The sequence below is a fragment of the Seriola dumerili genome, unplaced genomic scaffold (assembly GCF_002260705.1).
Source record: "Seriola dumerili isolate Sdu_G_001 unplaced genomic scaffold, Sdu_1.0 BDQW01000088.1, whole genome shotgun sequence".
Classification (NCBI taxonomy): domain Eukaryota; kingdom Metazoa; phylum Chordata; class Actinopteri; order Carangiformes; family Carangidae; genus Seriola; species Seriola dumerili.
This window is the reverse complement of record NW_019174343.1, coordinates 11841500-11913356: the sequence shown is the minus strand read 5'-3', so window position 1 is coordinate 11913356 and position 71857 is coordinate 11841500. Positions and strand designations below refer to the sequence as shown.

The window sequence follows — 71857 nt, the reverse complement described above, 5'->3', positions numbered from 1 at the left end:
ATCAGTGAAGTCAGTCCTCTGTGATTGCATTCAGCCTTGACAGGCCATTACACTAAATGCACAGTAGTATTGAGAGAGCTCTAAATAATGCATCAGGTTATTAGACCAGATCTGTACTCATTCCAGTCTTGGGCACGCAAAGCCAGAGAACTGGTTTTGAGCTTTAGGCTTCTACCGAATGTCTCGCTCTTGAAGGATGTGCATATTGTGTGTACGGCGTTCGGAAGCATCAATCAAATCTGTCATTGCTGTAATAATGCAAAAAATTACTCTTCTCATTGTGTGTTACACTGCCATAAAGCCTAAGGATAAAACAGTAACACTGTGATTTCTGATTAGCTTACAGGGTTGAGTCCAGCTCCATGACAGGCTGACCAAGTATGGATTCCTTACCTGACAGCTGGCAAATAGAAAGCTACAATTTACGATTACAACCTTTTATAAGAAGCATCTACAGCTAGTGTGCTTGTAGACTGTAGCTAGACTATCGTACCAATTACTGAATCACTGCCATTGCAGCAGCAGGAGGTACATTATGCATTGCCAATGACTGTATTCACTTCTGTGAATCATCAGATTTACTTTTTCCACATTATCTGCTCTAAACCAAACTTTTCAAAGAAAAGTTAACACTTTAATAATTTAAGCATTTATTAATTTTCTTCTGTCCATTACATTCCTGTTAAGCCTGTTTGTAAACCAAAGCAACAAACCTACCATACCATAACCACCAGTTATGGTATGTGAGGTATGGTAGGTATGGTAGGTGGGCTAAAAAGTGAAAGACGAGAGACAGCTGGTATTTCACAACCTATTGATAGAATGAAAAAATATGACTGCTGATAATGAGGTTTATCTTTTTAAAAAGGTCTTGTCTAATTGCTTTAAATTCTCATTTATGTATTACCACATGAAACTAGGGAAACAAGCCATAAGTCACTTTTTGTATCATATGACCTTAAAGCCACATTAGTCTGTGATTGTTTATGAGTAAGTTAACTAAGAATTTTCTGAAACAAGGTTAATCAAAGTGACTAAAATGGATCTTTTAGTTTACATCTCCAAACTGAAATTTAGATAGTCGGTTTAACAATATTTAATAAATTGGTTTTGACCTTTATAGATATATATTCATTTAGACTGTTACAGTGCCCTTGCTCCCAAGGTGATACCTTCCGGCAGTCCAGGAACTATTATGGTGTTGTTTATGGTAGTAAACATCACTGACTGGTCAAACACAGGCTTCCAGACTGTGTAATGTATACAGCATTTATTCTGCAAACGAGTACTGATTTTTACTGGTAACAATATTAGGACTTGGGACGGGAATTTCTAGGAATGTTATTAATGTTTAAATAATATTACTCAATAAAAGAGAGTGATAAAGAGAATGGGAGTGGGTTCTTAAGAAAACAAAACTTAACTCCATTTGCTAATTATTTCAATGTGATTATGCACTAAAAACTGAAAATTACCTGCAAAATACAAAGTAGAACGTTGCTACTTTGGAGATGGATGTCTTGACATTCTTTCAACTCCCCTTCAAACACACATGGTTCCTTTCTAACATCTAATCAAACATGACATGGCTACACAACAGTCATTTAAAAAGACAGAAACTGTGCCAGCAGAAATTCATACAGGAATGTCAAAAATGGACTTCTTCTAACTTCTGTCCTGAGGTTAGATTCACAGATTACTTTAATTTCCAGGCTGCTTCTATCCCTGGTAGTTGTATTCATTTTTTTCATTAAGAATCTATTTGAGAATCTATGCTTTACTAACATTCAAAAATTAAGCAATGGTGTAGGGATTAAGTCCAAAGCCATAGGCAATTTCATACTGTGATGTGCATAACAACATCATATGAACTGACGTTAGGCATCGCTGTTGATTGTAACATATAGTATATCTGTGACAAAAAAAAATATTATTAAAAAGTATTAAAGGACAAGGAAGACAAAACAGGGACAATCATAGTCAGTGACTGACACTGAGAGTTGCACATATCCATGAAAAGCGGAGAACTACTGAGGGTAATTAAGGTAGCTCATCTCAGCCACATGACTAGTATGAGTAGGAATAAGCTTACACCAGCTGAAGGAGACAAATCTCTTGAACAGGAACAATTTCTACCAGATTGTTATGGCTGGTACATTGGTTTATGTAAAATATTTTGAAACTCTTACTTGCTTAAGCAGTTTATTGAATTTGGTTTCTGTCTTAAAACAGTTGTAACATTGTACATGAGTGATTTCATTGTTTTGTGCTTTGCTGTACCACAACATACTTGGTGGAAAGCAGAAAAAGTACAGGTTTAACATTGTAATGAATGTTTCTCAAATTCAAAGCTGTTAGGGCACCTCAACTCTGGAACAACTCGACCGACAAACTCAAACTCGCAACACCAAAATTTTCTTTTATTATAAGACTTATCCAATATGGATAAATTTGTGTATTTATGTGTATATGCGGGTTGCTTGATGCATGAAATTCATATTTAAAGTGTATTTTTTATCTTCTTCTATCTTTTTTCTGTCATTTTTCATTTTGTCCTTTTAAAGCACTTTGATAAGTGCTATACAAATAAACCTTATCATTAGAAATAAAATAAACTAGATTATTGTTATTATTACTGGCGATATATCTCACCATGTTGCTATTGAGAATGTTTTCACTCTGCTTACGTGTCCATTACGTCTCACTACACAGACAGTTCAGATGAATTTTCATCTATTGCTCTGTGAATGGCCATTTGCTGTTTGCAGTCAGAGAGAGGAAATGCCAGCCCACAGGAGAGCGCAATGAGAGTAGTGTAGGAGGAGAGAGGGATGCATGAGAGAATCCAGCCAGAGAGAAGTGGTGTGGAGGAAACGCTGGAGAGATTGAGTAAAAACAGATAGAGATATATACATAGATACAGCGTGTAGGGGAGGGGTGACCTCTTTGTCACAGTGACTTTCTGTGTCACAAAGACCAACTGTACCCTGCCGGCTGTCACGGATATGACAGAGAAATAGTATGAGGAGAGGGTACGCAGCAGTGGCCTAGAGAGTGGCCTTCCACACAAACAGTCTGTTTTTGTTATTTTAAAAGCTGGCTAAAAATACACACTCATAAGCCACTTCAATTACTGGCTAAATATAAATACACGTCTCATCTCTGACAGCCCCTCATCTTGAAAAGTGTCAGGGGAAAAAGCAATTAGCTATTCATGTTGGAATCACATTTATAGTATGATTTATTTCTGCTGGTGCTGCTTCACTCCCATTTGTAAAATCAAGGATCCGATTTTGGCATTATGTGTTTGTGTGTGTGACCACTTATTATTGTCACCGTAAAAAATCTGTTGGCTCCTAAATTATGTATGAAAGACAGATATTTGTACATTTAATCTAAAGTAAGTCGTTTTAGGTTGGAAAGTTTTAGGCTCAGGGCTTTGGATGTGTTGGAGGTGGTAAGCATGGGCTCGCCACATGAGACAACCACCACACCCTCCTGGTCACCCACTGAGAAATAACACCGTACACCAGGATAGTTATTCATTATTTTGGGGTTTGTTTGGGAGGCTAAACAAAATCCAAAAATTTAATAACTAGGGCTGCAACTAACAATTGTTTTCCTTATTGATTAATCTAATGATGACTTTCTCTGTTCCGCATTAAAATGTTGGTAATAGGGAAAACGCCCCTCACAATTTCCAAAAGGACAAGATGACGTCTTTAAATGTCTTGTCCAACCAAGTTCAAAACAGAAACATACTCAATTAAAGTAACATAAAACAGAGACACGAAGCCAATCCTCATAAGAAAGAAACTAGAACTAGGGAATATTTGGCATTTTTAATTTTCTGTTGATTGACTCATTGATTAACCAGCTAATCCTTTCAGCTCTAGTAAAAAAGTGTCAATTCTTTACAGATTAAATTTAAGAAGTGATCACATAGTGTAAAATATGCACTTTCTACAGTGATCGCTTTTTTCTCTCCACAATTGAATCAATCAGTCAAATAAGAAATAACCGATGAACTCACTATCTGTTAAATCAAGTGATGAAGAGATGAAAAAGCAAGACCGAGGTTTTGGAATTTGAGAAGCACGGCAGCAGTGGCCGATGAGCAAGAGATGAGGTCTGCTGTAATTATGCACAGTACCACAAACTGACTCTAGCTTGTCATTTTAACTGGGTGGTGAAAGCTGCAAAATAAAGACATTATCTCAATTTTGGTGGTGTAGTTGCAGGAGAGGCTAGGGAGTTTCCCTTTCTTTTAACCCAACAAACTAGCTGAGGGAGAACAAGTGCTACTTAGCATGCAGTGGTGCAGTGACTCATCTTTTCCTCTTTGATTTATTCACATCATGGCTGAAATGACACGCATGTGTCTCATAATCCAGGGAATGACGTTAGAGCTGGTCTCAGGTTGGATTTAAAGACATGACACTTTTGACAGAAGTGTCAATGCTAAACAGTTGATAGATCTGCAGTTGTGAAGATAAATTTGTGTGGTGCTGTTGGTGGTGTGGACTGAATTAAGAATAACATGTCTGAAAAACCACTGATCTTGTCATATAACAGAATGTCTTTAATAACATGAGTTTAACCTACACCACATAAAAAGGTCCAGTGATTAAATATTTATTAATGAACACCTGGCAGGGTTTTTAACTCATTACAGTTGAAAGAATATCCCACCAAAGTTTGCATAATATATTCAGACTATGACACAACCTGTGCCACATTATCAGTGTAAATTGTTTGCACCATCTGCATCCCAGTGTCCCAAATGGATACCTCTAACTTGCACCTTCTAATTAGTTGATATTAGACGTCAATCAATTTGAAATTAAGTCTCGACTACAGATGGTGTGAACCTGAAGAACAGGGAGCAGACACTTGTAAAGTGCTAATATGAGAGATAGTAACACTTCATGCCTGGGATGCTGCATGATGAACGTAGTCCTTAGAATATAGTAATTCATGTGTTCCTGCTGCAGTTACTGCATCTATAGGGAGTTTGAGCTTCTGTGAGATGTTCATACAGGAATACGTGCCAAGGTGGGCCATGGCAGGAGTCCAATACCACTCATAGGGTAGCTTATTTCTCTCTGTTCTACTTGCCATTTCCTTTCCAGCTGCACCATTGTCAAGTATGTTATTATCAAACAGGAAAGTGGCCATTGGTTTTCTTTGTCAGGTGGACTGTTACTTATAGAGGAGACATAAACGAGACCTCAGCCGTGAAAAAAAATTGGAGAGCAGCCCAGATGCTAGATTAAGTTTCATCAAAGTCAATATCAAGTGATTATAAAAACCCACCCTCCACGAAGGCCCACCATCTAACAAACCTAATTAAGTGGTGCCATTAGTGCTTGGGCGTTGAAATGAAATGTGACTGAGGACAAGTCAAGATATAACAAAGTGGGTAAATAGGAGGATCCAGTCAGCGCTTCAAGGAGGGATCATTTTAACTGCACACAGACGTGCAGAAGAGAGACGGGAAAGCGGGAAATAAAAAACCTCTGGCATCACGTCCCAAGAATGTCAGCAATGGGCTTACAGACCACATCCCAACACATAAGAGTCAGAGTCGGAATCACATCCAGACCTATAACAGCACGGGAAGAAAGAGAGGGATTGCTGTGGAACGCCTGAGTGAGAGAAGGAGGCCCTCTCTGACAGTCCAATGAGCATCCTCCATTGACATCACATGACGCAATCCCACAAATGGTTCTGAAATTGTTCCATGCTGCCAAAAGTTTCTCTTAAAGGGAAAAAGGGAGAGTGAGAGAAAGATATAAAAGAGGAAAGAGTGAGAGCGAGAGGGAGAGAGCGAGATAGAGAGAGAGAGAGAGAGAGAGAGAGAAAAAAGACGGAGAAGTTGTGCGGAGAGTTGGAGGGAGAGGGGAGAAAACATAAGGCGATGTGTTTTACTGCATACCTCGGGTTGGGTCACTACGAGTACAGAAGAGACATAAAACAAATCAGATCTGGAATGACCCGGGCTGCAGAGAGAACTGGGCTACAATGGAAATACATGGGCTTGTGATTCACACATAGCAGCACATTTAAGCCCACAAAAATGGCTGGAGAAGAGTGCGAAGAGGGAAATTTAAAGGAGGGAAGAAGGTGGGGGTGAAAAAAAAAAAAACAAGTACCATTAAAAGGAAACATGATCTGGGATTTGTGACAAGAGAAGTTTAATTCAAATCTGCTTGGTGTTAAGAAATTTCCTTAGAAAAAAAAAAAAAACAATACATGAGGAGAACAGATAGAGGAAAGAGAACAATGGACAAAACAGACAGTGTGGACCTAACAACAACAAAGTAGACAAACTGAGTCTGTAATGCAGCTAAACAACTGGCTGAGCAGACTAGTCCAGTCCTGTCCCTTCGCTTCCCTCTCTCTCATTCACCCTCTTGCAACCTCCACGGGTCTATCTCATGCTCTTTTCCTACGATCACAGGGAGCATGTTACAGCAGCAGTAATAGCACATGACAAGGTGACCTGTGCCCCACACAGGATGGACTAAACTGGGGGGGGGGGGGGGGGTCGCCATGTCCCGTGTCCAACCCTATGGTCTCTGCCCCACTCCCCCCCCTGCCCAGGCCCCACTGCTGGCCTGCAAGGGGAGAGAGAGGCAGTGACGGCAGCCTGCCCCCTTATGCTGGGCCCCTTGCTGGACTCTGGAGAGGGGAAAGAGACGAGGCAGGGAGAGGCCCACTCAAACACACACACACCAAAAGTCCTGTTTATGTCTATGCTGAATTTGACAGAGAATGCAAATTCTCAAGCACACTGATTTGTGCACATAGAAAGCCGACTGGACAATACCAGACAGACAACAGACATGTGGGTGAGGTGGGCGCAAATGCACTTAGCCCACAAGTCAAAGTTATATAATCTCCATAAAATGCTGTTTCTCTTTGAGGAAATACTTCTCTTAAAAATGCAAAATATAAAAAAATAACTGGTATTTGTACTCCTTATAAAAACTCAACTTCTGAAAGGTGGAAAAATAAACATTCAGACCCAAAATTTTAGACGTAATTAATTTATACACTGTTATTAATTTAAAAAGAAATCCGGCTGTACGATCCACCAGCTTACATATCAAACAGTGACGTATATATTTTGCTCACCAAGAAGAATTATTTTTCTGCATGACTTGTGCTCCATATACAACAAACATTACCTGTGTGATGTGTTTGGCCTTGAAACCATCAACCACAGGAGGTAATTGAGGACCCAAAGACATTAGGGGGAACTTAACACTTCATTACTCTCAAAAGCAACTGAACATATGTGGCAAACATCACGCATGCACAGAGGTACATACAAGTGGGTCTTTACAGTTAAGTACAGCAGCCTCTTTCTTTCTATAGGGTTACATGTGAGAGGAAGCAACCAATTACTGCAGTCACGAAAGGGGGTAGGGGGCGGGGTATTTCACTGTATAGGAGGCCTAATGGACTGTACCATCACCACAGCACACAGCGCCATAAACAACCTGCTACAGTTATAGTCAATAAAGACACAAAGTGAGCTCATTTTCATAGATCCCCATTGCAGGTCTGTCCTTAATTCAATGAACAAATTCACTGAAAATTGATTCAAAAGCATACTTGGCCCTAATTTGAACAAAGTCTCCAGTCATGTCCCAAATAATGCAGGTTCTCTCCAATTCCACATTATTTAAATTCAGAACATATGTTACCGTTGATCTTAAGTCACATAAGCTGTCGAGTGGGGAAACCATATCTTAACCATGAAATGAAGCAGCTGACATAAAAACAACCTACCTGCCATTTTTCAAGTGTCAAACTGTTTCATAAACAGAAATGGATAGGTGTGAGAAATGCAGCTCTAAGCCTGCTGGAAAGATACGTAGGTAAGAATATGTGCCCCTTGCTGTTAGCTGTATTTGGTCCCTTCAGATTTTCTTTTAAGCGATTAGCAGCAGAAAGAAAGAGAGAGAGAGAGAGAGAGAGAGAGAGAGAGAGAGAGAGAAGAGCTGGAGTCTGAGAAAGACAGTACGCTCATAGTAATTAATGATGTCATTATCTGCCAGTTGCTCAGTTCTCCATGACTATGTAGTGAGTGGTTAAGATGTAAACATATAAATAGTTGTATACATATAACCTATTCTACCAACTGTTCAACTGTGTGTGTTTGTGAGAGTAACTCTCTTTATGCTCAGATAACTGTGGGACTCATACAGTCAAACTGTAACTGTATGTTACATGACACTAGCAGTTGAAATCACTGCAGCTTATCAGCATTGTATTATGCCTTAATCAAGAAAAATAAATATTACAGTGTGTTATAAAAAGGTGAGTAAGAAGGTAATAACTAATATTAATAATTTATGGGAAAAATTTCATTTTATAAACTCTATGATGCTGTCCTCATTGGGGATAGAAAAACACACTATACAAAAATGTATTGTATTGACAAGTTATGCAGATTTCATTACACAGTTTTTGAAGTCAGACCGCAGTCCTCAGGCTATAGGATGGTCACAGACACATTAAATTAACCAAAGTTTTAAAAGTACTGGTATTTGTAATTCAGAAACTGTAAAAGTATCGACATAGAGATATTACAGTCTTTTTAAATGTAATATTTACAATTGCTCCTACATTATGTACCAACTTAGTCCTCAGAGAGCTCTTTTCTCACGTATGATGGCAGTGAATGAATTCATTATATATAACTAAAGTAACACAGCTGTGAATTCATGAGACTGCAACAAATCCAAGAAAATCTGTACAAAAATGTTTAACTTGAAAACATCACAAGTTTGGACTTAATTACATGTGAATAGGCGATTTCACAGCGTGTCTCTACAAAAACAGCTAAATATCAATGCATGGAGTGCATATTGCCAGGTATGTAACCTAAAAGCAAAAGAAAAACATCTCACCTGAGGTTTTAGCATGCCCTTGTACAATAGGTAAGACTTGAAACCTTTCTTCAGTTTATCCCAAGTTGTTAATCCTGTTCAATACAAAAGCAAAATGGCATGTCGCAAGTCAGTGAGTGGGCCTTTACCCTAGTACCTGACCTGCTGTAGCTCTGTTTATGTAACGCTGAACTATTTTCAACAGCAACATACACACTTAGTGGCAATCATCATATAGCAGTTACTCAGTTAGGAAAGTACCGGTAGTTAAGGCAAACACGCTGGTAAAAAGACATTTATATAGTGCTAAACCTTATTCTTATGTGGCCTTGAGGAACAGAAATTACAATAACTCGAGTGTCGACTTTAAACATTCCTCCTGTGCATGCGAGTTTCATACCTCAGCTCAACTTTTCCCCATCAAGACCGAGTTGCATTTAATCCTCTTTAGTTGCCGTTCGTCGTCGTCGTCTTCATGCTCTTGCAAAGTGTGCCCCCTCCATGTTGCCTGGGCCAGGTTAGCTTTGAGGAGAGAGGACGGCGTTGTACCAAACTCAGAAATGTGAGGAGACTTGGGGAGAAAACGTCAAACTCGTACGCCCTTTTCAGACGCTGGCTCTCACAGCAGCGCTGGTAGTGGCTAACGTTAGCGTGGCTGGCTGGCTGCTTTAACCCTAAAACGCGGCTCCAAGTTCAGCCAGCTTATTAACCGTTCTGCGACCACGGGCAGCGGACATCCAACGGAAAAAACGGTTAAGGCGCACCCGGCTATCACTGTCGGGCGAACGTGCACGCTAACATAAAGAAAATTCAATCACACCTACGGTAGTCCGACGAGAATTATCCCTCCTTCTTCAGGACCCAAATAGATGGCCATTACTTTTTTTTTGTTATGCACCGCCCCCTTCTGAGGACCTCTACGGGAAAGAGGGATTTCCCCCCCAGCCCCTCCGGTAACCAATCACAGGTGCGCTCGGCGTGTCTCCCGTGTTGTGGTTGGTGACATTTCCGTCCAGCCCGGCTCTGTTTGGCCGGCTCCGGTGCTCGTAACACGTAGGGCCGCCCCCCTCAAACAGGGGTGTGTCGTGACGTCAGAGGTAACGAAGAGGTAAACAACTTTGACCGCGTGAGGTTTAAAGCAACACCGTTTTGCCTCTGATCTCTGAATCAACTGAGACCCGGCGTGGGGATTACCGTGCTAACATTAGATTCGGTGCGGTGTCTCAGTGGGTGAAAATCGTCCCGTTTGACGCTGTATTTTCTCACGCACCTTAGTGTCTTTGTTTTGCAGCCACAGGCTGAGACCTGTATTTTTGTGATTTAAATAAACTACAACCCCATCACCATCGATACCACGCAGTTGAAATAGTAGTAGGAGCTCTGCCGGGCCCGCAACTGCTCATTTTATGCATTCTGCTTCATTATTTCTTTGACACTTTGCAAATGTGTGCAGTGAGGCGGGTGTATCGGAGGGGTGTGTCTACTCTGCAGTACAGTGGTAGGCTGGGAAGCAATGCCGCTGCATGGCGATGTTGCCATACATTTGCAATGCATGAGCGATGGCCGAGTGTGCTAAAAATAAGAGCCTAAACAAGCCCACTATACGATCAAACTGAGCAAATATTGCTGATATTTAGTGCTTTTCCCCTGGAAAAAAAATCTCTTTTCTGCATCCACTTATCTATTTAAGTGACATTTGTTCATTCACGGCACTTAGGAGCTCTGGTATGTGGTGGAAATGGTGGTGTGAGTGGTGTGTCAGGGCCAGCGGAGGGGGCCTGGGTGAAGGTCAGGGGTGTGTCTATAATGTAAACATAGTAAAGGCTACAGATACGAAGGGGAGAGGGGAAAGAGAGAGGAGGGCCCCGTCCGGTCCCATGTATCCTTTTCCAACTATTAGTTCTTCAGTCCTGCTGCAGGCTGAAAACAAGACGCAGAACTGTGCAGATTGTAAAGAGAATTGTGATGTAACAGAAGCTGCCTTCAAGCAATATATGTTAATTTCTGGCGTTTTCCATGGCCTATCCATGTTTTTTTTTTGTATAAAATAATAGCTTTTATAGATACATTTTGCATGCTTACATACTATTTCTATTCCATCATATCTAATCTGTTTGGGCTATCTTGAAAATATCTTTTGGTAGGCTATTTACATTAAAAAGACAATTTAAAACTCAAAACTGCTCAAAACTGCAATGCACCCAAGTGCTTAAACAAAGAATGGGTCAGTATCAAGAAGAAAAACCATGAAAGACATACTGTGCCTACCCTTCTCACAGCTTACAAAATGTATGAGAATGCTAAATAGTCATTTCTTTTCTGTTCAAATGTGTAACAGGAATCTTACAGTCGCACAAGTTATTTATCCCTTGCATCGATCTAGCAGTCAGCACAGTGCTGGAGCTACTGTATGCTGTACACTGCTGTTCTGCTTTCTAAATTCTCTGCCAGCGCCGCTTGGCCTCCAAAACGACAAGAATTTTCACAACAAACATTCCCTGAATATTCCAGTCCATTCCACATTAGACAGTTATACATTTTGTACCCACTGTGTGGCTAAAGATTACAGACCACTCAACAATTAAGGTCACACCATAAAACCCAAGCACGCATGTCAAACTACAAACTTGTTTATGTCTAGGTTTGTATTCTGTCCTAACCTCAGAATTACCATATCCCGAGCCCTTCAGCACCTTAGACATGTGTCATAATCTTATTAACTGTTGATTCATGTGCTGTAACTGGTAGTAAAGTGTGTGGGTGTTAGGTTCATGCTCATGGAGAGTTGATCCTTGTCCTGTGGCTTGGGCGGTCTCCAAGTCTGGCACCAGCGCTGGATCAAGCCGTTCTGCTAACAGGGATTTATTTGGCTCCACAACACCCATGTCAGACATGTATCCTGGCCCAGCCATTTTGTGTCCTCAGATGCTCCGGCCCTTCACAGTGAGCTGGCTTGCCTTTTGGAAACAAGGAGAGTGGAAAACACTTGACCCACTAAAACTACGGGAATTAGTATTCGTGGCACTAGTGCAGAGACATAAATTACTTGAATAACACAGCTTATACTGACATATGCCTCAAAGACAGCCAGATTTGACTTTAGGTTATTCTATAGTGCAGGAAGGGACAGTACAGGACACATACACATTAAACATGCATATTAGTATGCACATCCAAGCAGTAATGTGTCTGCAGATTTGTTAAAAGGGGAACACTGGTCTTTTAAATTGCACTATGGCACAGTAAGATGATATACAACATTAAAGAAAATAATTTCCTGAGGTAATGTCCTTTGCCGAGTGAAATTACACACAACGACAGAGTTGAGTTTAGTGGAAAACACTGTTGATGTAACACTAAATAGGAAGGAAATAATCTGTAGTAAATTAACAGACACCAACAGAAGGACAGTTCTGGCAGTCCGAGAACAATCGCAGAGCCACAAAGAGAAGCCCAGCTGTGCGTCACATGTATCTGCATCCCTCTGACAACAAGCTGAAGACGTCCAACACACGGTTTTGAGAATCACAGTAAGAACCAGCCAGTATGTGAGAGCACTCACTGTGTCCAGAGCTACTATGACCGGAGTCCCCAGGTACACCAATTCACTTAAAGCGCCTGAGACAATCTCTGGCCCGATTCTGAAAGCATGGGCTGATCAGCTGGCAGATTTCCTAAAGGATACACTCAAACTTTGGCGGCTCCAGTTTGTAATGTTTCAGTGCAATACAACATGCATTCCCGTTGTTCTTAAGAAACCCAGGATATCCTCCACTGTGGGACTACTACCGTGTTCCACTTACATCTGTCATCATGAGATGCCGTGGACTGCTGGTCAAAATCCACATCCGCTGGACTTACTTCCCCTGGGCAATCCAGACTCTCTGCAGTTTGAATAGATCAATTGAGGATGCCATCACCTTAACCACACATTGCCCTGTCACTGTCATTTGGACCAGAAGAGCATACACGTGTGAATACCGTTGATTACAGCAGCATTCATTACAATTCCCTTCATCCTCAGGGACCATGCCTGAGCACCACTATGTGCAACTGAATCCTGTACTTGCTGACAGGCAGACCACGGGTGATGAAGACGGGCACTTCTGTCACTCTTTTTTTCAGCACTGCAGACACTCAAGACTGCGGACTAAGCCCATGCCAGTACTCCCTGATCATACATAACTGTGTGGCACAGCCCAGCCCCACTTTCATCAGTCAGAGAATGACACCACAGCCATCACCACAGTCAGTTACTGAATTTTCATGGAAGACAAAAGAAAATCTGATTATTTCTGGCTTTTAGCAGTAGCATGATTTCTGAAACATCATCTACGGAACAGTGATATATTTGTATTTCTTTATTTGTATCATTTAGACACATGTATGGTAAGGAATAGAATAGCATGTTTCTTTTATAACATTACGTTTACAATGCACTTCAAATATACCGATCTTGGTTCAAAAATACAAATCATATTTAGCCTGCTACTTGCAAACAGAGGTTTTAGGCATGTAAAGCAGTAACCTGGTTTTGTGTGTGCACAAAACATTGTAACTGCCTGTGACAGGTCTGCATACATGGCAGAGGTGAAACCATGTAATATGGCGCCAGGACAACTAGGTGAAGGAGATGATTGTGGACCTCAGGAAGTAGCAAAGACGGGGAGGAAACACCCTCAAACTCATCAATATGCCTTAAGTGGAGAGTGTCAGCAGTTTCAAGTTCCTTTTGGTCAGCAACAGGGATTAATGTTAACACAGAAATTCAGCATGGCTCCACAGATCCTCCGCACCTTCCACATGTGCTGCATTGAGAGTATCCGTAGCAGCTGCATCACTGTGTGGTGTCCAAGCTGCACCGCCCTGGACTGTCAAGCTGTACAGCAGGTGATGTAAACAGCACAGTTTCTCACAGGCAATAAACGACCATCCCTCCAGGACATTTACCACAGGAGACGCTCGAAGGAGGCCCACAAAATCATGCAGGACCACACTCAAACCCAAATCCCAACCTCAAACACGCAGTCTTCTACCCTCTGGAAAACATTACCAGAGTATTATTTCCAGAACCAGCAGGTTCAGGACAGTGTTGTCCTCAAAGCCCATCCTTCCTTCACTGCCTCCCTCCATTGTGCCCACTGTTTTGTTGCATTTGTAAGATGTCTCTCTCTTTTTTTGTATGTATTGTTTTATTCTTTATTTATTTTAATAATTATCAAAAAACATCATAATTTGTGTGTTTAATGTATTTTAATCCTTTTGCTGGTCCAAGCACAAGATATTCTACTGAATGAACTGAGATGAATCTGCAGTGGTAAAAGCAGTTTATTACATCTAGAATATAGTGGAGTGAAATTATTCATCTTCACAAAATTGAAATATCCAAGTAAAGTATCTCAAAACTGTAGTTGAGTAAATGTACCTACTTAATTTTTACCCTTGCTGTAAGGTTCAATTATAAACAATCAATAAATTATTAGGAAAGTAATGAAGTGCATCATAACATGGTTTTTATCATAAATAATTAACATATATGTTTATATATATATCTGTAGGCTAATATATATGTATATATGTATATACATGTTTGCATGTATGTATGTATGTATGTATGTGTATATAAATGACACACATACAGGAGTTATTTTAATATGTGACCTATGGTTTAATATTAGTACCATGTGAGCTCATGAGTTTTTACTTGAACAAACAGATATCTCTTCTTGTCTTCAAAGTTGTGTGTTGCAGCAAATATTGAGCATTGTTGGAATTCCTTTGTCTTCTTCTAATATTTACTTAAGAGACCAAAGGTTATTTTTCTTTTTATAATTCCTCGGAAGATAGCCAAGATAGGCGTGGACCCTGTTCCTGGACTCCTGCTGTTCTTAGACTTCGTAAAGCACAGAAATAGCAAGACTTATTGAAAACAGGTATTACATTTGCTACACGACCAGTTCTCATATTTTATGATGCAGTGAGTCTTGCTGTGATCTTTCATTCACAGACAGAGAAATCTTAAACCTCTCACCATGGTTCTACTATTTTCCCTTGGAGGCTCCCTGGGAGCTGCAATATGGAGATCTGACTACTTGAAAGTCTATTGAAGTTCCTCTAGTTCCCTCTTCTGGGAGGATAAGGGACAACACAGCCACTCATCACCCATTACTGTATTATCACACATGGTTCCCTGTGCTATTTACTACGGTGGTAAATCTTACAGTGTTGCAGTTGTCAAAATGGCACAGAGGAAATCAACCATGAATGCCTGAACGCTTGCTATGCAATCAGTTGAGCTAGTTCCAAGCAATTACACTAGAGTGTAGCCTTTTTAATTCCAGCAACAAAGGGAAGGTAAATAGGCCTAAAGACTTTAAATTATTATAATATAGGTGATTACATATGAAATTATATCTCTCAACTCAGTCAAATGCATCAAATGTTGAGAGTAAAGCTGGAGTTAGGACGTGGAAAACAGCTGCGCTCCAAAAACGCTTCTGTATCTGGTTAATTATTAGGTGCAAACAAACACCTAATAATAGTCTGTGTGTGTATCGGCTGTGTGTAATACACAAACCAACAAACCAACCCCTTTCACACCAGTACACATCTTTTACCTTTGACCTCTGGTAAATGACAATATAATGTCTCCCATTATAAAAATGTACAGTCTACCATTGTAGACAATCTAGGGAGATAAACATGTTCTCGCATTTTCTTCATCCACGTTGGTCTGTTTCTTTTTTTCCCGTATTTTTTTTTATTGAGAAGACTTCTTTGGCCTGAGATTGTAATACCAGCAATAAATTGCACTGCAGAGACACGTGCTTTAATGTGTAACTAGTATTTCTAAGGTTTCCTTGGAAACAACCACAGTTAGATGACTGTTATGCATTTATTCCAGATTTTGTACATAATTATCTGCTTCTGAAGTAATCTGTGGAAAATAAACTACATTTCTTTACCAAGGATTACTTTTTCTTTAGTTCATCCTCTGAGTTTAGGGTCATAACAAAGCTGAAATTATCTTTTTTAACCAACGCAGTACGGTGCATACAAGACAAACGGACAGGCCAAGGTCCGATACAGCTGTGTGTGTATTAGGAGTATAGCACAGATAATTCACAATCATCAGTTTATTTCCTCCTTACTGTAAATTAACTAAATTGCTGTGAACTGTAAATGAACTGTAACGGTAAATCATACTGGTATCATATCTAAGAATATAAACAAACCTGAAGAATCACATGTATAGCCGACTACAGTGTGAGAAAGTAAGTTAGTAAGATTTTTAGAAGTAGTTGCCTATAGTTAAAAATGAATTGATTGCTGATTGTTTTAATGTGTGTTTGATGACTAGTTTGGATGACTGCTTCATCAAGCATTGAGCCTCCTGTTTTCTCCCATAACTGTTGATTGAATTTTTAGCAATATGAGAGATGAGCATGAAATAAATTGCAACCTACAGAAGATAAACCTTTTTTATTTAGCAGCAACATAGCTGTACCTATGGTGCCACAGCATAAATGATCATATAAGTGATACTGACACTTCCAGGAGACCTCTGTTAAGTTGTTAATAACTGTTACCATACCTCAGGCTGCTCTCCAGCTTGTCAAGTGGTCAGTCATTTCTGATCAGGTCAGGGTTGATCATTTCTTCTGTGATGCCAAGTGACCCCCTGCACGCACTTCAAGATGTCACTTCAAATGCTGTCACTTCCTGGGTGTTAGTTGGTGTGGTGCGAATATTCCTGCAGACAGAGGAAAGGTGAGTTGCCTGCACAGCAGAACAGGTGAATTGCCCGGGCCTGGGACTTGTCATACATCGCTTTTACTGCAGTGGAGAGTAAAACAGTGTTTACTGGGGTCTGTCTGATGCATTTTATCCTTTGCCCCAATAGATGGATTGGGTGATAGACCAGCACCAGCAGAAAGGTCCATTTGACCTATGTATGGACAGTGGTTGGAGTGATGCCAGGGTGTATCCACACAGCACACCTCCGGGGCCTGCTACTGCTCCAAGATGCCCTACAGATCAGCCTGTAGGGCATCTTGGTTTGGTCATGTAATGTCCTGTTACAGTGTGTTGCCACAGGGAGGCACTGTGGGGGCTCTGGGGGCGGAAAACCATACACATTCCTCTCCCCTTCCCACCTCTGGGTGGTGTTCAGGACTGTTGCAGCAGCTACGAGCTAAAGGTGCAGATACAATCCATAACTATAGTGCTGCATCACGTGCATCAACACAGCCTGACGCAGTGCCACAACATGCAAAAGCCACTATAACATAAACATAATGTTTTCACAAGTCAATATCGACATGTTGACCTCAGCAGTATCTTTTATGTTTGTCCAAGACTTACTTGTGTCTGGTAAACACTCTACATCTCTGGAAAAACACAGCAAGTACAACAGATTTAGCAAGACAAAAATCATCCTTGAATTATTGATGAAGAGATTGTATATGTATAAACTGGTGCATATGTTGCTAGTTCACACATATACATTCCTTTCTCTGTTTTTATATATATTTTTATATTATAGCCTATCATAGGCCACCTTCTTTACAAGTCAGAAGCTTGTACTTGACAGCAGCTCAGGTGGTATAGAGTAACAGACAAAGATGGTGGTGAATAATATAACATCATATTATATAGTAAACAGATTTAGCAAATGGTATGCAGCTAGTTTTCCCAACATCATACATTACATTCTCTGTCCTTATATTGCAGCCTATTCTAATTTCATTCTATCAGGTGGTAGACAGAAAATAGGAATAAGATCAGAATGGGAGGTTCAGTAAGACAAATAATGTTTGAATTATTAAACACGGGGCATTAGATTGACAGTATGGATGAGCATGTGAACCTAGTTTACGAAATAAAATATAATTCTTTCATAGTCTTTCTATTACAGCCTAGTCTAGATGACTTTCTCTCTAGATGTACTCACTTTCCCTCCCACTCTTTGTAAATGGCAGAATCTCAGGTGGTAGAGCAAAATTAACAGAGAAAATGAACTAAAGTAACTTTAGTATGTGATAATATAAGGACAAATGGCTGCATTGTACCAATTTTTTCAGTTTCTTTTATTATATGATCAAAATCTCATAAACACCTTTTCATTCACAGTGACTGTAGCAGCTCAGGCAGTGTAGTAAGAAGTTAAGATAAAGAATATAAGACATTATTAATTAGTTCAAACTCCTTAGTCTGTATTTATATTACAACCTGTTCCAGGTCACTTTTACATCATACCTGCTTGTTCTCACCTTTGTATGAATGGCAGCAGCTCAGGTGGTGGAGTTAAGATGAAGGTAGAGAAATATAATCAATCATTCAAAGATAAATAATCAGTGATATCATATACATAAACAGGTACAGCACAGTGTATGTATCCAGTTTGCACATACAGTATATTATTGTCTCAGTCTTTAAATTATAGCCCATTTTACTTTTACTGCATGTCAGAAGCTTGTATCTCCCACAATGATTGGCAAAAATCATTGTGGCAGTAGAATAGGACAACAGCGAGGAACCATATATAATGGTTTATGAGACAAGTTATTTAAAGATTATTTGTGAATACGTGATACTATATGGCATGGATAAACAGGGGAGGCTTACAGTGTGTAGCTAGTTGACAGATGACTTCTATTACTTTCTCTGTACGTATACTGTATTATGGCCTATTCAAGTCACTTTCTCTACAAGTCAAAAGCTTACACTCACGTTTCAGTCCACAGTGAACAGCAGCAGCTCAGGTGGTAGAGTAAGATAAGAGCAGAGAATGACAAATAACAGTAAGTAAAATTTACAGTCTTTGACTTTGAACAAACTGGTATAGCATACAGTATATATTGAGTTAACAACATAACATACATTATGTTCTATCTTTATATTACTCTATTATCCTATTCTGGGTCACTTTCTTTCCAAAGCTTTCATACATTTTTCCTGTATTATGTAAATGGCAGCAGCTCAGGTGGTGGAGTAAGATAAGAGAAATAGAAATGATGGTTAGTAAGATAAACTGGAATTACTGAACCAGTAATATTATATGCATACACAGATACAGCATACAGTATTGAGTCAGGTTGCAGCAAGCTCAGGTGGTGGAGTATGATAAGAGGAGAGAAAAATAAATAGGGGTTGGTTGGATGAATAATCTTTGAATTACAAAATTTTTACTGTCACTATTGTATGGATAAAAATGAATTTGAATTTTGAGAGAGAACATAGAGATAAATAATGGTTAGAAGGATAGACAAATGATCAGTGAATAACTAAATAAGTAATATGATATGTATAAAAATGTGTAGCATACAGTATATAGCAAGTTTACATAATATTACTATCTCTGTCTTTATATTTTAGACTATGGTTGGCCACTTTCTGTCTAAGTCAGAAGTTCATACTTACCTTTTTTGTCCACAGTGAGCAGCAGCAGTAGTTCATGTGGTAGAATAAGAAGAGAACAATAATCCATGGTTAGTTGGAAACACAAATAATCTTTGAATTGCTAAATAAGTGATATTATATGAATATATATACAGTATGTAGTGTTTGCCAGTAGCATACATTACTTTCACCTTCTTTCCACAAGTCAGTGCTCATACGTTCTTGTCCACAGTGAAAAGCAGCAGCTCAGGTGGTAGGATAAGATAAAAGTAAAGTAAGACAAAAATCGTTATCAAGACTAGTAATCTGCAATTATCTTATCTTCAATTATTGTGGGTTGTTGTTGACAATCACATACTCTACTTTCTCTGCCCAGTGTTTTCTAATAATCAGAAACTCATACTCACCTTTGGTCATATTAAGTCAATGGCAGTGGCTCAAGTAGTAGAAGTTCTCCTCTGTTAAATCAGGGTTAGAGTTCTCCTGGCTGCATGAACTCACTAAACTCCAACTGTAGAGGAGGCCAGTATGATATATGCATCACTGGGCCCCAAACAAAATATCTTTTGCCTTTATTACAGTCACAGTGAGAGAGAGACAGGAAAGTTGGGGAAAGAGAGAGTGGATGACATGCAGCAAAAGGTCAGGGTCAAAAGTAAAGTCCTAGGTTTTATGTCATCTTCGCAGCCTTGTTCCCCATCATGTTCTCTCTCCTATCGACAAAGCTGCAAGTTCCTGTCCTGCCAGATGCAAAGCCTACATGCACAGGGTGTCAACAACCCTGCCAGACACAAAGGCTGACCTGGGGCATCGCCAGCTTTGCCAGACGCAAAGGATGGCCCTGAGGGTGAGAGAAAGGTCGATCAACCTAATGTGCCAAAATGAAGAGATAGTACAAGAAAGCCCAAAAAAGTATGAGACACTTCCTGAAATGTAACAGCCCAGCCAGATGCAAAGGCAACATGGGGCTTTGCTTGCCCAGCCAAACGCAAAGGCCAGCCCTCGGGGTTAAAAAGAGTCAATCCAGCAACCCTGTCAACATGATGAAATGATGGCCCCAGTGCAAAACATGATCTGGGGTGTCACCAGCCCTGCCGGACGCAAAGGCCAGTTGTCTGTGGCCTATACACTGTAGAGTCAGTCTGAGTCACTGTCATCAGACCACCTTGGCAGATGCAAGATCATTATCATATTTGTACTGTAACGTTGCCCTCTGTACGATCAATAATGTCAAAAGTCCCATACTGTGCTATCATTTCATCATTTTGTATCTGTATCTTGTATCTGTAGTTGTAATCAATTTAGTGTATCTCATTTTAATTCATTTCACGATCAGGCTAGTAAAATGTAGATTTTACGTCTGTGTTCTGCTACCATAAAATGAAAGTAAATGACGTAATTCTCAATTTGAAAGTAACTGACGTGACTCTCAAACCTCCACTAATGTATCTGACAACATATTTGGACAATCTCGATTAAACTAGCGTGATCGACCATCTGCTCCTATAGACGGATGGGTATGTTAAAATGAAGCTACATCTGATTTCACACTCCGATGCAGCTTTCCTTCACCACTCATCGCGAGTTTCGTTACCTTATCAGTTAGCTCGGTTAGCTACAGTGAGCTAACTAGCATAGCTGAAACACGGGGTAGGTGTGACTTCGATTAAGACCTTAACCTTTTTTGTAGCATACTGTTTGATAGGACATGAAAAGTCATGTTCAAATCATGACACAGAACAACGAACCGCTGAGACACGGATCCAGTGGCTATTTTCTACAAATACGGGCAAGCCCTTCTGGCTAGCGTGTCTGGTCCCATGGTGTAATGGTTAGCACTCTGGACTTTGAATCCAGCGATCCGAGTTCAAATCTCGGTGGGACCTCATCCTTTTGATCTGCGTGTTGTCAAAGGTGTGAGTATTTGTGGCACGGGTGGTTCTGTCTCGTGGTGACAATTAAGTGCAGAAGGCGAGAATACCTGAGTTATATCATAAGAAGGTAAGTATTGGACTCAATCAGATTCACCACCTTTATCTGCTTTAGGCAAGTTACACAAAAGGAAATTACAACTGTACTAATTGGTCTGCAAATAAGTAATAAAATATATGAGAGGAAGCCTTTAAATGATGAAGCAAACACTTGTATTTGATTTCATTTGATTGCTTTAATTTACTTGTCAAATATGACATACACCATTCTTTGTCATCCACCTCAGAGGCCTAAAATATATTACTTCTTTTACATAAAAATCCATTATGAAAAATAATAATTGTGCTGAAGTCATCTAAATACTGTCTCAGTTTATAAAAAACACACAAATGCCAAACAATGAAAAGATATTGATAAAAAAAATCAACCATGAGAATATCTTTACACAATAATGAAGTCTTTGGCTTTAAGTGAAACTTCTCTCTGAAACATAACTCACACATATTACATGTTACTGTGGATATTGGTTGGTTAAATAGGTAATGCAAATTAAACAAATCTAAAATAGTAATATGGAGAGACTGGTCTCTACTGGTTCTTTTTATAATGACATTAGAAATGTGGAGATTGTAGAGTTCGTAAATTTTCAAGTCCTGTCCTTGATCTTTTAAACGAGTTACTTCTGTTGTGAGGCTAACCTCCCTTTTACTTTCTTATGTAGTGTGTAAATACATAACATTTTTTTTCAGTCATCTATCTGTCTGTGTTTTAAATTGTAGGTAGGTTCAGCTTAGGTTTTCATAGTATTGGTGAAGATTGAATTTACACTTTCTTCTCAGATATTCAAAATACACAACCTCTTACATTTAGTCACCTCCTTTACTCTGTCTAACACTGCGTGGCGAGCAAAATCGCAGCCACTTTACACCTTGAAACATGACTCTGACATTCTACTACATTGGTGAAGGCCTTCTGAACCATTGTCTCTTGAGCTTTAAATGTTGGTGTACAGAAACTTTAAGAATAACAGTGTGGTAAATGGATTGTCATGCAGTTTTGTTGTACATCATGTGAAGAGTTTGTAACAGAAAAACAAAAAATTACTTCATCAGCAAAAACAACAACAACAAAAAAACTCTTATTTGAATCTCATTTGGCAAGTTTACCAAAGGTAGGTCAGTCTTTGGCTTATCAAACTATTCCTCTGTAACTGCTCTGGAAGCTGACATATTAACAATACTTTGTCCTTTGGAGCAGTGATCTGTCAGAAATATAAAAACAGTCATACAGCCGAGCACAGGCATGCCACCTGCACGAATGCAAGCAAAAATGTAGTAACACACACATTTCTTTAAAAAAAAAATTATGCCAGAATCTCTCCCACATCCCCAATAGTCCAGAGTTTTCAAATTCTTCTGCTCTCTCATCTACGTAGCTGTGGTCCCAGCATGACTTTGTTAATAAAGTTGACGATGGCCACAGCCGGCTGCTCGGGGTCCATCTCTGCGAATAGGTGACACACGTTTTCTGTGGCACTGCCTGTCCGCCTGGCCACAAAGCCAAACATCCTGCAGCAAAAACAAGAGACGAGAGAAGTCAAAAGACTGGAAAGCAAATAGTATTTGACACTGAAAGAAACCTAGATTTTTTCTCAAGAAGTCAGAGTAACGAATCTAATTGTTTTGATTAATTGCCATGCAAAGTAGCACAAGGTACCAGTCGGTGATATCACTCGCCAAGAAAAACACACAGTGACACAAGCACTTACCTGCTTGATGTGCTATCAGAATTAGTCCACCTGAAGCACGGGTACACAAATAGAGACAGAGACAAAATGCAGGAACACATGAATAACAAGGACATGGAGACTGTTTTATAAGACTAGGCAATGACTAGCACTACTTATTCACCTATCACAGTCAAAAAGCAGACAAGCAAATCAACTTATATTTATAAAATATAAGCCAATACAAGAGGTATTTGTGCAGCAGCAGCAGCAGCAGCAGGCACACACTTATTACTGCCCTCATTGAAGGTAATCAGCAGTAACTCAAACACATATAGCTTTATTAAAATCGATTTGTATCAGTGACCCACCTCTGGTCTTGGGGGTCAAGGCTGCTGAATGTGACACTGCTGATTGGGTAGTGTCTCCTAAAAAATAGCCTGTGTAAACACAAACAAAATTACTCATTTGTCTTTGGCATTAGTTTTTTTTCCATCAAACTGATGCAAACACCGTGTCATGCAGCAACAATTTGATGCAGTAACAAATACCACTTTTTAATAAGATAACCAGTGACACCCACTGAGTTAAAAGTGTGATGCAGTTGCTAATAAGTAAGACTGCAGTGTCTAAGATGCACCTTCTTTTGCTGTCTGTTAGAGTAATCCCCTGAGAGGACACTTTAAAGTGGACCACCGTTGCCACTGGACGCGGACTCAGAGCCAAAGTGCACTTGGTTGCCTTGGAAACTGCCTCCGGCCCCGTCAGTGATTCAGTTTCCACTGAGTTCAGGTAAAGCACATTGCAGGCTGGTTCATCAAAGAGATGAGAAAACGTGGATGAATATGAGCATGTGAGTTCTTATGTGTCAGTGCTATGAAAATATGAGGCTTGAACAGTCTCTGCTGGTCAAAAGAAAGAACTGCAACGACTGCCCTACATGAGATTCATCCTCTATGGAAGTTCATACAGCAACAGAATCACCATAAAGAAAACAAGCATGTGTGTTACCTGCTCCTTGTTTGAGGAGGTCAGCTGCTGTGCTGGTGTTTGTTGCACTCTGCATCTCCTGAAGCTCCCCAACAAGGTCTGAAACATCATAGTCTTCAGTTACATGACAGCACCATCTAAATGATTGAGGCTCCAGTGTGTAACTGTTGTAACAACCTTCTAGTCTTTGATTAATAGTCATTTATTTGTTCTCTAACAATAGAAAAGCTCATTTGAAAAGGTGGATATTTAATTTTAGTTGTAAAAATCATGACAACACGATGAGTAAATGTAATGATACTGATATTACCTTTTTCTGGGATGCGGAGGGCACAGGGTAGAGAGATGGGAGTAATTGAATGCTGGTACACCAGGGCAGATAAACTTCCTGAGACAGAGAAAGAAGACAGAAAGAGGAAATGGGTAAAACAGACTATGATTATGACAGATTAAAAGGAATTAAATTAAAGAAAATAAGGAACTGGGAAGCAAGTAAATAAAAAAAAAGAAAAAACACACTTTCTCTTGGTTTTACAGGTTCAGATAATAAGTTTCAGTATCTCATACATAGCTAAATATGTGAAACATGTCGTGACAGTTGTGTCTATACACATAACTGACCGAAGTAGGACTCGTTCTGACAGCCCTTGATCTTCACTCCCCGTGGCCCAGTCTCGATGAGGAAGTGTCTCACCAGCTGTTCCAGAGGATCCCCTGGGAAAGAGGAGAGGAGGGTGAGAAGTGAAGGAGCAATGATGAAAAATAAGGACAACTGTCTTGCTGCAGAGCATATTCTATAAGGATGTGTGATACATACACAAAATATACAAAATTCTATTTACAATTTCTATCATCATCATTAGTTGTTGATGCAGCAAAAAGATAAACAAGAAAGCACGAGAATAATGAACATTTTGGTACTTGTGTCTTAATTTGAACAGTATTAAACCAGCGCTTAATTCAGCATTAACACTGGATTAGTGACACAGTTGTTCTCAACTAAAACATAGATGTCATTTGAACTAAAGTATTAACAGCATAAATGCAAATTAACAAGGTCATGGAAATCACACATTGACTGGATCAGAAACTAATAATTACTTAAAGTAATTACACTGATTTGCTGTCAGGTGTCTTCCTCTAAAACAAGTCTGCAGTCATTTTGGGTGATAAAACAGACTCGGTAGATGAATGGAAATTATGTAACTAATCAACCGCTGACGTTTTGCCATCACATTTCTAAATATAGCTTGTTGAATAGGAGTTTGATGTTATTTCACTGGTGCCAAGACAGTCACAAGAAAGACACCTGCCATAGGCCTTCTTCACAGCAGACATTTTATCTTGCCACATTAGGGGAAAGCACAGGTGTTACTAATAACATTAACAATGGCTCTGTAGTATTCAAGTGTCCCAGTAAGCTATGACAGTGAGTCAGCATGAACAACACCAGGACCCTGACACTGAAACAGCTAAATGGAATTCAGCCATTATATATTTTTATTATTTACTCCTGTGCTTAGTTTTTTCCTCTGATATGTCATTAAAGGCCCACTGGCAGCCAGCTCATTCATATTAACATTGCATTCATAATGGATACCTTTGCCTCCAGCGATGTTGGCATTAGGAGGAGGGGTGGCCACTTTGAGGGCCAGACCGTAGGCCCCCTGGAAAGAGTTACTGTCTCTGATGAGGAAAGTCCCCGGTTCCTTGTCCTTTAACACAGCTATAGCTACAGCAGAGAGAACATGTTAAAGTGAAGGGGCTGTAGTTAAAAATGAAAGACGAAATATCGCTTACTCACCAGAGCACATAAAGACTGGATTTCTTGGTAATGTTAAATACAGGCATTGCATTTGTGTACAATCCTCACCTTGGTCTCTCGAGATGCCTGGTTTGTACCAGTACTTGGAGCTATCCTGGACAAACTTTGCATTAACCCTGATGTCTGCCTCCTCCCTGTAGCTAGACTGCGTAGACCCACGTCTCTGCTCTCCCGTAGCAGGGGAGAAAGAAACGTGGTGTGTGGGGGAAGGAGCTGAGGAGATTCTGAGAAGAGAGTTGTGTCCGTTCAGGGATCCTGCTGTGGAGGAAAGGCGTTTCTTCTCGGGGAGCGGTGGCTGGACGGCGGGGATGGTGACTGCAGTGTAGCCCGTGTATGGGACATGGGGGACGTTTAGTAATGGGTAGTAATAGGAAGCTAAGGGAAATGTGGGTGTGTGATAGCCGTCGGGCACAGGTGATGGAGGTTTGTTGTCGGCTGAGCTGTCTCTGTCTGGGATCAGTCTGTGCCCTGCTGTGTCTGCAGCCAATGGGGAGCACTGGTGAGAGGACTGCCGATCTGGAGAGCCAATAGGAGAATTTGGGGAAGTGGTGGAGGGGCTGGAAGTGAGGCTAACAGAAGGGTTCATGGTTACACTTCTGCTGCTGTTGGATGTGGTATCGCTGGGAAGGGCAGAACCATTGAGTTGCACTTGAACCGGGGTGATGATGACAGCAGCATAATTTGAAGCATGCGATTGCTTACATCCTTCAGCACTCCCTGTGATCCTGACAGCGCCGATCTTTCCATCAGAACTCAAACTCAGCTCACTTGATGATTGTGCGGAGTTTATGGATATGCCGGAAGTTTGGGTTTGTGTTTCTGCCGGTACTGGTGTGATAGTTTTGTTACTATTTGTGCTGGAGTCGAGCTGTGTGGAGGTTTCTTGGCTTTGAGAAGGGCTATCAGCAGTAACACTGCAAAACAAAATATGAACTAATAAGTTTGTTTGGATAAATGTTTTATTTTCAATATTAGTAGATGTCAAAAAAGAAAGTTTCACCCACCTGTCTTCAGTGTGTGTTGGGCTGCTGCTACCAATAAGTGTGTAGTCATGATCAGAGTCCAGTCCAGGGGTGCTTGTCTGGCCATTAGAGTCTGATTTATTCTCTGAACCCTGGGATATGTCATCGTCCACATCAGTTTTGGCATTCTCCACTTTAAGAAGCAAGATAAAATAAATCAAGATTAATTTAAAACAAAACAATCATAAAAACAAAAGTTACAAGAAGTATTTCAGTGTAAAAAAAAAAAAAAACCCAAAACAATCACCACTGTGTCCATCATTCACCTTCAGCATGCTGCTGTTCTCTGCATCTAGAGGGCGTCTCGGGCAGCCTGCCTTTCCCAGAAGAAGGGCTACCAGCAGGCAGAGGCGAGGCTGACCCAGAGTGGTATCCTGACGCGTAACCCCGGCTCTCGTGGCTCTCAGCCGGGGAGGACTGATAAGGAGAGCAGGGGCAGGAGTGACGGGGCTGTGGAGGCGTGTGGTACCCACTGCTGGCTCCATCCCGCACATCCACCAGAGACTGGGGGCTATGGTAGCTCTGGTGAGGTGCGAGGGCAAATCTAGGCTGCTCCGGGTTTGGACTCTGATCCAAAGAGGAGTGACACACCCGAAACGCAGGCATAGCTGATTTGCACTGCCAGAACTCGGCCTCTCTTGCCACCTCCCATGGATTTTCACTTTCCCATAGCGGAGGCGCTTCTCTTGTTCGTTGTGCCCCTGCACCTTGGGACCAGTGTGGGTTCTCCGATTGGTCTGGGTGCAATGGGTGGAATGTTCTGACTGAGGATGGTTGGTGCTCTCGCCTGCTGGAGCAGTCCCAACAGGGGCAACCAGAGGACGATGTTGGAGAGCTGAAGAACATTTCCCTGTAAGGGCTGGAGGGCAGTGACTGATGGGAGAGATGAGCGGATGGGCCGTGGCTGGAATAATGGAAGAGGTGACACTCCTCCCCGGTGCAGAGTCGGTTTGAGGCTGGGAGGGTGTGGCTGTGTGGGTGTGCATGTTCAGGGGTAGAATAAGGGTAGTACGGCCTGTGGAGACAGGACAGGGGTGGTGGCGGGGGTGGGGGTGGACGTTCCCATGGTAACTCTGGTAAAGGATGGGCACTATGGCGATGGCAGAGTTCCATATGAGCTGAATTTAGAGGAGGGGACACAGATTTGGATGGTAAAGCAGGCAGAGTTTGACTTTTTGGATGATTTTTAATGCTATTGCAACGTCCGAGACAGTGACCATTAGAAAGGCAGGGCCCTCTCTCCCATCCCACGTCGCCACACTTTGCACCTGCTCGACCACAACACGAGTGCTCTCGCCTCAAACCCCCCGGACTTGACGGTTGTCCATCATCTAATATCGCCGTCTCCCGATCCTTTTCTTTCCCTCTTGTTTTATCTCTTGCTCTGTCTTCCCCGTCTCCTCTCCTCGATGGACAGTCAGGATTTTCTCTCTCAGGGCAGTTTATGGACGGAGAGCCGTCTTGCAGATGATCAGTGGGTGCTGAGGAGCGATTGGAATCACTGGTGTAGGTGGGGGGCTGGGGCTGGCTGGGAGTTTGGGGCTTCACTGTTGGGCTGCTAGTGAGGCATCCATTGGGAGAGGCTGCTGAGGCAGTTGAGCCCGGCCCACGTCGCTTCCTCACCTGTGCGTATAGACTGCCGTCCAGTGGGCCCCTCGTATGAGAGATATCTGGTAGAAAGGAGAAGGGAGTGTGATGTGATGTTTGATTTTTCCACCTTAAAGCTTACTTTTTTGCACCTGTGTGTATGTTTCTTACTTTCCATGCTGTCTTGGTGGTGCAGGTTGAAGTTCTCATAAGAATCCCATCTGACCACAGGGTCTGAGGTGTCAAAGTCCACTTTGATAGAGGCATCATTCTTACGATATTCTCGACCTTGGAATGCAGACATTTTAATGTGAAGCATATAAAAATGTAAAAAAGAAAAGGATTATGAGCACGAAATGTACCACAGGAAGCAGTGCGAGACAGACAGCTGATGATAAACACCTTTCATTTTTTCTGGCCCATTGGAGAAGATAAACTCGACTGTAGCATCAGGAGGGAACCTGTCATCTGCAGAAAGACCAACATAAAGGGAAACTAAAATATCCAGACTGCAACTACAGAGAGTGATAAAAACATTCACAAGAGATCTGTGAAGTAGAAAAACCAACGTTAATAAATAAAGATACTTGCCATCACTTTTCATGATGGAAATAAATACGACAGAATATGGCTCAAGTAAACAGAGCATAGCACTTCAAAGAAATGTGCCGTCTGAGATCAGCTTTCGTTTTACTTTTCCATGCATGAGTGTGGGTAATATTTATACATTGTATGCATGCGTCAGCACGTTGCACTAAGAGCAACTGTCATGAGACGGCTGCTTACTGGGCCATGTAGAAGTATTTCTGTTTCATCTAACCTGACACTGTCATTTGCTATTTGTCTCAATATACATGAACCCAACAATGGAGTAAAGAGTAAGTGGGTCTTAAATTATACATCCCTGTAAACAATTTCAAGGAAGCAATAAAAATATACAGCAGAAGGTTTCCATTTGTTCTTTCATATGTTTACAACATATTCAGATCTTAGTGAAGTACAGCAGTAGTAGAGTCTTATGGTTTTAAATACCCTTCTCTCTAATCCCTTCTGTCACAGCTGTGCAAAAATTGGTGCATTTACAAGCAAACTATTGAGTCTCTATTTTCATACCTGTGCAGGCCAGGTCCAGTTCAGTCTTGCCAAACCACAGCTGGGCCCCGTGAACAGTACAGGTGTGAAACTGGACTCTGAAGACCACCTCCCTCTCTGCTGCTCGACTCCGCCGGTGGTAGCACTTCACCTGCAGGAGAGGATGCAAGTAAGCGTGAGTGATATAAATAGCAAGACTCATTTCTCATGGAATGTATTGAAATGTTAACACTTACTTGTTGCTGGCGTGATAAAATAGTAAATCTAATTTTTATTAGCTTTGTTACTGTGTTTTGTTGGATCCTATATCGTGTGTGTGATGGTATGTTCTCAGCGTGTTGCTGCTGTGTGTGACCCTCTGAGATAAATAAAGTACCTACATGTCTTTGTAGGATACTAAGGGCTCTTAATGTTTTTACCCTCTCAAAGAGACATGCAAGTCAGTAATTAAGTATGCATGTTCATAGTCTGCAGAGGATTTGTAGCTTAAGAGGTTTTAAAAAAATCAGGCACTTATTAAAAGCAAAGTTACAAAAGTGCATGACAGGCAGGAAAGAAATGTGTATTTATGAAAGCACAAAAGTCAGTGGGAGTGGAGGAAACTGGCTACAATAAATAGGCAAAATAGCAGCTGGTGCACTGCAGTTATTGCTGCAGTGCAAGTAAGGTTTCCAATTAGTGACATACAGTTCATGATAAACTGTTTCTCACCATTATGTCCCCCTTTAATAATAGTGCTGGCTCCATAGTCACACACAGCTTCCTCGCCCTGGAGCTCTGGGGATCACTGGACACACACACACATGCAAAGTAAAAAAATAAATAAACAAAAAAAGAAACAGCCATAGAACTATACATAAATCCAGTCAGAAACATGTCTCAGTTGGAAACACTGGTAAACAATGTTAACTTTAACATAAACACAGACCAGCCTACACCTAAACACAGACACTGGCCTGTATAGACAACATCTGTCAAAGGGACGGAGGGAGGGAGACACGTCCGCCCACAGGAGGTGAGCTGAAAACCCAGTGGTGCAACTGGACAACTGACCATGTACTTACTAGACGCCTGAGGTGTAGACCAGCTGAAGAGACTGATAAATTTTCAGGAACGGATAGAAACCTGCAAAAACAGAGAGAAGTGAGGATAACAGCAATAAAAAAAACAGGGAGAGTTTGCAGACAAAGGCTCTATTGTTTCTTTTTTTTGCCTTTAACATTGTTAAACATTTTGTGTTCACTATTCAAAGCTCATAATACCCATCACAGCACTGCAAGCTATTATACCAAGATTTGTTTGTGTAAAACTGACCTCCTCCAGTCTGGAAGTTTGGTAGAGAGGGAATGAGGATCTGGTGGAGGAACAGAGGACTGCTGTTCATTTTGATGGTACCTGACAGCAGACCGCCAAAGTAGTAGATGTACCTGAAGAAGAGAAGTGAGGAAGTGATGCAATGACAGCAGAGAGCGACATGAGGTGATGACAGCAGCATCACAAGAAGTGATATACGGGAGAGGAGGTGATATAAACTGTAGATGAGTGTGTCACACCTGTTCTGAGAGGGCTGCAGGGACGACGAGACTTTGTCCTCACAGAACTTCCTCATGGCCAGTGTGGTGAGAGCCTGGTCCGCTCTGTGGACACCAGCACAAGTGTATTAATACACGCTTTACAGATGTGTGTAAGCAATCATTTGTAAGTGATAGTGAGGGGATGAGGTGTATGCCTAGAGTAAATCATGGCTGTTGGTGGTGACCAACTCAATCTATTCTACACTGACCGCTTTATTGGCATTTTAGACAAAGATCAAGACGTGAATGCACTGAGGACAGAGATCTAGCCCTGAAATGATTAACTGATGAGTCGATTAGTGGATCAAAAGAAAATGAATGGTCAACAAATTTGATAATCAATTAAATCAGTATTTGTAATATCTGTCTTCTGTGAAGTAAACTGAATATCTTTGGGTTTTGGACCATTGTTTGGACAAGCTATTTAAATATGTAACATCGTTCTCTGGGAAAATGTGATATTTTTTCAGGCCTGATATGTGCCAAAGGATTAATTGGAAAAATAATCAGCAGATTTTTTGATTATATAGATAACTGTTAGTCGCAGCACTACAGTGATCACATTGAGCAAAACTTATTCAAAGATGGTTTCAGACATGATGACAACAAAATATAACTGAAAAGTGATCTTTACACATGTTGGTATGGCAAGTGTCCTGTTACACTAGTAATGATTACCCAGCGGATATCTTGCTGTAGTGCATGTAGGCTGCCACAATGACCCCCGTCTTCCCTTTGTGTCCCTGTCAGAACACAGATCAACGTCATGAAATTGTTTTTTTTATATGTTAACAGCAAAGCAAGGTGATGTGGATTCGGGCTGCACAAACCTTGCAGTGGAGGACCACTACGTTGCTGGGGTCAGAGGTCAGCCAAGTCTCCATGGCCTTACAGATGGCACAGATCCTGTCCAAGGGTGGGGCATGAAGATCAGGCCAGCCGTAGTCCTGCACCTTAACCGCATAAGAGAAGTCAAACCGTTCCAAACTTTGAAAATACAAAGTGGCAGCATACATAGTTTATGTGTCTCTGTCGTGTCTCAGTAGTTGAAGCAGTGTGTGATCTGTTGAGATGCAGTGTGAGATTTCAGTTTGTTGTACCTTTTGATTAAGTCTGGTGATGTCATGTCTCCTCTCTGATAAATTCAGTAGCTGGAAAAGACAGAGATATGTAAGGTATGAGAGATATATCATTATTTTATTTATTTATTTTTTTACAAAAAATAAAAAAATTTAAAGAAAACTTTGGTAGTTTAATACTCCCTATCATCACAAATAAGGACTGAAAGTAATAACCATTCCTGTCAGTTACACAAATATACAAATAAAACCTCTATAATTAGTTTTAATACCTTTAATAGCAGCCATTACTTAAATTTGACTGCTTCTGTCCTTCTAGGAGACGAATCACAACATCGAGTTTGTATGTGTTAAGATTTCAGTTTTACTACTAACCAGAAACTGGTCCTGGTGCTTGGATTTCAGCATGGAGGCCACTTCCTGTAGGTTTCTGTGGTACCGCGGCTCCTCCAGGTCTGGCAGGAAGAAGACTGAGATGATCCTCTCTGTGATGTAGGTGAGGTCGAAGTCGTAGTGGTGCTCCATCACATGCTCCATCACTTGTTCCACACTTTTACTCCTGGACATTGTGAGAGTCCATTGTTTGAGTGCAGCCAAAACAGCCATTAGGCAGTTAAGATGGCCAACCTTTATGTCCTTAATGTTGATTTTACTTCATTTTTCTATTTATTTGTCTGTGTCCATTTTACATCTTTGATATCAATTTCTTCTGTCTTGATGTGTGATCTGTTTTACCTTGGTATTGAGCCTCTTTTCTTCTGTGATGTAGATTTAATGGAACCGTTCTGAGAAACAAACAGAAAAGAATAACTGTACAGTAATTACTGATTGCATTACATATAAAACTATTTTTATGCACATGCACAAACTTACAAGATCTGTAGTTGAGGTGCAGGTGGGAGTCACCTGAAAGGAAAGGAACACATGGTGAACACATGGTTAGCTTTTGCAGCAGTCACACCACCATATGCACACATACGGACACACGAACACACTGGGAATGGACCAGCGCATGCCAAGTCATGTGTTTGGTTTAATGCTCTTGGTCCTGCTCCAGCAGCACAGATGAAGAGATGGAGGGGAGGGGAAGGAGGGGAGGGGTGAGGAGGAAGGATGAGGGGCTGATGGAGAGGATAGTAAAATTCTCTCACTCTCTCCTCCTGTCATCTGCAGCAGCTGGTTTGAAGAAGAGGCTGTCAGTGCAGATTTGGCCGTTCCACATGATGAGCTAGTGACGCATTATGTCAGACATGCACACGCACACGCACATACACACACACAACACAAAGATGTATACACGTAGAGACAAACCTTGACAAGCACCTGCATACCTGCACGTCGGCAAGAATATAAAGAACACGGGGACATTGTCTTGGCTTTTTTGAATTTTTCTCTCTCGCGCTGCAGATCAACTGACCAGTGTTTATTCTGCTGACCAGGCAGGTGAATAAGCAGAAATGCTCAGTATAAAGAGAGATACTCCATAAAATGATTGATTGCACTTTTTTGCTTGGTTAAGAAGAAGGAGTGAAGGAGAGGGACGGATGAAGTTTACAAGAGGATGAGTCTACATGTGGCGTGCAGTCCTTGTCCTCTGCTGGTGTGCCAAGAGTATCTTGCCAAAACCACAAACACACGTACACAGAGAGAGGGAAGCTGGGGTCATGCAAACAGACTACAGCCACTACTATACAAACAGACCTGAGCACATTCCTGTATAGCCTCTTCTATTCTGAATTGTTTATTATCAGGATAACAGTTGATCCTGAAACGACGAGCTAGTATAAACTATTATAAGGGTATGTGTTACTTTTCCAGCTCATTTGATGGAGTCATTAGATAATGACAACAAGCTGATAAGTGACACCACAGCAGAAAATTAAAGAGATGAGCCAAAGAAATGGTATCAAACATTCAGTATTACAGCACAGCTCCCACTGCACAGCTCTCACTGTAAACCTTGATAGGTGACACCCTGTCAACTTTTGGCCTTTGAACTATCCCATGAGGATGATTGACAGCTGAGCTGCCCTCTGTGGCTGAGCGCTGGCCAGTGCTGACAGGTGTCAAGCAACAGGTTAACAAGCCAGATGCCTCACAATCACAACGAAACACAACTGAAACACCGCCAGGAAAACAACAGCAGCCATGCAGAAATACAATGTGCTAAAATTTACACTGAATTATCACCATCCATGTAGATACTGTGTTCACTTTGTTAGTTTTAAAAAAACAAAAAAAAACAAACCTAAAGCTTATTACAAGGGATTGTCAAGTACAGTATGTTTTTCAGTTCCAGCTACAGAGGAGTTTGATTGTAAGTTTATTTGATTTCCACTGACAGTCTCTGACAGTCAAGGTTGATTTGTTTTTTTTGTCTGTGTTCAGACTGGGTACAGAATACTTGCATATCATTTCATCATGTCAATAACACCAACATTACATTGTTATGGCTAAACTGAGGCAACCACTGATGAATTCATGATACCACCGTGAGGGGCTGGTGCAGCTTCTGCATCATGATCCATGTGCAGCTTCTCAGAGAGAGTCATTAATAATGCACAGTAGATACATTATATTGATATGACTTATAATAAGAAAAATGGCAGCCAATGCCCTCTGGGTGGTCAAGGCAGAGGTGCGCCAGTAGTTCTTTATTGTATTTTTATCAACTGAGACTAAAATCAGCTTGGATTCTGAATTAGCATAAAAAAACTCTTTGTTTTAATTGCTAATTGGCTAAAAAATTACTGACATTATTTTCATTATGAGCTTCGTAGTTTTTCTCAAGACAAAAAGAATACAATTTATTATGCATCTTCGTTCATTTCACTTTTATTTTAGTGCTGTGCATTTCAAAGTTAGCTACGGTGACACCTGGAACATTATATTTGATCTGCTAGGTTTCTATTTTTTTATTTTTCAAATAGTCCAAAAATATTTGTCATGGGCACAGAAGATGGGTTTTATATTACATAAACCCAAATCATAACTTTCTCATTTTCATAGGACACACAGGGTCTGTGATACACGAAGTAGACATGGTAAATGACATTACAGAGGCGTAACAGAGAAAGGACAAAAACAGGCATGTGATCTACAGAGGACTGAGAAAAAGGATGAGTGAAGGGGAAAAGGGCAGGCTGTAATTGGTTACGGCACGGCAAAATATGCTACTGCTGAACTGACAAGATGATGTTGTTATGTGATTATTGTCGTGCAGGATGACAGCCAATATACAGCACTAACAGGCGTCATTTGTTATTGAGTTATTTGTTAATATTTTCACATGCTACTAATCTTTCCTGTGTTAGTGTACAAGGACATTATAAAAACCTACAGTAGGAAATGAGAGAGAGATTCAGCCATAGGGGAGAAATCTTCTCTTAATAGGTTTAATAATGATAGTTACAGTAAGTGGATAAAGTGGTCGGCTCCAGGGAGGAACAGTAGGAGACAGACACAACATACACATGTACCCATGTATAAACACAAACATGCACACAAAAGAAGAGCAGGGTTGAACCTTGAGGCAGAGAGCACCAACATGCAGCATAAAGGCAGAGGAGGAAGACAGCAGAGTCAACAGGAAGCAATTTGCAACAGGATGTCAGCACTGGTCAACCTAGGTTCACACATACAAACACACACATACACACACACAAACATGCAGAGTGTGTACACGTGTCTTTGGTAGCTCTGCCAGCCTCAGGGTCTTCATTAATGCATGTGGACTGAACGCTGGAGCCACTGGGAACAGAGCCATCTGGTTCAGTTTGTCTTGTTCATCAGCTAGCATTTACTGAGGTGCCAGTGACAGCACTCGATCCCACCCTCAGGGACTTACTGACTGGATGCCTGGCTCAGTTCGCCTTGTTCATAAAGTACACTTTTCAGTCCTTTATCAAGCAAAAATGGTTCGTTCGCCTCATTAAATGTGGGGATTCGACGTTTGGACTGTTGGTCCTTGGACAAAACAACACAACATTTGAAATTCACTTTCTTGTTGGGAATATGATGAAAAGCTTGATACCGCTCACATGTCTGTGGGATCTGGACACAGCTGTTGCCTGATAAATGAAAAGTGTTTCATGATGAACAAGGTAACCCAGCTAAACAGACTAGGCGTCCAATCTGATGGTGGCATGAATATGAAGCTACTGCCAGCAGATAGTTATCTTAGTTTAGCATAAAGACTGAAAACAGGGAAAGCGAAAGTGTTTCCTAAAATGTGCAACTATTTCAATAAGACATCATCTTGGGTTCTAGGAAACTGTCATGAGCGTTTTCACTTCTTCCTGATACTTACAGCCTGATCTTATCGACTGAAAAACTGACTTATTACAACTGATTAATCAACATGAATCTCCATTAAACCTTTAGAGTGTAACAGTGAATCCTTCCTCTGGTGTTTCCTGACTGATAATCACCTCCAAAACACACTGGCTGTGGCACGGCTCTGAAAAGTTTTCACTGCCACATCTTGACTCATCACTCCTATCCCAGGGAGAGGAAATCCAACAGTCAGTTACAAGGAAGCAGGAGATTGGTAAATGTGAGTGTTTGAGACACAGACATCGGTACGACGTCCAGGAGGAGCGACTTTTATTCTGACAGTTAACTCATAGCTGACGTCACGCACAGTGGAGAGGGAGAAGTGAGTAAGCTTTCCCATTTGAAACTGGAAAAGCAAAATAACCATGTCGTATTCCAAGTTCCATAGTCTCACAAAAAGACACTAATGCCCACTGAAAGCTTAATAAACCTTTCTATTTTTTGTGCAGATTTAACATTTTACCCAGAGCAGCAGAGGGCAAGTTCAGGAGTGGTTGTGATTTACACGAAAGGATGACATCCCATCTCTTTCTTCTTCTCATTATCGCACTACCTCTCTTTCTTTTTCCCCCACCTTTGATCCCTCATTTCTCCATTTCCTACCCCCCCTACCCCCTGTCACTCCCCTTTGCTTCCTCCTCTCCTACTACCTCACACCCTCTCCCTCTCGACTTTCAGTGCCTGGAGACAGGATAACTATAATCATCCCTGCCATGAGATACAAGCATGTGCTCCCCCTGAATAAACAACATCAGATGACAAAGAACACCTCGATAAGCATCACCCACAGCCAGGGCGAATCAGATTTGTAACTGGCCCGGAGAAGAGTGGAACAAGAGGAAGCACAAACAAGGGCTCAAAGAGCAACAAACAAACTGTCTGGGGAGTAGAGAGATAGAGAGAGCTTAGAAAAAATAAATGACATAGGGAAGACGGGAAGAGGAAGGAGATGAGGCAAACAGAGAGAGAAAGCGAGAGCGAGCGCTGGATGGGAGAGAGATGTCAACAGCTGAACATGCCTCCTGACCACTCACACAGACCAGAGAGATTTCACAGAGCTATTTTGACAGAGCTCCTTATTTTAGACCAAACATCTCTCAGAACTCCTCAGGGCTCATTTTGTCTATTTGTCCATCAGTCATCTCACAAATCCACTTGCCTTTCCAGCAGCAGCAGCAGCAGCATGGCAACAGCAAACTAACATAACTTTGTATTTGGTCCTTCACACTTCGCCCAACAACAGTTAACACCCAGTAGCTGAAGATAACATAAATTAATAGTGTCCTGCTGTCTATATCCATCCATTATCAAATGAAATTAAGAAATATTATCATTATTAATGACGCCCTCTGAGCTCCAATTCATTTAAAGATGCTGTTATGACCCTGCCAAAAATAGGAAGTGTATAAGTCCCGAAATATTAAACAAGGCTTGCTGTACATCCATACTTATCACTTAGCCTCTCAGGAAATGAAAAGACTTAAGTAAATATACACACAATGTGCATGCATGTGTATGTGCACTGTCCTTGTAATACTTTATTATTGATTAGGCAAATAAAGTTGTAAAATTAAATGAACCATAAAAATGATCTGTACACACTACATCATGGCAGCGATGGTTATAAATGGCAACAACAATGTGACGATAATAAGTCACCACCTTAATCATGTTACACAGATGTTCCTCAGACAGAATCTTCTACCCACAATGTCTACTTCAAGCACCATCCTAATGAGTTTTTTTTTAGTTTTTTTTTTTATCTCCATCGACTTTGTTGTCTCTACCTTCCCATTGATCTGCAATGAGCTTCCACTGGACAGCTTGTCCTCTCGGTTCCCCATGGAGAGACGCAAACAACAGAAAAGGTTGAAAAACATGACTTGCTCAAGACACCACCTGATAGCAGAAAGGCCACAGATCCTCACAACATCTCGACAGCATTTTCAATTGTTGAATGTGAATTTGCAGAGGAGGTTTGCAACTTTGAAGGAAACTTTAAAAAAAAAAAAAATCTGTTTCAGCCCCACTGGCACCAATTAAGACAAAGTGACAACATTATAATGTATAACACTTACCTATTACACAAGCACATAGTCCTTATAGCATCACAATCACAATATCAATTCACAAGTCAGCATGAAGCATTAGCAGAACAGCTGGTCTGTATGAGCAGACACTGTAACCATCTGTATTTCACTACGCAACATTAGCATCCATCAGATGATGTTAGGACAGCTGACTGACTTCAGTACAGCCATTTGTCTCTGTCAGGTGGCCTGTGTGATGATTGTCAATACACAACATGTAACACAGACATGTGTACACAGTGTTGAAATAGACAGATACATACAGTAAGTAGATGCTGTGACATCCAATCAAAAACAGTCTGGCTGCATGTTTTTACAAAATATCACATTTACAGACATGTATAATAGACTACTATATAGAACAGGGTTGTTGGTACAGTTTCTGTTATCTATTAACCTGCGCCTAGTAACAACTATCTCATTAAAAAGTAAATCTTATGAGTTCACTCTCTGGTATTAAAAATTAAAATCTGTGTATTTTTTTGTAGGTCACAGCCGGTCACAGCAGGAGTCTCCAGTTCATTTTCTGCTCTTGCCTTAATCACACTAAATGAAATCCTCTTTCTGGGCAAAAGCAAGAGCACCCTGGCTACAGCTTTAATGGAATAATATGCACAATCACATGCTGCATTATCAGAGCAAACACTGTGGAAAGGGTTTAAGGATGTCAGATTGCTACTCAGTAGAAAATAAAAATACAGGACAAGTCAAAACTGATGTTCTGAGCATATATGAATAAACAAAAGCCAAAGCTTTACTCAGTAAATACAGCGCAGAGCGTGTTTTTACCTCTCAACAAGCAGCTTCAGTCTTTCCCTCTGCCTCTGAGCCTCTGAGCAGTCCTGTCTGTGGAGTGTCATACACCACCTCCCTCTTTCTTACAAACTCTCTGCTCGCTCTCTCTCACCGACTCACTTTACTTCCCTCCCTCTCTCACGATATAACACACACACACACATACACACACACACACACACACACACACAAACACACACACACACACACACACACACACACACACACACACACTCCCACTGAGCCAGCAGCGCATACAACATAACTTTCCCCTCTCACTCTCTGCTTGTGTCATACGCACAGAGACGTTACAGCACGTCAACTGTGCAAGTGCGTTCCCATGCATGTGCACTCACACACACACACACACACACACACACACACACACACACACACACACACACACACACACACACACACACACACACACACACACACAGAACACACACACACACATCAATACTCCACGTGCAGACACTGGGCAGCCCTGCAAAGTCACAGGGTGCTGATGGTCAGTGACCTTTTCAGAAGCCTGAGGCTGACAGAAAGATGACAAGAGACAGAATAAAAGTGGCATCAGGACTATCAGGCAGCGTTAGATGGAGATAGTGTTGACAAGTCAGACAAATAGAAAGATGATGCACAAAGGATGCAAGAAAAAAAAACTGGAACTTTACTGGTGACTGTTATGAAAATGGTACTGAGATGGCATAACACAGTGATGAAAGAAAGATTTGAAAAGGGGAAAAAAATAGTCAGAGAAAGTGGGAGAAGCTTTAAATGTAAGTATAAAACATCAGAAAAAGGATAACTCTAACAGAGATTAAAGGTAAAAAAAAGAAAAGATGATGACAGTGAGATGCAAGAGATGAAAGAAACAAGTACGAAAGGAAGTAATATGTTGATATTTGAGAGAGCAAATAGAAAGACATAAATATACAGAAGAGAGATAGCGAGACATGCAGCAGACAGCAGTTTGGAGCCTTGGCCCAGTGTTCCCCTTTATTTATGAATACCCCCAAATGGGACTGATTACACACACACACACACACACACACACACACACACACACACGCATGGAGTTTGCCTCCCCAGCTGCTTCCCACTTATTTGTGTCCTCCCACCGCTCACTCACTGGAAGGCATCTACGGCACTCTTGTTATTTTCTATATTTACCCGCTCAGACTTCTCATATCCAGATTGATCATCGTCCTGTGTGACGATGTCCACTCTTGTCCAAGGCGCCTGCCTCTGCTGCAGCCACCAGGAGTTGTTTTTGGCTATCACCGTGGTGACCATGGGGACAAGTATGACCAAAATAATAATCCTCTTTTAATGCATGCTGCTAAGGCACAACAGCTGGTAGTGCCCAGTTGTACACCATGACGATGTGTGTGTGTGTGTGAGTGGAAGAGGAGGAGATAGGAAGCCCCCCCCCCCCCCCATAAATCCCACAGGATTTGAACTGACCTGAAGAGCTGCAGAATAAAGGCAATGGGTCCCTCTGCATGACAGTCAGAGTACAAATGTGTGTGTGTGTGTGTGTGTTTGAGCTGTTGGACAGCGAGGCACAACAGTGCAGTTACAGCAAGGTCATGAGCTCAATCAGTGTTGTGTGATACTGAGCTACTGTGAGCGGGGTCACATGAGAGCAGAGGTGACTACTGCCAATGGTCTGACATAAGCTGTGGACAGAGAGAGAGAGAGAGAGAGAGAGAGAGAACGTCTCTCTCTTACACAGAGCAAACATGTCCTCTTTAAATGAAAGAGGCCTCTCCTGCTCCAAAGACAACAAAGAGCAACAACACCTGACTTTTACCAGTTAATTAGTGCAATTAAAACTTACGCAATTGAGCTCCTTTCAATGTCAATGATACTACATCCTCAGCATTTTTCTATTTAACTTAAATTTGAGTTACAAACCCTGAAACAAGTGAAAATAATCTGCCTCGAGGACAATGATGATTTTTGCTTGTTTTAATACAGTCTAGCTTGTTTCAAATGTTTTCTAGAGGAAACCATCAATAATTCTACTAAAACTACTGCCACAAATTTATGGCAACTCATTTCCTTTCCTTGTTTGCTGAACTAGATTTCATGATTTAGTACCTTTACCTGTTAACATGGAGTTAGATGAGAAGATTGATACCACCCGCATATAGTGTATATAGTGTCTGATATAACGTGTTATTGAGCTTTACAGGTGCCGGTCGGTGGATTTTGTCACCTTTAAACAGAACCAGGCTGGCTGTTTCCCCATGTTCCCATTCTTAAACTGGCTTCTGACTGTAGCTTCATATTAAATGGACATATATAGGAGTGTTATTGATCCTCTCATCTAACTCTTGGCTAGAAAACTAAAAGGCACATTTCCCAAAATGTCAAGCTATTCCTTTAAGCTTGAACTTACATATATTGTAATTGTTAGTATTTCTCAGGGGCTGTCAGGGACATTGTGAGGGAATTCAATGGACTTAAATGCTTCCTGTCAGTCAAAAGAGTGAGTTTACTGGGCTAGAAACACAAAAGCTTATTTGTCATTGAACATCGAACATCATTTAACAACAGAAAGGCTGTACCAAAACATCTTCTGTTAAATACTGAGCAGCACTGAGTGTACAGAGCACACTGCCATGTGTCATGTATGTTCATTAGAAAGTGTATTTCTTGCAATCAAAGAGCTCCCAATTGTCCCTGCCCAGTTAAAACGCCATTTTGCCGCATTGTATTTGACTTTCTTGTTACTAAAAACACACAACAGATTCAGATGGGCTGACAGGGAGACAGTGACTCTGTCCCCTGTCTACACATACAGACCACCTAGACAGCTCAAAGCTCAATGCTGCCCTCCACTTATCATCCCGAGAGCACTCCTCACACACAATGCTCATTTATTGTGTCAAATATATTATACTTTAATAAGACCAAACGCTTCAACTCAAGCTGTATTAAAGAGTCGCTTTGAAGTAGACACAGAGACTACCTGGGTGCTTGAGGACTCTCAGGAGCCCCTGCCATGCTGTGTTACCACATGACTGAATTACTCATAGCAACCTGGCTGGTTGCAGTTCAACGAGAGGCCTTCTTTAACCAGACATCTAGGTCAGTGCGCATGGCTTACTCCACTTAAGACTCACATCACATTAACATCGCTGCCCAACAACCTCTGACACAGGAGCACAGTTTGCTCAGGACAGAAGGGAAGTAATATAAGGCTTACCTTGGCTTCACATGTCTTGTGAACTGCAACCTTGCACTCTGCAAACAGGAGGAAGAGGAACATGTTTTACTCTGAAAATCAGCTTTGACAAACAGACAGAGAGGACAGTCAGGGTGAGTACATCTCTGTGAGGTCTAGGTGTGTGTCAGTGTTTGCCACTTGTGTCTCTGGGTCTGCGGCGTGACCTGACAGAGACGCGGACTCACCCTTGCAGAAAGCCCCGGGGTTGTCAATGTTCTGCTTGCACACATCACACACCCGTCTCCTCTTGAAGCTCTTCTCTGTGAAGGCGTGGCTCCCAGTCTTGGTGAGCTGCAGACACACAAGAGAGTGAAATCTCATCATTCATTCACACAGTGGATGCAATAAACGGCTGAAAACAATAAATGCTACTGTTCGAAAGAAGTAAGAGGAAGGCATTCAGATGAATTGAAACCCTTGAACAGCCTTCCAAATGGCACACACTTCATACTAAGTGTGTAGTAGTGACATGTGCTGTTTTAGCAGTTTTCTCAGTGCTCCAACTGAAGTACTGGACGTTCACTGTCCCCTGTGTGGCTGCTGTCAGTGCAGATGTGTGCTGGTTCAGTGACACACCAGCATGAGCACTGGTGTAGCAGTACCTGCTGTACATTCAGCTTCCTCCACTAAAAACACCTGTCATATCAAGCTGTGTTTTAAGGCTTCCTGTTGTCTCATCTTTTAACTTGTCCTTATTCTGTCTCAGTCTGTGGGGCAGCCAAGATGATGAAAAACAAGCAGTTTTCTGTGCTACCAGCCCCCTCTAATAAACAGTATGGTCACAAATAAACTAAATGTAGCTGAATAGATGGACTTGGTGTTCATTGTTTTAGTCATTTCCTCTGTCCAGACTAAAATATCTCAACAAATACTGGATGGATTACCATGAAATTTGGTACAGAAATTCATGGCTGGTCCCTAAGGGTGAAGTCTACTGACTTTGGTGATCCCCCGAATTTTCCTCTAGAGTCACCAGCAGGTAAAATTTTTATTTGTCCAGTACAAATCACCTACAAGGCTAATGACATTCCTTACTCTCAGCTGTACTTTGTGTTTAGAGCTGATTAGCAAATGTTAGCATGCTAACACAGTAAACTAAGATGAAGATGACATGGTAAACTTTACACCTGCTAAACATCAGCAATTTAGCATTGTCACTCTGGGCATATATGTTGCTAAGCTAGCGTTAGCATTTAGCATGAACTTAAGCAGAGAATTGCTACCTTGTGCTGTAGACTTGTACAAACATCTTTACTTTCTTGTCCTCTCTCCCATTTTATTTTTTTTAGGTCAGCTTCCTCAGCACAAAAGGCATTTAGCCTCCCATTGCCAACATAATGAAAATATTTTCTAAAAAATGATTAGCCTGGTTAAATACAATAAATTGGTCTTCAGCTTCTACAGCCTTGTCATCACCTTATAAAATAATCTTTTGCCTTATACCCACAGAGAAACATTCAAGCGGAGAAACATTCAAGGAAACCAAAACATACCTGAACCAGGTTTATAACAAATGCTGTGTCTACCCAATGTGTGAATGTTCTCATAGTCTCTCTTTAAGTCTGGCTGAAGCTGGGGTCTCTCCTCCTTGGTAACAGGCCTACTATAAGTTTTCTTTCAACACTCCGAGGTTGTACCACACTGTGCCATCATGGCAGCTGTGTAAACAGCAGACATGAGCTTCTGTGGGCAAAGCAAGGAAAGAGACTAAGGTAAATCTGACACAGACTGAGTCACTCTAAGTGTTCACTTTCTATTTCAAAATGTTCAAGTAAAAACTCTGCTGAGACTTTATAAATGAATGAAAGTTTTATGAACACACACAAAGATGTGTTCACACAATGAGCTTACATAACTCTAAATATTCTCTATATAATAATTAGTGGGATAGCATAAACAAACTTGGTGATACTTGACAACAGTAAAAAACTTACAAAAATAGAACCTTAACCCATGAGAAAAAACAAAACATTCATCTTTTTGCACGTGCACATGGAGAAAAAACGTGCACACACGCACACACACACACACACACACACACACACACACACACACACACACACACACACACACACACACACACCCAGTGACTGTATGTGTCCTAAGGCAAATACATTTACTGCACTGAGTCATAATCCACAGATTTTTCTTTTTATAAACCAATACTCAACTGTCCCAGTGAAAAGAAATAGGACAATGTTTATATAAAGTTACGGTAACGCCCTCCCAAAGTAACACCTCCTTCCTTACAGCATGTGAAGCACGTTAAAACATTAAATCTTTCTTAGAGCAGACAGGGAGGAGGTGCCTGGAAACATAGAGGGAGATGGTGTCTGTACTGTGTGTGTGTGTGTATGTGTATGTGTGTGTGCGCCTATGTGTGTATATGAGGCAATGGGAGAGGTGGAGGGCCACAAACACCATACCTCCACACACTGGTGTTTCTTTTCCAGTCAAATGGCTCGATGCATTTCTCTGGTCTTGAAAAAACATTTTTCAGCTCAGGAATTTTTGCTTTTTCCGTTGCCTTTTTTTTCCAAACAGGAGCAGCATTGAATTTAACTCTGGAAGGTGAGGGTGAATGCACACCGGCTTTGATATACTCAAACAAACACTCACTTATTGACTAGGCGACACCAGTCTCACTTCTTCCACCATCTTGAATTGTGAGTGGAAGCAAACTACACTTAACCACGATGTATTATAAAACAGCTGTGTCTCTCAAGTGGAGGGTATGCAGTCTAAATCCTTTATGAATAGAAATGCATAATTAATGTTTTATGTAGCTCTACCTTGAGCTTTGTGTGGTTACATAATGTGAACATAATGCAGCTGATTCATTCCGACCACTCTTCACAACCCTCAGTAAAATAACTCCATAGAATTTTAGACTTTTATCATTTAAGAGCATTTGTTAATATTTTTTTTTCCCATTAACATTCAATCTCTATTTAACTCAAGTGTGTTTAATCCACTTGCAGTTTCACTAGAGAGAGTGGGTGGGAGAGAGTAAAGAGAACAATACCATAAAGCATAATAACTTGTGTATACTGTGATAATACAGTCATGAAGACTATACCATGTTTTTATTTATTGAGGCTCTGATGTCCCACTGTTGATTCAGGAGTCCCATGGAGCGTTCAAATTGTTGGGTGCGCTCCACCAGAAAGGCATCAGTTTTTTAATAAATTCCCTTATTTATATATATATTTTTTAAAGTGGGCTTACTCTTGTGTCATTTCTAACAACAAAAATCCTTGCAGGTGGAAAAACAGTGTTTATTTTGGTCACTGACAGGGACAGATGGAACATATTACCATTATGCTGTATGTATTGATCTTATAATTAAAGCAGTAGAGTAACTATTGACATATTTCCTCTGCTGTTATGACGAATGGCTACTGCTATAAACTGTGGCATCTGGGTCTCTGTCTGTGTGTATGAGTATGAGTGTGTGTGCATGTGTGTGTGTGTGTGTGTGTGTGTGTGTGTGTGTGTGTGTGTGTGTGTGTGTGTGTGTGTGTGTGTGTGTGTGTGTGTGTGTGTGTGTGTGTGTGCGTGGGGGGTGTTTGGAGGAGAGACAATGAACCTGACAGAAAGAGGGCATATGAGGGGAGAAGAGGATCATCACCCCCTCTCATCATTTGCATTTTAAATTTTATTACATAACTCATGAATTTTGGAGGAGGAATCGATTGGACTTATGTAATGACCTACAGAGTTGCTGTCCCTTCATAAACCAGACCTCAGTTCACCTACGAGATAAAAAGTAGAGCTTTCAGTAATGACACTGAGGGGTTCGTTGGATCAGACTAAGAGTAAAGTTTTATCAAAATTACTTCCTTTCCACATAAAGATAAATGAAGCAGAATGAAATGACACAATAATCTGAAAAGTTCAATAATGCTATAATATTTCCTAAAAGCTTAAAATATCAACAATAAACCTATTTTCACATTAAGTTATTAACAGTACTTTATGAATAACACATTGGAGTTAAAAATACCATATAACATCAATAGCTATAAAGTCACAGTTGAGCGGCATGCGACTAATAGATATTGCATTGATTTTTCCTTTGCCATTTGCTTTGGGTCAACTAAATTACAAATGTTTTGCCCTGTTTATACATGTATTCATGTTTTGTGACTACACATCTGACCCAAGTTGTAGTACAACTGAAAGAAAAGAAATCAGTGCTGATATTGGCTTATATGCACATCATTTGGAGCGCAGTGGGAATTTATTCAAGAGACAAACATCTCAGACAACAAATTGAACATTTCATTTTGGATGAACACCATTTCATCAGTTCCATGCTGAAACCAAACTGCAATTACTCATATTTTAATGCCAGTCTGCCAGATTGAAGTTAAATATGAAAAAAAAAAAAAAAAAAAAATCAAGATGGGTCAAGGGCACCTCTCAGTGGTCAAATACAATCAGTGCAGCTCAGCAGCAAACCACAAACAGTATTTCTAATATCAAAAATTGTGCGTATTTTCATACACACACCCACACACACACACACACACACACACACACACACACACACACACACACACACACACACACACATATATCTATCTACACATACACAGAGATTTAACCTGGAAAGGATTATAAATCATTATAATGTTCCTTGTTATGAAATTCAGAATTCAGACTGTAGTATTAGGCTTTTTGCATTGCAACTGAGATTTCTGTCAGCTGTCCTTTAAAAATACCTGAATTGTCATTTATAGTAAACACTGAACAGAGTTCATTAGGTTCCTTGCTTTCATTTCCTTTACTTTGGAAGTTTTGGTGACACACTGGTTTAACCCTAACTAAACCAAGTAATGACATTGAGATTTCACTTTTGAGCAAATGACCAAATTATTTTTACACCTTGTAGTTTCTCACTATAGTTCCCATTTCACCATAAACTCAGTATGCAAAGTCTGAGTAAGTTTTGGATCCTCTTTTCCCTTTTTTCATCATGAAGGGTGATGAAAAGTTGGCAATCACCCTTTTATGTTTTCTAAAAAAAAAAAAAAGTAGCAGGTTAGTGAATAACCACTTTAGTTGAAGCTGAGTTTGTGGTAATCATTCGTCAAATAATTACAAGGAGGAACAGTCATTAAATTAAAAACTGCCATGAATGAAATGACTTGTGATTTTCACAGTGTGGGGGCATCTCTTTTTTTTTACATAATGCTGCTGCCATTTCTCTTTTTTCCAGTTGTTGTTCTTTCCCTCCATGTCTCCCTGTCAGTACTTCAGCAAACAGAGGAGCAGAAAGAGAAAGCAAAAGCAAAGGTGGACACAACATTAAGAACATGTGCCACATAATACCATCATTGTGAAACTATAAAGGTCACAGTGACAGTATATGTTTAATGTTCAGTAAACCTGAGCATTTAAAGCTTTCCAAAGGCAGGAGTTTATTGCAGATTTTTTTTACTTTGGACTGAATATGGACTGGATTCAACTGTACAGGTACTGTACTTTCACTACCAGCAAGAATGAACTGTGGCTGAGCAGACATTCATTCTCCAGAGGGTCCTGCGACTCTCAGCAGTGTTGCAGTATTGCATTGCAGTATTAAAGAACCCCACCCCATTCAGATTTTTGCAGCCAAAGTCTATGTCATTCTCCAAGCATCTCTGACCACTGCAGAGAGCCTGAAGCACTTCCACATCTAACATGGAGATGAAGAGAGGGTCACAGCACCAACAGAAGCATAATGGATTTCTTTATGACTGTGGCTGCAAGCGCGTTTTATTACTGTGAGAGCAGCAGCAGAAGCATTTCAATGGCTTTAGTCCAACTGATAGAAAGAAAATGCTCAAAGTCCCATTCAATTATTTTTGCAGACGTTTGGAAGAGTGCAAAAATGACAATTATATGACCTTGAATATTAGTGTCATTACATTGATGATTCCCAACTTTTGTGTCAGAATGCACAAAACATACATTTAATGAAATAAACACGTGGTAATGCATTGAAATGGTAAAAATATACAGCTAGCTGCAGCGCACACACACACACACACACACACACACACACACACACACACACACACACACACACACACACACACACACACACACACACACAAGCATACAGTAAATGAACACAGCGTACAGTGACACACCCCCTCTGCACAAAATGCCTCGGTCCGTGTGAGTGTTTTTTTTCAGTGACACCTCACAACAAGTGATGACATGCCGGAAAGCAGGAGCCACAACCTCCAGCTTTTGGCAACACACACATACACTCACGCAGGCACGCATGCACGCGCACACACACACACACACACACACACACACACACACACACACACACACACACACACACACACACACACACTGATCAAGCCAGGAAGGGACAGGAGCAGGTGGCGAGGCAGGGGTATACTCCAGTTCTGGCAGGGTATTTATAACCTGCATAAGTAGAGACTGTCACCTCTAAACGGCCATGAAAATGCTGAAAATAGGTGCGGGAATGAGTGACTGTGTGTTTGTGTGTGTGTGTGTGTGTGTGTGTGTGTATGACAGAGAGAGAGAGAGAGAGAGAGAGAGAGAGAGTGAGAAACATCCATTATATACAACCTAAAGCAGAACTCCTGGACTCTTTGCATGTATGACACATTTCATTCCTCTCCATAGCAGAGTCCACCCATTCAACTGGGACAATGTTATCATCATTTGGCATGGTCACACACACACACACACACACACACACACACACACACACACACACGATGAGGGCTTTATGGGGATTTGAAGCCACATGTGATCTGAGTAATGTTTTTGTTCTACCAAGATCCAGGAGTTCACTGTGAAAGTGCACACATATCACACAAGTGTCCTAACATTTACATACATTACTGTGCAAAAGAAAAGATCAGTGGACAAAAGAAACTGATTCCACTTGGAGATGAGTTCTCTCTCTCTCTCTCTCTCTCTCTCTTTGTTCTATTATTTTGACATACAGCATGCCAGAGTATGATTTAGTCTGACATGTGAGAACGCACACATCCTGGTGCTGGTACTAAACCAACAGACACCTTTTATTTTAGACTCTATAAAAGTCCTGCAGAGGCTTTACATGTCGCTTGCCCCTAAATCCATACATGTTCCTAAATAGAGCAAGCAGACAGGCCGACGGCAAGTCGGAACCGGACAGTAACTTATACCACTTCCTCTTGAACCCTGACTCCTGAGGGACATGATTAACAGCGATCAAGTAGACCATCCACTGCAGGGTGTGACCCCCCCCCCACCACCACCTCTATCTCACCGCTGATGATTGAATTGTGCGACATATTTCTCGAGCACTTCAGTTGAATATTGACAGATATTAAAACATTAGCTGCACATGCAGTCCGTGCTTGTGGTGCAGGTGCAAAAGGGGACAAGCAAAACACATTTATCCTTTGGTATGCAAGCATGTGCGGCATGAGATGCTTCTGTTCTATTTAATGCTGACGAAAACACAGTGAGGAGAAATATTTCATAGTGGAGACAGAGCTGCTTTGGCGTGCAGGCTTCATCTAATTTGGAAATGTTTTGGTAATTCTTTGGATTCCTTTGGTTGACGTCCATGACTAGTGTGTGATGAGTGTACTGAATAACAATTAAACAAAGACCAGCTGCTTCTGCTGAATCAAATGACAAAAACTAAGTACTATCCTCAGACATGTGGAACAGCTGCCACATGATGCTCGTCCAAACAACCAGTTCAATTGATGCTCTTGAAGTCTGTTTCAATCTGATTTTTTTTATGCTCAGGAGTTTTAGCTCCATCACCAATTTTTGCTGTTCACACTTGGAGTAGAAATGTTCTTTCTTGTGCATAAAAGCTACAAATCGACTCAGCATATGATCATATGAGCGGCGCATTTCCTCTGTGTACAACCTGCATGTTTACAGCTCCCCGAAGAGCAGTTACTCGCTTACCTCAGCAAGTTGAAGGATTTCAGGATGTACCTCAGGGTCTGCCTTTATGGGGATTCCTCCTGCGTCAGTACCAAGTCCATGGTTCTTCATCCTGCCAGTGCTCGTGCTGTGAATGCACCCCATACTTCCAGCAGACACCTCTATAGTCTTGTATCTTTAATCCCCTCAACTCTTATCTGATCTCTCGAGACAAGTGCTTCACTCCAGAAGGTCCCTCTTCTCTTCCTCCTCTCAGTGCTTCATGTTTTGAGTGGCCTCCTTATGTTTTTAACGTCTTCTTCTCCAACATGTTCCTTCCTCCCCAGTGACTCCTCACACCTCTGCCCTTCTCCCTGACAACTTGTCCTGCCTTGAAATCCACCCCAGATGACTTCCCCGTTCCTGCCCTCTCTCCTCTTACAACCCCTCTTTCTCCCCTCCAACAAGTCTTACCCACCACTCTTCCCCTTCTGCTCTCCCCTTACACTCTTCCCTGTCCCTTGCTCTCTGGCTATCCTCACTCTGAAAGCATGCAAGCACACACTCACCACCTCTCTCTTCCCTCCCCCTCCTTTCCACTTGCCAATACCTCCTTCTCTTCAGCCTCTACAGACCCTCAAATGCCTCGCAAGCCGCTCTCTCCCGCTCCACACTTACAGACCCTCCACTCTTCCCTTCTCTCTCCCTCTCTCTCTTGCTCCATCAGGCTCCCCTTGCCGTCTCCCCATGGGGGAGAAGGGGGCAGCTGTTTTGGCTTGCTGATGTCAGGCCCTTCCCCTCTCCTTTGGCTTCACTTCAGCCCCTCTCACTGTCTTCTTCCTCATGGGGGAGTGATTAGATAGAGCTTCTTTCACACACGTCATCCCTCTAGACTCTATAACTTTGCACACAAGAACACACTGCAGGCTTCATCGCGCTGATCCCACTTTTCCCTCCTCTCAGCTTGTTCTGAGGAAGTGAAGACTTTGCTTGCCCGGGTTTTTGGTAAACAACTGGAACAAATGGGCCCAAGGATGAGCGTCTATCATCTTCTGTCAATCAGGATCTTTTTTCTTTTTTTTTTTTTACACACATATCTGTATATGTCTGGTATATATACATAAATGTCTTAAATGTAAAAATGCTAGCTGTAATGACCTCCACCACAGCCCTGATTGATAGGACACATGACACCAACATTAATGTCCTCTCTTTAGACCCTCAGTTGCACGCTGCGCTCTCGACTGAAATGAAAACAATGATAGGCTCTGTGCTTAAACCTTAGATCTGTGTTGCCCTCGTTAAATTCCTTCAGACTACGGCTCTCTCTCTCTCTCTCTCTCTCTCTCTTTCTCTGTTTCTCTCTGTAAGACACACACATACACATAACTGTATTTCCTCAAACTGGGTTCTCCAGACAAAACACTGCTTTAAGCTGGAGGGTTTTAGGGTTGTGAGGGGAAAATCTCCAACAATAAGCTCTTTCTGAAGCCGTGTTTTTAGCCCCCAGACTGTACAAAGCAGTCCTTGGTTTAAAAAGTGAGACAAATCCGTGGCCGTGAGCTAAATTAGGCGACAAACCATCAACATGCATTTGTAAGTGAGAATTTACAGCAACTTCAGAGATGCCTCTGTATTACAGCTCTAGTAAAGACGTCGGTGTAGTGGAGATGACCACAACAGACTATATACAGTATATAAATTTAGTGCATATTTATGAATAGGTCATCAAGGGGCCTGAATGACACACTCCCAGTCAGGTTGTGACTTGAAGGGGAAGGACCCTCCTGTATGGAGCAGCTGCTGACTGTTAACGGGTGGGTGGATGGGTGGAGGGTTACATACACGATAAAACTTCAAGATGCCTTCATTTTTTTTTTTTTTTTTTGTGAGACAGTTTGCAACCTTGTAGTGACAGAGGATCTAAACATCAGAATATCAGCTGCCATACATTGAATACTACAGCAAGATTTGAGGGACAATTCCCAGTACCCATGTCAGCAGCGTGGCTATAAAGGGTGGAACAGATACTTTGGTTCAGACTGAAATACCACAACTAATTTGTTGTTTGTTACCATGAAATTCTCTGGAGACATTCGTGGTTCCCAGTTGATGTATCCCTGTGACTTTAGTGATCAGGACTTTTCCTCTAGTGCCACCAGCAGGTTGGCATTTGTGGTTTTGAGTGACAGATCTCTACAGCCATTGGATGGAACCAGCGCGGACTTCCATGTTCTCCTCAGAAAGAATTGTAATAAAGTCATTGAGCCCTTAGGTTTTCACCTAGCACCATTACCAGGTCAAATGTTGCCTCTTACACTCCCATTCCAATCATAATGATAAAGATATAATTAATCTGAAGCATTTTTAATCTTGAGCTTGAGTATATAAACATTTTATGGCCTTATGATTTGTTGTAACATTTTACACAGGTGGTTACTTAACACTGACAGTCAGCAGCTTCCTGTCTCACACCCACACACTTTATATCCTGTGTCTCCGCCAAGGATCATTATAGATGAACAAAATGAAACCTGTTTTGTGACCACTGAGCTCCAGCATGCATTTTTTTTTATAATTACATGACACATTACACACTCTTCTCATCTCTATTATTAAAATAAAGCATTTTTGATACAACACTGAGACATGGACACACACATGCTGCCAGTCTATATTCCTACTGCTAGTGTCTAATATGCTGATGTCTGCTGTGTAGAGTGGCCTGTTGTTCAGGGGTCTAGCAGAGTCTTATCCTACAGCAAACCCAGCAGCCTGTATGTGTGTGTGGGATGTGGGGCTCAGCAGGATCCTGACCAGCTGCCACCAGGAGCCCAGCCCTCAGCAGGGGGCTGAGACTGAAGAAACACTGTGGACATTTTCTGCCTCTCAGACCACACCAGGAGCGCAGTTCGCCCAGGAAAAATACTTTGTTGTTGCACATAAAAGTGACGCGTCTGATGATGCCACTCGCCATCATGCGACTGACAGGGGTTTCATGGTTAATTTCAAACGCCATGCTGTCTGAAAAGTGTGTAGAGCCTCGTCAGATGAAAACGGGCAATAAAGAGAAGCTACTGCTTCATGGTTCGGCCTGTCTGTGAATATTAAATCTCTTAGTGACAATCACAAACTCTGCTTTAAAGTTTTTTTTTTAATCCTTGGCCTGAAGCTTCCTAGTAGCAATGACCACATACTATCTGAATGTACATAATGACTCCCAATTTATAGCAAATTGGAAGACAGGTTCTCATAACTTCATGGAAACCCTTACACCTTACCACAACCGCAACTCCAGACTTTCCCCAAATATTTGTATTCCTCACTTGAGGAAGAGTGAACGATTTAGACAGCTGCAGAGAATCTTTAAAACGGCTGGACATGAGACCATTATGAGCCTTTAATGGATGTGATTATTTCATCAGAAGGTGTAGAAATAGAGAGACATCTGTACAGTGATTGGGGATAATAGTAATGGCACTTGATTTGATTCTCAGAGTGAGGATCGCATAGCCGCTGCTTCCCATTCAGTCTTGACATACAAATCAGTCCTGCAACACTGTAGTCTATGAATTACACAGTCCTCTCTTGTAACACTCTCTGCAATCAGTTCAGTTTGGAACAAATTCAATCAATGACTTGTTGAATGGTGCATACATGATTGAATAAAAGGTTTTAAATTAGTAGCCAAATCTCAACGTTCATGATTGTTAGTACTGGAAGACATGATTTTCTTGAGTAATTTTCATGAATAAATTTGCCAAGAGATTGATTTTTTTTTTTATAACTAATTATTTAGTAATTAATAAAAAGGCTTTATGATGAATAGTTTAATCTAGGGATTATGCAAGTGAAATCTAGGGATTATGCAAGTCAATGTCAAAAACTGATAAAACTTAAAAATAAAAAAGGTTCCACTTAGTGAGTCTTAGTCTGTTATAAGCTCCAACCTTACCCCGTCTGTGATCCACAAATATACAAATTCATTTTTTCCCCACTTTTTCCATTTATTTATTACAATTAATTCAATGTTATCCATCATTTTCCATGTGTCAGCTACTCCTTTTTTCCCATTTAAAACAAGTCCAGTATGTGACTATTCTTTAGAACCTGAAAAGTCCTGAAGGTGGGGCGGGGAGGGTCCGGGGAAGGGAGGGAGGGGGTTGGTGGGAGGCAGGGAGGATAGGTGGGTGGGAGGTTTTGAAAGTAAAGGACAGGTTTATAGGAGGAAAGGAGGGAGGGAGTGATGTCCTCCCAGGAGCCTCTTCCATGTGAGAAGATTTTTCATAGACTATGTGAGATTATTTTTTTTTTCTGCATTCATCGTTTTCTCCTCTTCTTGCGTTTCCTGGCCTTGTATCGTTATTTTCTCTCTCTATTCGACGTCCTCAGCGTCGTCTCCTTGGTCTCCGTCCATTAGCAAAGCGGCGTACTTACTGGCTGAGCTGAACTTCTGGAAAAGACAAAACACCACAGAACCTGGATCAGTACAGGAAACTCTGGATACTAAACAAATATATATAGAGGAGTTTTTCAAGGAGCATGAAACAACATTAGGGACAATGATTTTATGGCAGATGACGGCCTGTTTATCCACTGCAAAAAAAAGATGATCTTAAAAACTATAATGTAAAGCGAAACCCTTAACTGGGGAAAAAGGTTTAGTCAGAGTTTGATGTCACCCAGTTAAAGACTTACGGGGGTTGGGGATTCTTCGTATTTCTTTGGCTCTGGAGGTGGTCTGGAGTCTCGGTCTCTTCTGTTATCCTTTCTACAATCACAATGAATACTGAGGTTAAGATTTATTGGATGGGCTAAGCACTGGAAAGTCATCCCTTGCTGTGAATCCCTAAAAACCACACATAAAAAAAGACAAACTAAAGGAGCACAAATTATGTTCATTTTCATCTTCTGAAAATTAACATCTACTTGGCACCCAGTTCAAACCATGATCAGGACTCATTTTCAGGGAAAAAAAAAAACCCAAAAAACATCTGAATTGTCCCAAATTTTAATTCTAATTTATGTTGTACTGTTTAGGTTCCCTGCGCTACTGGGGACTGTAACTATTTGGTGAAAAAGGGAAAGCATTAAATGTAAACACCAGGAATCCCGGTGCCCTTGTGTCCACGACACCAGGAACAATTCATGCATCACCAGTTATATAACTGAGCATAGGCCACTCTTTACAGATGCCCAGTCCTCCTCCCTGTCTTATGAAGTACTTTGGAGTTGCTAGCTTTGGGTGGCTGACCTGTCTGCCTCCTTTCTTCGGTCTCTGTTGGGCCCCTCTCCTCGGCCCCGCCCTGCTCCAGGCCCTGCAGGCCCCCCTCGTGCCCGTGGGGGACCCCGGTCCCGACGCACACCGTCAGCCTTGTTCTCATCTTAAAGGAGAAGCCAGACAGTTGAGTGAAGGGAGGTTGATGGACTTCGTACAGTAGACTACACTCACAACACACTGCAGCATCAAAAGCCACTGGGTTGGATTCAAACGGTGTTAGTCACTGATGTAGGGCCAAATGAGAGGTGCACAACTGCTTGAATGCAAGCTGAGCCTGTACAATGGAACCCACTTCTTTTAAATGTAATGCTGGCCTGCAAGTTACATCAAAGGTTCATCCAAAGCAATCAGAAAAGTAAGGCCAGTTCTGACACAGCAATGCAGATAATGGATATTCAAGTGAATGAGGAAGTGGTCTCAGACTTATGGACCTCACTGTACATCACTTTGATTATCTGTACACCAACAAGACTAATGTGAGACATTTTTTTGTGCTCCCCTTGTGATGAATACTTAACAGGAAGATGAGCCCAAAACCTGCTCTTGTCAGACGTGTTCTTTTTGCCAGATATGTTTATTATGATAGTTACCAAACAGTTTGAAAGGTAAGAATAACAGCTGCTCTTACACATCATCACGTGGAAGAGTTTCCTCTCGAAGAGGAAACACTGGAATTCTCCGAAATAATTTCTGTAATAAGTGTATAATAAGCAATGAGGCCGTTAAATAGTCCTACAGCTTTTATGGGCTTCACTGAATGAACTGAAAACCACCAGATTCCTGTTGCCTTTTCTGGACCACACAAGAGTTTGAAACCACCTTCATATCAACGTTTTATGATGAATGATCATAAAAAGAAATTTGCAAAACAATGTGCAAATGTCCTTAGAAAGCAAATTCAAGCAGGTATAGCCACACTTAATTGAAGCTGTGAAGCAAGTCCACAATCATCAAGAAAAAGAAACGAGGACACTGCGTAGATTGTGGACAACAGTCCCAAATGCAATTTTATATGGGCAGTCAGATGTTTAAAAAAAATACACTTTCAGATACAATCTACAAAGGTTGAATAGAGAACTTTTTAGACAGGCTAGCATTGAAGCTCTAGAAATAGCAGTGCCAGTTGGTCCGTAAGTCAAAACACTTTGATTCAGAGTTAAAACTACTGGATGGGCTGCCGTGAAATACAGTTTGTGGATCCCAGGAGATGAATCCCAATGACCTTTTCACTTTTTCAAAATTTCCACTCATCCAACACTTCAGTTCATGACAGGATACTTCTATAACTAACAACTGAATTCTCATCAGCTTTAATTTGAGATTTATGCTGATGTTTAATATGCTCACATTACAATGTGACCATACTACACAGTGGTAGCATGAAAACATCCAATAGCTGTGGACATGCATGCTGACATGCTCACATTAGCTTTTAGCTCAAAGTACAGATGAGCCAAAGAACAGCCAGGGCTGATCAGGGCTGAGCCTAGTCTGACGATGTAAAGTCAAGCCTGAATGGAAGAGTGTGAAATGTCCTAAAATGGCCACCGTACATAGAATAAACCGTTGTGATAAACATAACATGGCCTTTCCACTGGTGCCAAACTTTGCATTATTGCTTAACTAGTGGTAAGGATCTAAGAACAGCAAAGTTGTGTGTTGACCTTTACAGTATCACAGGGTGGCTAATGTGGCTGACGACTTGAGTCTTGTTCGAATCCAAAGTCTCCATTATCACATATTTTTGTAGATGTATGCAAGTGTTTTTGTTTACATAAGCGTCTTCCTTCTTCAGTTTCCTTTGTTTGTGTTGAGTCCTTTTATAGTTGTGTGCGTGCAAGTCACACCATTTCTTGGTTGTTCAATTTTATTCGTAGTCTACAGTGGGGTTTGGTTAGGGTAAAATCCCCAATTGTGCCTAGCACTCATCAGAAGGCCTTACCCTTTCCAGATCCTCTTTCATCTGCAGAGCTTGAGGAGCTAAAGAGAAAGTAAGAACAGTCAGAGAGAGGTACACAAAGCACTCACAAATTCAACTTTGCTACAGGCCTGTTATGGCTAATTCCGTGTGTGAAAAGATTGGTTTGCTCAATCATTTGTGCTTGAAGTGCTTTTTTTTTTTTTTTAAGTGTCTGAACAGCACATCACTGAAAGGCTTTTTAACATCTGTCCTAGTGTATTCTCACCTGAACTTGGGAGGAGCTGAACCACTTGGGGAGACAGGAGAGACTGGAGCTCGTCCATCACCCTCACTAGAGCCTGTACTGACTGCACTTCTCTTGGCCCAGGCGTTCTCCTTGGGAGGAGGGGCAGGCATCACCTTAAGTGGCTCCTTGGAGGAGCTGGTAGAGGGTGGGCGTGAGGATGGCCCAGGGGAGGAAGGGTCACCTTCTCTCCCACTGAAAACCTCATTCTCCCCGGAGCGCTCGTTATCTCGACACCGGGACCCTGGAAGAAGAAGACAAGAGGAGCACAATGTTAAAGTGAGTCAAGTAAATAGAAAATAGGACACAGTCGCTTTCGGGTTTATGAGGAGAAATCAGATTCCTGAATACAAGCTATGTAAAAATACAGTGCAGAGTTTTCTCACCCCTTCCAGAAGTGCTTCCTTGCTGTGAGGACTCACTTCCTGTGCGAGATCGCTCAGTATGAGATTCCTCATTGCGCCAGCTTGGGTCCCTGAAAAGGAAGAAATAAAAAATCTTAAGCAACAACATGAACATGAAATATGGAATATTTAAAAACTCTCACAAAAATAATGGCAGCCATCACTTCATCAACATTGTTTACTGACAATCATGTCTACCCCTGACCTGTCTCGCATCTTTCTGTCGGGTCCCCGGCCTTTGTCTTCCTCCAGCTGCCTCTGCAGTCTCTCTTCCTCCTTCTTCAGCCTCTCCTCTACCTCCCTCTCCTTGGCTGCTGTGTCAACAGGCTTGGCCCCACCAAAGATGGATGAGGCCCTGCTGCTGGAACTTGGAGCTGCAGCGGGGGAAGTACCACCACCACTGCTGCCGCTGCCGCCGCCCCCACTGCCGCCGCCTCCGCCGCCGCCACCTCCGCCACCGCCACTACCTTCCTCCTCCTTGGGCACACTACGGGGTTTTAGGTTCAGCTTGGGTCTCTGCTGAGGAGCTGGAGCGAGCAGAGGAGAGGATATTAATATAGGGTGGGGTGGCAGTGATTATCAGAGGATGAATTTTGTTTTCATTTACATAGATTGGATTTGTGGTAAATATGGAACACCCAAATTACTGACAAACACCAACACTCAAATGATTTTATTTGAGATCTGTTTAGAAATAATGCAGAGCATTAATATACTGAATTCTCACCTCTCTCCTCACGCCTATCATCCCGTCTCTCATACCGGTCTTCACGGTCGCCATAACGATCCCTGTCCCCATAACGATCACTGCTACCCCGACTGTCATCATAATCACGGCGGAAGCCACTGCCAAAGGCACGACGACCTCCTCCACCACCACGAGAGTCAAAACCTAGAATGTCAGGGGCACAGGAGAGAAAACGGTTAAGAGATAAAAATAGAAACCTGGAGAGATGATATGAACAGGAAATACAGCCACAAGCCTAATTAAAGACTGATTCAATCAGGAAGGGAATGTTAAATCAAACAAAAAAAATAAAAATAAAATATATATATATATACATATATATTTTAGATTTTAAAATCAAGGATCAGCCAAAAAAAAAACAAGTGACGGAGAATACAGGGCCTTAACAAGTACAACTACTCACCTCCTCTGTCGTAGTCTCTGCGGTCCCTGTCATCATAGCGATCCCGGTAGCGGTCTCTTCCACTATCATAACGATCACTGTCGCGCCGTGGCCCATCTCTGTAACGATCTGACTCGTAGCGGTCCCGTGATCCTGCAAGAATCATAAGAGAATTAGACATGTACTAAAATTGTTGAATAAATAATTAAATGTTGTTTCACTCTCTAATCAGCACTAGATATAGTATCCAGTTAAAGAAATTATTAATATTTTATTGATTTACAACACTGCTTAACTGCTGCATCTAAGATGTTACGCAGCAGCCCACCACTAGTCGGCTGCAGCCTCAGCAGACGGCAGCTCCACTCTCCCCATGCTAATGCCCGAACGTTGCAAACATGCAAGATGGAAAGTGGTACAGATGACATTGGGGCTGGACCATTAACTGAAAAAGTATTAAAACCAACATTTACAACCTCTCGCCGATTTAATCTTGCTCAGGTCAGTTAATTCAGTTAATATTTTCCCCAATGCATGAGTTCATGAAATGTCCACAAAAATTATACCTCGTGTTCAGTCACATGCCTCTGACCCGTCCAACTAACATTAGTCCGACAACTGCCTCGCCTTCCGATTGGGTCTTATCAGTAACGGCTACTAGACAGTGTTGAATGCAACATGGATAGTGATCAAAGATAACACTGCCAATTTGTTTATTCACTTGGAATACAACTACATTGAATGCTAAGAGTGTGTGCCTCAAAAAAAGAGAAAAATCTATTAGCGCTAAAGTAATGGTTAATTAATTAATTAAATCAAGTTTGAAATAATCGTGATATTGATTTGAAATTTGGCAATATTTTGATCTGGAAAATGAAAATAAGGTTGTATGTAGGCTTTGTCAAAATAAATTGGCATACAACCAGTGAACCACAGCAATGTGAAACTGCATTCATAACCTGCAAGGAAATATGGTTGCTGGTGGTAGCACCGTTAACTTTAGCCACACTAGACAAACCAGTACGACATTGTTTACTCAAACATGCTGTTTTCAATTATTTATTTATTTTTTAACTTACTTACTTTTAAACTAGTTGACTATACTAAATTTATATTACCAATGAATCAACAGAAAGTAGTCATTAGGAACATTCCTTAAGAGAAAAATGAGACAACTGTGTTTCACACATGGAATTCCTCTGGTAATGGACTGTTGATCTAACATCAAACAGTGATAAAAAAGAAAAAGTCCCTTGTATCCAAAACTACTAACAGAATAACCCTGGGATAAGTTGTGAAATAAGTTTGGATGTTGAAGCACAAACAAAACCATTTCTGACTCACTCTCTCCAAAGGCATCATCTCTCCTGGGAGGTCCATCATCGTTGTCTGCACTTGGCCGAGCTCTCCAGTCACTGTCTGTCTTGTCAGGGCCCATGTCCGCCATCCGTCCACCCCTGTCTCGTCCTCCCATAAGCCCACTGTCTCTCTCTGGGGTGTAAAGAAGACAAGATGATGTTGAGTTTAATTGTGGAATATGAAGGCTGGGGGGTGTACCTCCTTTGCCTTAATTATTCTAAATGGTCACTAAGGCCAGAAAAAATTGCAGAAATAAAAGTTAGCAGTGTACCTTTATCATTAGACTGGTCTGCAATATCCACACGGATCCTTCGGTTCCCCAAGTTCTGTTGGCATGAACAGACAGAAGGGACAAATAGTTAGTGATTCTACTACATTTTTATACATTCTGACTATGTAATCTCTGGTAGAACTATACATCTTGCTTCTCTTATGCAATGCAGCCAATAAAAAATATTTTATTGTGCGATACAGTGACAAAGAACTTGTACAGTCATACTTTCATTTTAGTTAGGTTAAAAAATAAAAATCCCCAAAAATGTTTTAAAATGACATTCATTAGTTGCTTCATCATCTCACCTCCTCATTGAGACTGAGGGCCCTCAAGAGGGAGTCCACATCGTCAAATTCAGCATAGCCAAAGCCCTTCAGCCTCTCTGGGTTACTGGGCTCTCGAGGCAGGCGCACTGCACTGATCTGGAGAGGAAGATATTGACAGAATAACATAAGAAACAGAGAACACACTGATTTGGGCCCAGCACTCTGCAGCTGACCAAAATAAGATCAGGAAATACAAAGAGCAGTCTGCAAATGAAAAATATGGAAGAAATTAGTTGATTGATTACATTGCAGATGAGATTAATTCCTGCCCTAGCCCTAAATAAGAAATGTCCAGTTCAGGATTGTGACAGACACTGTTGCAGGTAGCTTTAGTAACACAAGTTGGCTGAATAATCTCACTAAGTTTTGGTTGCTTGCATGGTTGTAACCATTTCAAGCAATGGGTCCTACTTAGCTATGCCTGGTGAGCCAGAGACAGGCATTAGCAGACTACATGGAAGTAATTAAGTGATATTTTTAACCAAAAACTGGCTATTTTATGGCCATTCTGTGGCCATTCGGGCTTTTGCCAGCTCTGTTATCTGTGAAAAAAAAAAAAAAGTTGAGGAACATTAGGGCATTACTTTAAGATCTGTCCATGGACACAAGGAAAAAAAGTTTGACCTGTGTTGTGTAGACCAGGTCCTGTAAAGAGCAAATAAGACTGCAACTGAAACTGTCACTTGAGTTTCACTGGCTCTGCTGCTTTGCAAAACAAAGAGGTGCAGTAACTGTAGTGCTATGTGTCATATGTCCCAGACTGCATGTGCTTGTTACACCTACTGCCAAGCCGCGGAAGAAATCTTTGATTGATTCTTCAGTGACTTCATAGGGCAGGTTGCCCAGGAAGGCCGTGTACGGCGGGCTGCGGGGCAGTCGGGAACGGTCGATATTGGGTTCACGGGCTGAGCGAGGTGCTGTGGGCAGGATGGAGCGGTCAATGGGCGGTGCCCGGTACGTATCCTCCTCCGTGTGCCACGAAGTCGAGACTGGAAAGATGGGCAGAGTTACATCAAACAGTGCACAACTAACAATTATTTTCATTATTGATTAATCCTACAATTGTTTTCTAATTCATTTTATCTATATAAAGGTCAGAAAATTGTTCAAAATAATTTCCAACAGCCCAGGTGGCGTCGTCGTCTTGTTTTTTCCAGCCAACAGTTCAACACTTGAGTTTACCATCATGTGTGACAAAAAAAAATCTTACTGTTTTTATTTGTGTGACTAAAATGAATATTTGATTGTCTGGATAGCTGCAGAGTAATTTTTTTGTTGATGTACTAATCGATTAATTGATTAATTGTTGCAACTCTAACATTAAACTTGCTTTCAAATGATTATTTTCTCTCTAATACTTGGGTTCTTCAGTTCATAGAGTTCTTGCATTCTGAGACTTACATAAAATAAAATGGTAACAAAGACTTTATTACAATAAATGGGAAAATCTAAGCATCAGGACTTATATCAACATCCAAATACATACAAGAGAGAAACTATAACAACCATGTCAAACTTTTTTACTATACATGCTGTTATAGCTCAGCAGATGTGTTCTGAGAAAAGCGAATTTATTTTGATGCGTATTGTGTTATTGTTCTATGAGGTAGATATTGGTCTGATAGTCAAAAACCTTTGGTCCAATACTGGAATGATATAAAAGTCATAATATGATATTAAGTATCTGAAGTGAAACTGTCCTGAAATGTACTTCTATGGCACCTTTTTGTCTCAAAAAAAAGAAAAAAAAAAAAAGAAAAAAGAAATCTGAATTCTGACCTTAAGAAGCCTACATTTGAATGTATCATGCACATTAATATGACAAAGTTGTATTAGCTATAAAAAGGAAATGAGCAGGAGGAAAAAATACACATTGTCAGATGCAAGAATGCATATGAGAAACTCCAGATAGCAAGTGTGCATAGCTAATAACAGGAAGAAAAAAGAAAAAAAAAAAAAAATATATATATATATATATAAATAGTAAATATATCTGACTATCTGACCCTATTCCGTGGTTGAAAATATGGAGTTTTGATGATTAATTTAACATGTAAGGCCTCCACCCATGATATCCAACCACCATCTAATATTCAAAACAGCCATCCCAATTCTGTACAAACACGTTAGCAAATTCATGTCAAAACGGTGCAGTGATGAGTTTTCAGTTAACATATGAAGCTCAGACTTGGGTCCAACGTCATTACGAAATCTGACAATTAACTTGATGGTTTCATGTTTCACATTTCAAAAGGCAGTGCGGCAGGCTCAACAGTTAACTGGAAAGCACCAACAGCATGATCATTTATGTATTTATAGTAGTAATAGTGTGTTCAGCCATCTATACTAAATGGTTCACAGATCTACCTGAAACTTTCTTAATGCTCTATGACTTAAAAAGACCAGACTAAACAAAAACTTGTTTTAAATTCAGTCAAGTGTCAGACTACTTGATTTCACTTGAATGGGAAAGTGTAATTTTCACCCCCACCGTATGTTGATGGCACTACCAGTTTGACTGCATTCTTAAAGGCATTTTCCTTTCTCTCCAATCCAGTTAGAGACTGCCCAAGCAACTGTGAGATGATACTGATTTTAATAGTTATATGGAAAAATTGCAAGACAGGTGGCAGGCATAGAAGATAAAGTCTTTATGTGCATTTCAGTGCATGCTCACCATCTCCGTCCAGGTCGTCAGTCTCATCGGCCCAGCTAGTGGACTTGGTCGGGTAGCTGGGGGCCACGCCGCTTCCTCCACTGTCCTCTGCCAAGAAGTCAGTCAGAGTGAGGGTCTTCCCCTTCTTATTCTTCTTCTTACCTAGAGAAAAAGAACACAAAGTACACAGTCAGCCTTGGAAGAAACATGCTAGTTTGTGGGTTAATTGTCCACATGGAACAATTCAAAGTGAAAATATTACAAAATATTAAAGCAGTGAAATGTTGCACCACTGAAAGACTCATTATTTAAGACACCAACATAACAACAGTCTGGCTTTTCAAAAGACTTGTATGTGCGTGTCTTCACTCATGTGGACAGCTGCGTCTCTGCATAGACAAACACTATTTGTAAGGTTTAGGGGTGAAGTGTTATCCAGCCAAACCAGATAAGGAGACTGCAATGTGTGAGTGATAACAAAAACACAGACTTATTTTATATTGGAAAGTAAACACACAGGGAGTGGTCTCCCTGTCCAACTGTCACTGTCAGAGGTCAGAAGAGGGTTGTCTTTATCCGTCCAGCTCCAAGGGTCAGTTGTGATACGTCCAAACCATCAGGCTGCATGTTTCAAGGAATGTACCTTGGAGTTTAAATCAATCAATCCTGTATCCACTGCAGAACATTCCTCATAGTGTCTTTTTGAATGGCTAACAGTTGTCAGTTGCCTATGGGGGGCTTCACTCGCAGCTCATAGAGCAGGCCTGGTTTGTTTTGGTCTGAGGCAGAATAAGGGGAGCGACAAAGCTGGCTGTGAGCTTTATTGTGAAAATCCCAGCTGTCAGGACATTCTTTACACACATCGTTACAAACTCAACACACAAACAGAAAGCAACACAGACGGTTTCCAACCCTCTCCAAATACGCAATGCTAAGTCATTGTTTACAATTAACAGGCCTAACTAGCTGGCCTTGACTGCGTGTGCTCTTTAAAACAAACGAATAACATACTGTTTTAGCTTTCTTAGCGCTCCGCACTAATGTAACATTAGCACGCCGGGAGCTGCGTAACGTTAACATAACGGCTGCTAGGCCAACAGTTAACAGTTACCCTAACCATACAGGTTGTTTGCTTGCTATCTACGTAGGTCGCTTTTGTCTTTATGCGGGCTTAGTCAGCAAAGGACTGCTGACGGGGGAAGTATCCCTGCTTAGCTGGCTAGGTTTTAGGGCCTAGTACACGTCGCAGCGCCAGGATCCAAGTGCGCCATCGTCGGAGCAAGACTTGGCCGACCGGACGGGACGGCTCAAAGTTATGAAGCTGCCAAGGAAGTGTTTATGATACAACCCAACAGGCCCAGCTGCCCAATTTCATCAAACACCGACACCAGGGAGCCAGGCTGCACACGTGGGGAGACTCCCCGGGCAGCCCGGACTCCTCGGCCCAACCCCTCCTCCACGAAACGCGCTTGCGCCCGGTGCTTATCGACTCTGAGCGCCACGGCGAGCTCCGCTACGGACATACAATGTGCCAGCTCTGCACGCAGTTAGAAACATTTCATAACACGTCACTCACCGTCCAATCCGCGTAATACTGCACGAACTCAAAAGCGGACACCGTAAACACTGCAGTAACATTTTTCACAGGAGGAGACCGCATGTAATCTGTAGGTTAAAATGTTCAGATTGTGCTAGTCGCTTCGTTCATTCGCCTTCCTCCGGCAGTTACGTTTTCACGGGGCCAAAACAACCGACAAACCTATTCATACACGCGGGACAACGACGCGGATCAATAAGACAAGACATTAACAATCCCTAAACTTAATGTGTTTGATTGTATCGACGTGTAAACCTCTAAAATTCCCCCAAACCGTCCCAGATCGTTCACCCACATAAACCTCACCTGACGCCGCCATGTTGGAGAGCGAGTTCGTAGTAGTTCCCGGATGAAGGCGTCAGAGGTTTATTATCGGGGGCGCGCATCGCCGTACACGGGCCTGTCTGTCTCCTCCTATGGTCTCCTCCCTTGTTTGCTTACTGACCCACATCTGCGCGGCTACAGTTCTGATGTTTCCTGAGTTTGTGTCGTGTCTGTCACTAAACTAGCTGTAACTCTCACCGTTGTTCATTTATTTAGGCTGTCACCAAATCCTTGGATTTAAAACCCCTGTGCTCTTCTATTTGCTTAATATTCTTTTAGACCTTTATAGATTACATAACAGCATCCTTAATAGTTCAAAACTAACAAATGTAATTATTATTATTTTCAAAAGTAACCTATATCAAGCCATAACTTATGGATACTGCTTGAGCAATTGAGAGCTATCAATGCGAAATAATTAGTGTTAAAATCCTTGACATCTAACCTATATTACAGGCTATCATTGGACTGATACATTATCTTGTAAGCAGAATTTTAATGTAGCTGCTGACGGTGATGCTAAACAACCTAATATTAGTGTTGCACAGTTAATCTATAAGAATGCGTCATATTTTATTAGGTCAATTTTATGTTTTTATGTAAAATCTTTATCTGCAAACTGCATCTACATCTGACAAATTAACGCAGTGGAATAAAAAGATAAATTTTTCCTTTGAAATTTAAATATGAAATAACATAACAGGGAAATACTCAGATAGCATTTTGAGATTATAGCTGCGCCCACTGGGCCTATTATCAAAAACATCTGCAGGCAGCCTCTTCAGTGTGGATGCTGTGGAACGACTTTAGCGCCCCCCTGTGTCCATTTCACCACTCTACAGTAAAGAGGCTCTGAACAGGCATATGCTGTGGGACAGTAGGAAAACTGAGGGAGTTACCTAAGAGAAAACGGTAAGACTTTCAAAGCTGAATGTATTTAACGGGCCACTCTTAATAACTCATACAATATATTATCTGTATAATTAGATTGGTTTCGGTCTTTTAGTGAGAAGAAAGGAATCTAAACCCCAAAACATTTATCAGACTTGTCATTTGGTATGCCTTACATAACATAAACATGTTTTCCTCATCAGTTGCCCCAAGGACTCACATGATGGGTCAGTGATTCACATGTGACTATACTATACCATGACATGCTTGGAGGACACAACAAACAACAATACTAAATTATTTTTCAAAATTAAGAACTTGTAATTTGTCAGTTGTTTCTTTTTTTCCTTTTTTTAAAGATGTGGTTCCTCTGCCAACAGAAATGAATAAATCATCTGTCTCATCATCTGAATCATGTGCCTCCTTTAAACGTTGCTTTTCAATCAGAGAGGGCCATGCAGTGCAATAATGGTGACAACAACTTATCACAAGACAAAAGAAGCACATTCTTACATTATGCAACAATGCACAAGACTCATGACTTTGGGTCAACATGCGGTTTTTATTCGTTTTTATTTTTCTGGCAGGTGAGGCAGTGGTTGCTTGTGAAAAAGCCCTGCCAGTTTCACTGTGGTGTGGAAGAATGCCTTTATTCAGAAGTGCTTCAATCATTTATGGTTTACACAGTATGTGGTCTTGGTTCAAAAATGGCTTCAGTTGATTGGACCAGCAGGACATTTTTTTCCCCCCCAAAATTGATAGTTGCGGGTTACTTTGCTTCCATTGTTGGTATGGTCCCAGATCCTTTGTTCCAAATTAGCTTGTGGCGGCCAGCTCATCTAGTGCGTCCTGGAGCCTGTACAAAACACAAATGAAACATTTTGACTCTCAGAATATTCATGTTGAAATAGTCATGTCACCACTGAAACAACTGGCAGTACTGCCTCACTATAGTCATACTTGACCATGCAAACTCTGAAAACAAGTGACTTAAGTATTCACCTCCACCACCATCATCACTTTGCCCCGACCTGTTTTTTCTCCTCCACCTCTTTATAACTCTTACTTGAAGTCTCCACCATCCAGCAGAGTCTTGTAAGTGCCAATCTCTGCCTCCAGTTTCATCTTCATGTTGAGCAGTGCCTCGTAGTCTTGGGTCTGTTGCTGGATGTTTGCACGCAAGTTGGACAGCTCCTCCTCAAGTCGAATAATAAGGCCATTGTACTTCTCCGTTTCCATGTTGTTTCGTAGCTCTGTGTTGCGTAGTGTGTCCTCTAAGGAGGCTTTCTGATAAAGGATTGGCAAGAAGGAATGAGAAGTTTGTTTTTTTTTTTTTTTAGGGCAATCAAGTCTAATTTGGGAGAACATGGGAACGTTGCGACCTTTACTTGGAAAATATTTGCAGCTTTACAAAAAGAAGTGATAAAAGATGTCTGAGTGGGTGTTCTGTGAATAAAATGCAAATGAAAAGATAGAATATAAAACACATTCGTAAAATTCTGCTTACTAAGCTCTGTTGTGAAGCAAGTTCAATTTCCAGGGTCTGGATCTGTCTGGATAGGTCACTCTTCTCCATGTGGGCCCCCTGGAGAGCTTCTGTGTTCTGGGATACCTGCACCTGTACATCTGAAATCTGAGGAAGAGATGGGGGGAAAAAAAGAAGTTCATCAAAAACCAAGATAATCCACAAGCGTATTTCTTCATGATTGCCCCTTTAGCGCTGCGTTACCTGATTTTCGTGCCATCGTTTGAGGTCCTCTGCATTCTTCACCGCCATCTTCTCATAGTTAGACCTCACGTCCTCCATGATCTGGGCCAGGTCCTGACCTTTGGGAGCGTCCACGTCCACTTGCACGCCTGACTGGGAGATCTGATTCCTCAGCTCCATCACCTCCTACAGGACAGACAGAGAGAAATGAACAAAAATGTTCAAAGACGTCAGACTCTACACACTGCAGCTCCACGATACAATGTAATAGTATGCAGGTGTAGTGTCAACTCACATTCTCATGGTTCTTCTTCAGGAAGACAAGCTCCTCCTTCACAGCTTCGATCTCACTCTCGATGTTCATCCTGCTCATGTTGGTGTCATCGATGACTTTCTTCAGGCCAGCAATGTCAGCCTCCACAGACTGGCGGATTGCGATCTCATTGTCGAACCTGTGCGCAGATACAAACTCTATTAGAGACGTAACCAGCTCATGTGCACACGCCGCTGCGTAGTATAGAGTTACAAAATGGCACCGCTGAGGTCCCAAGGAAATCCTGCAGAAACAACCCCACTACTGCAGAAATCATACTGTATCAGATAATATAGATATTAGACCACATCAACTGTACAATCTCTGTATGGACTTCTGCTTACAAAGTTTAGACCCTCTGACACCAGAGCAGAGCTGAGATGTTTCTCATTCATAATGCAACATAATTTACACTGAAATTAAAAATAAAGCAACCTACTTCACTTTGAAGTCGTCAGCAGCAAGACGGGCATTGTCGATCTGGAGCACAAAACGAGCATTCTCTGCAATCTTATCAAAGATCTGGGCAGAAAAAAAGAATTTGTGATCAGTGTGTGTCAAGAAAAAAAAGAGTTCTTTGTTCTGTTCTGGCCTAAATTAAGTTGTTAGAAAGAGCATCACTGGTAAACCAGAAGCCTCTTCATTCAGTGCATAACTTTGTTTTCTGCTCAAGTCATTATGTGTTATGAGATAGCAGTGTTTCACACAACTACAGATTTAAACATATGATTTGAATCACTATTTCCGTTATGTAACAATATCAACTCCAGATCCAAATTGCACACGAGGGCCACAACAAGGTTGAATCCACAGTAACAGTCAGTGAAGAAAAGAGGAACCACAAACTGAAGAACAGGAAGGGACGATGTTCCAGTGCCAACACAGAATCTGGTTTGTTTTAGCATTGTTGGAAAAATGGGTTTCCTGTTTGAATAAGTTATACAGAGAGTTTTTCTTCTCTCCAGTTTTCACGCAGCTGCACTGTCTCCGTCTGTCTGTCATTCTCTTTGTGTATGTAACTGTATGTGTTCATGTGTGCAGCGATAGCAAAATTCTTTGTGCATGAGTGTGTTTGCCAGTTTATAGTTTTTTATGTGCCCATGGTGTCCTGTCTCAAAGGAAAGGGGAAATACACGTCCCTTTATGTGTTGAATAAAACAAAGGGCCACCATCAGCTCGTTATTATGTGGCTCTGAAGAAGGGGAGTCTGGAGAAGAATGTGACATTTGACTCCGCTTGACTGGAGCTGATTGTTATACAACCAGTGCACTCACACACACACACGCGCACACACACACACACACACACACACACACACACACACACACACACACACACACACACACACACTTCCAGCTGGCAGTCCGAGATTATTTGTGTGTGTGTCATTACCACACATCTGTTTCACATTGAGGCCCTCCTACACCAGAGCAGACTTATAGAATCTCCATTTACAAGTAGGAGCATTTGGAAAAATGCTTTTGTCTGGTGGAGGCTGTTTGAGAGCTTGATGATACCCTCGTGGTGGTGAGGTGTACATTTAAAACATTGTCTGTGATGATGAGTGCTATTACATGCTCTCATTGACTTTCGTATTGGTCTCCATCAAGGCTTTTTAAAGCATTTAAACTCTCACTTTTCTAACTGTGCCTCACCAAGCTGTATCAAAGACTTCAACCAACACCTACAACTTCCTACTTTTAGATAACATTTATATACTTATGCTTCATACTTNGTGTCGGGGGGGGGGGGGGGGTTAGAGCGTAGCGACCACACCCTTCATTCTCTTGCAAGAAATTTGATAACTTACAAAAGAAATACTGCTGGTCTCAGTGAGAACTTTCTCACAATTAATTTTCAACACTGATACAATTTATTGCCACAAGTAGGTGTACATTTAAAACATTGTCTGTGATGATGAGTGCTATTACATGCTCTCATTGACTTTCGTATTGGTCTCCATCAAGGCTTTTTAAAGCATTTAAACTCTCACTTTTCTAACTGTGCCTCACCAAGCTGTATCAAAGACTTCAACCAACACCTACAACTTCCTACTTTTAGATAACATTTATATACTTATGCTTCATACTTAACTTCCACTTGTTCATTTTAATGGTCATTATGTATTTTCATGCTCACCTTTCTGCGTAGGTCGTCAATGATGGGTTCATACTTGCTGTAGTCTCTCAGTTCGGGCCCACCCTTCTCCAGCGCATCCCTGATCTTCATCTCCAGCTCACTGTTGGCCTTTTCCAGGTTCCTCACTGTATCCAGGTAGTTGGCAAGGCGATCGTTGAGGTTCTGCATGGCGCCCTTCTCATTGCCCAGGATCCCAGCACCGGCACCAGCTGCCATGGATGCACCACCACCACCAAAACCTGCTCCCATACCTCCACCCATTCCACTGCTCACCTTGAAGGAAGATGAAGAAGAGGCCATTGGGGCACCAGAGCGCAGGGAAGATGAGGAGACAGAGGAGATGCGAGCACCATGTCCACCAGCACCAGCATAAATGCTGGCAGCACCAAACTGGGGTGTAGAGCGGGTCATGGAGATGTGGGTAGAAGGCATCTGCTGCATGGATCTTCTGTAGCTCATTTTGGAGATAGTTTAGACTCAACAGAGAATGAAGTGAAAAATGGGATGTGGAAGCTCACTGCTGGCCGGCTTAGAAAGTAACGCTGGCAGCGGGAAGTGGGGAACTTTATACTCCTGCTTCTCTCTCAATCACAGCTGGTCTCTCAGACCCTGCCCACTTCAACATCGCCCCAGTCTTTCTTTCCTGCTCCCCCTCCCTGCTCTCTCATGCTCTAATGTGCTCCCACATCTTCCCCTTTTCTAACGTACAGTGTATTTTCTGTCTCCATGGAAATGTATGTGTTGTTTTTCTGTC

At 41.4% G+C, this 71857-nt stretch overlaps 4 protein-coding genes and 1 non-coding gene across 7 annotated transcripts in view; 1 reads left to right on the top strand and 4 right to left on the bottom strand.

The window, feature by feature from the left end:
- LOC111221695 (vitamin D3 receptor B) overlaps window positions 1–9710 on the bottom strand; it is a 20953-nt gene extending 11243 nt beyond the window's left edge. The window contains exons 1-2 of the mRNA XM_022745201.1: window positions 9304–9710; window positions 8925–8998 (exon numbers count right to left, since the gene is read on the bottom strand). The gene's annotated coding sequence lies outside the window, so the exon portion shown is untranslated. The remainder of the gene's footprint in view (window positions 1–8924; window positions 8999–9303) is intronic.
- An 11408-nt stretch (window positions 9711–21118) lies between these two features.
- trnaq-uug lies at window positions 21119–21190 on the top strand. The gene has a single exon. It is a non-coding gene; the product is annotated as a tRNA-Gln (tRNA).
- A 313-nt stretch (window positions 21191–21503) lies between these two features.
- On the bottom strand, window positions 21504–50662 carry LOC111221631 (tensin-2-like). The gene is made up of 27 exons (XM_022745085.1): window positions 50540–50662; window positions 42778–42883; window positions 42572–42609; window positions 33005–33037; window positions 32867–32916; window positions 32507–32690; window positions 32153–32203; window positions 31883–32005; window positions 31731–31795; window positions 31032–31115; window positions 30793–30905; window positions 30543–30603; window positions 30190–30265; window positions 29500–29629; window positions 28789–28854; window positions 28558–28674; window positions 27066–28469; window positions 26782–26932; window positions 25826–26691; window positions 25553–25684; window positions 24574–24666; window positions 24263–24340; window positions 23974–24051; window positions 23603–23771; window positions 23334–23402; window positions 23005–23034; window positions 21504–22804 (listed from the first exon to the last, which is right to left on the bottom strand). Exons 1-27 carry the CDS (start codon window positions 50660–50662, stop codon window positions 22660–22662), a joined length of 4635 nt encoding a protein of 1544 aa, XP_022600806.1. The 3' UTR covers window positions 21504–22659.
- Window positions 50663–53873: 3211 nt separating this feature from the next.
- On the bottom strand, window positions 53874–66108 carry eif4b (eukaryotic translation initiation factor 4B). Of its 2 annotated transcripts, XM_022745598.1 has the most exons (15): window positions 66035–66108; window positions 64153–64293; window positions 62259–62464; window positions 61455–61571; window positions 61147–61201; window positions 60861–61007; window positions 59538–59669; window positions 59114–59278; window positions 58592–58913; window positions 58369–58457; window positions 57965–58226; window positions 57721–57758; window positions 55752–55881; window positions 55196–55268; window positions 53874–54950 (listed from the first exon to the last, which is right to left on the bottom strand). In XM_022745598.1, exons 1-15 carry the CDS (start codon window positions 66045–66047, stop codon window positions 54873–54875), a joined length of 1968 nt encoding a protein of 655 aa, XP_022601319.1. In that variant the 5' UTR covers window positions 66048–66108; the 3' UTR covers window positions 53874–54872. The 2 variants fall into 2 exon arrangements, with proteins under 2 accessions (XP_022601319.1, XP_022601321.1); XM_022745600.1 differs by lacking the exon at window positions 55752–55881 and having other exon boundaries at window positions 53875–54950.
- A 1359-nt stretch (window positions 66109–67467) lies between these two features.
- Window positions 67468–71661, bottom strand: LOC111221983 (keratin, type I cytoskeletal 18-like). 2 transcript variants are annotated; one of them, XR_002665108.1, is made up of 7 exons: window positions 71104–71661; window positions 69404–69486; window positions 68947–69103; window positions 68673–68837; window positions 68451–68576; window positions 67946–68230; window positions 67468–67799 (listed from the first exon to the last, which is right to left on the bottom strand). XR_002665108.1 is itself a non-coding variant. In XM_022745601.1 (7 exons), exons 1-7 carry the CDS (start codon window positions 71560–71562, stop codon window positions 67760–67762), a joined length of 1251 nt encoding a protein of 416 aa, XP_022601322.1. In that variant the 5' UTR covers window positions 71563–71660; the 3' UTR covers window positions 67468–67759. The 2 variants fall into 2 exon arrangements, 1 of the variants encoding a protein (XP_022601322.1); XM_022745601.1 differs by having other exon boundaries at window positions 68010–68230; window positions 71104–71660.
- Window positions 71662–71857: the final 196 nt, after the last annotated feature.

Bases quoted from the DNA above. Each gene is read 5' to 3' on its own strand.
- LOC111221631 (XM_022745085.1), bottom strand. From the start codon at position 50,662: ATGGGGTGCATTCACAGCACGAGCACTGGCAGGATGAAGAACCATGGA. The intron at 26,933-27,065 runs GTGAATGATGGA...TGCTTCTTAAAG, and splicing joins AGAACAGCAGCATGCTGAAG to TGGAGAATGCCAAAACTGAT. The intron at 26,692-26,781 runs GTGGGTGAAACT...TTTGTTTTGCAG, and splicing joins CCAACACACACTGAAGACAG to TGTTACTGCTGATAGCCCTT.
- eif4b (XM_022745598.1), bottom strand. The intron at 59,279-59,537 runs GTGAGTAGTTGT...CTGACATTCTAG, and splicing joins CAGAGACTACGACAGAGGAG to GTTTTGACTCTCGTGGTGGT. The intron at 58,914-59,113 runs GTGAGAATTCAG...TGCTCGCTCCAG, and splicing joins TGATAGGCGTGAGGAGAGAG to CTCCTCAGCAGAGACCCAAG.
- LOC111221983 (XM_022745601.1), bottom strand. From the start codon at position 71,562: ATGAGCTACAGAAGATCCATGCAGCAGATGCCTTCTACCCACATCTCC. The intron at 69,104-69,403 runs GTAGGTTGCTTT...ATCTGCGCACAG, and splicing joins GCTGACGACTTCAAAGTGAA to GTTCGACAATGAGATCGCAA. The intron at 67,800-68,009 runs GTAAGAGTTATA...TGTTTTGTACAG, and splicing joins CTGGATGGTGGAGACTTCAA to GCTCCAGGACGCACTAGATG.